The sequence below is a fragment of the Aquarana catesbeiana genome, linkage group LG08 (assembly GCF_042186555.1).
Source record: "Aquarana catesbeiana isolate 2022-GZ linkage group LG08, ASM4218655v1, whole genome shotgun sequence".
In the NCBI taxonomy this organism is placed as follows: domain Eukaryota; kingdom Metazoa; phylum Chordata; class Amphibia; order Anura; family Ranidae; genus Aquarana; species Aquarana catesbeiana.
This window is the reverse complement of record NC_133331.1, coordinates 945533-1017621: the sequence shown is the minus strand read 5'-3', so window position 1 is coordinate 1017621 and position 72089 is coordinate 945533. Positions and strand designations below refer to the sequence as shown.

General features: G+C 47.5%; 1 protein-coding gene across 1 annotated transcript; it reads right to left on the bottom strand.

Annotated features, from left to right (window-relative positions):
• Positions 1 to 13890: 13890 nt before the first annotated feature.
• Positions 13891 to 44929, bottom strand: TPI1 (triosephosphate isomerase 1). Its single transcript, XM_073595371.1, has 7 exons — positions 44670 to 44929; positions 33742 to 33865; positions 32145 to 32229; positions 31508 to 31640; positions 22742 to 22827; positions 21617 to 21704; positions 13891 to 14141 (listed from the first exon to the last, which is right to left on the bottom strand). Exons 1-7 carry the CDS (start codon positions 44779 to 44781, stop codon positions 14023 to 14025), a joined length of 747 nt encoding a protein of 248 aa, XP_073451472.1. The 5' UTR covers positions 44782 to 44929; the 3' UTR covers positions 13891 to 14022.
• Between the last annotated feature and the right edge of the window lie 27160 nt (positions 44930 to 72089).

Here is a 72089-nt window from a genome sequence, read left to right as displayed (position 1 = left end):
TGATGATGGGCACTGATAGACGACACTGATGAGCCGGCACTGACGATGGGCACTGATAAGGCGGCACCGATGAGCCGGCACTGACGATGGGCACTGATAAGGCGGCACCGATGAGCCGGCACTGACGATGGGCACTGATAGACGACACTGATGAGCCGGCACTGATGATGGGCACTGATAGACGACACTGATGAGTCGGCACTGACGATGGGCACTGATAGACGACACCGATGAGCCGGCACTGACGATGGGCACTGATAAGGCGGCACCGATAAGCCGGCACTGACGATGGGCACCGATAGACGACACTGATGAGCCGGCATTGACGATGGGCACTGATAGACAACACTGATGAGCCGGCACTGACGATGGGCACTGATAGATGACACCGATGAGCCGGCACTGACGATGGGCACTGATAGACGACACCGATGAGCCGGCATTGACGATGGGCACTGATAGCCGACACTGATGAGCCAGCACTGACGATGGGCACTGACGATGGGCACTGATAGACGACACTGATGAGCCGGCATTGACGATGGGCACTGATAAGGCAGCACCGATGAGCCGGCACTGACGATGGGCACTGATAGACGACACCGATGAGCCAGCACTGACGATGGGCACCGATAGACGACACTGATGAGCCGGCACTGACGATGGGCACCGATAGACGACACTGATGAGCCGGCACTGACGATGGGCACCGATAGACGACACTGATGAGCCGGCACTGATGATGGGCACCGATAGACGACACTGATGAGCCGGCACTGACGATGGGCACTGATAGACGACACTGATGAGCCGGCACTGACGATGGGCACTGATAGACGACACTGATGAGCCGGCACTGACGATGGGCACTGATAGACGACACAGATGAGCTGGCACTGACGATGGGCACTGATAAGGCGGCACCGATGAGCCGGCACTGACGATGGGCACTGATAGACGACACTGATGAGCCGGCACTGACGATGGGCACTGATAGACGACACTGATGAGCCGGCACTGACGATGGGCACTGATAGACGACACTGATGAGCCGGCACTGACGATGGGCACTGATAGACGACACCGATGAGCCGGCACTGACGATGGGCACTGATAGACGACACCGATGAGCCGGCACTGACGATGGGCACTGATAGACGACACCGATGAGCCGGCACTGACGATGGGCACTGATAGACGACACAGATGAGCCGGCACTGACGATGGGCACTGATAGACGACACTGATGAGCCGGCACTGACGATGGGCACTGATAGACGACACCGATGAGCCGGCACTGACAATGGGCACTGATAGACGACACCGATGAGCCGGCACTGACGATGGGCACTGATAGACGACACTGACGAGCCGGCACTGACGATGGGCACTGATAGACGACACTGATGAGCCGGCACTGATGATGGGCACTGATAGACGACACCGATGAGCCGGCATTGACGATGGGCACTGATAGCCGGCACTGATGAGCCGGCACTGATGATGGGCACTGATAGACGACACTGATGAGCCGGCACTGACGATGGGCACTGATAAGGCGGCACCGATGAGCCGGCACTGACGATGGGCACTGATAAGGCGGCACCGATGAGCCGGCAGTGACGATGGGCACTGATAGACGACACTGATGAGCCGGCACTGATGATGGGCACTGATAGACGACACCGATGAGCCGGCACTGACGATGGGCACTGATAAGGCGGCACCGACGATGGGCACTGATAGACGACACCGATAAGCCGGCACTGACGATGGGCACTAATAGACGACACTGATGAGCCGGCACTGACGATGGGCACCGATAGACGACACTGATGAGCCGGCATTGACGATGAGCTGGCACTGACGATGGGCACTGATAGATGACACTGATGAGCCGGCACTGACGATGGGCACTGATAGACGACACCGATGAGCCGGCATTGACGATGGGCACTGATAGCCGACACTGATAAGCCAGCACTGACGATGGGCACTGACGATGGGCACTGATAGACGACACTGATGAGCCGGCATTGACGATGGGCACTGATAAGGCGGCACCGATGAGCCGGCACTGACGATGGGCACCGATAGAGGACACTGATGAGCCGGCACTGACGATGGGCACCGATAGACGACACTGATGAGCCGGCACTGATGATGGGCACCGATAGACGACACTGATGAGCCGACACTGATGATGGGCACCGATAGACGACACTGATGAGCCGGCACTGACGATGGGCACTGATAGACGACACTGATGAGCCGGCACTGACGATGGGCACTGATAGACGACACTGATGAGCCGGCACTGACGATGGGCACTGATAGACGACACAGATGAGCTGGCACTGACGATGGGCACTGATAAGGCGGCACCGATGAGCCGGCACTGACGATGGGCACTGATAGACGACACTGATGAGCCGGCACTGACGATGGGCACTGATAGACGACACTGATGAGCCGGCACTGACGATGGGCACTGATAGACGACACAGATGAGCTGGCACTGACGATGGGCACTGATAGACGACACCGATGAGCCGGCACTGACGATGGGCACCGATAGAGGACACTGATGAGCCAGCACTGACGATGGGCACTGATAGACGACACTGATGAGCCGGCACTGACGATGGGCACCGATAGACGACACTGATGAGCCGGCACTGACGATGGGCACTGATAGACGACACCGATGAGCCGGCACTGATGATGGGCACCGATAGACGACACTGATGAGCCGGCACTGATGATGGGCACCGATAGACGACACTGATGAGCCGGCACTGACGATGGGCACTGATAGACGACACTGATGAGCCGGCACTGACGATGGGCACTGATAGACGACACTGATGAGCCGGCACTGACGATGGGCACTGATAGACGACACTGATGAGCCGGCACTGACGATGGGCACTGATAGACGACACTGATGAGCCGGCACTGACGATGGGCACTGATAGACGACACCGATGAGCCGGCACTGACGATGGGCACTGATAGACGACACCGATGAGCCGGCACTGACGATGGGCACTGATAAGGCGGCACCGATGAGCCGGCACTGATGATGGGCACTGATAGACGACACTGATGAGCCGGCACTGACGATGGGCACTGATAGACGACACCGATGAGCCGGCACTGATGATGGGCACCGATAGACGACACTGATGAGCCGGCACTGATGATGGGCACCGATAGACGACACTGATGAGCCGGCACTGACGATGGGCACTGATAGACGACACTGATGAGCCGGCACTGACGATGGGCACTGATAAACGACACTGATGCGCCGGCACTGACGATGGGCACTGATAGACGACACTGATGAGCCGGCACTGACGATGGGCACTGATAGACGACACTGATGAGCCGGCACTGACGATGGGCACTGATAAACGACACTGATGCGCCGGCACTGACGATGGGCACTGATAGACGACACTGATGAGCCGGCACTGACGATGGGCACTGATAGACGACACTGATGAGCCGGCACTGACGATGGGCACTGATAGACGACACCGATGATCCGGCACTGACGATGGGCACTGATAGACGACACCGATGAGCCGGCACTGACGATGGGCACTGATAAGGCGGCACCGATGAGCCGGCACTGACGATGAGCACTGATAGACGACACCGATGAGCCGGCACTGATGATGGGCACCGATAGACGACACTGATGAGCCGGCACTGATGATGGGCACCGATAGACGACACTGATGAGCCGGCACTGACGATGGGCACTGATAGACGACACTGATGAGCCGGCACTGACGATGGGCACTGATAGACGACACTGATGAGCCGGCACTGACGATGGGCACTGATAGACGACACTGATGAGCCGGCACTGACGATGGGCACTGATAGACGACACTGATGAGCCGGCACTGACGATGGGCACTGATAGACGACACCGATGAGCCGGCACTGACGATGGGCACTGATAGACGACACCGATGAGCCGGCACTGACGATGGGCACTGATAAGGCGGCACCGATGAGCCGGCACTGATGATGGGCACTGATAGACGACACTGATGAGCCGGCACTGACGATGGGCACTGATAGACGACACCGATGAGCCGGCACTGATGATGGGCACCGATAGACGACACTGATGAGCCGGCACTGATGATGGGCACCGATAGACGACACTGATGAGCCGGCACTGACGATGGGCACTGATAGACGACACTGATGAGCCGGCACTGACGATGGGCACTGATAAACGACACTGATGCGCCGGCACTGACGATGGGCACTGATAGACGACACTGATGAGCCGGCACTGACGATGGGCACTGATAGACGACACTGATGAGCCGGCACTGACGATGGGCACTGATAAACGACACTGATGCGCCGGCACTGACGATGGGCACTGATAGACGACACTGATGAGCCGGCACTGACGATGGGCACTGATAGACGACACTGATGAGCCGGCACTGACGATGGGCACTGATAGACGACACCGATGAGCCGGCACTGACGATGGGCACTGATAAGGCGGCACCGATGAGCCGGCACTGACGATGGGCACTGATAGACGACACTGATGAGCCGGCACTGACGATGGGCACTGATAGACGACACCGATGAGCCGGCACTGACGATGGGCACTGATAGACGACACCGATGAGCCGGCACTGACGATGGGCACTGATAAGGCGGCACCGATGAGCCGGCACTGATGATGAGCTGGCACTGATAGGCTGCAAAGATGGGTTCTTATGGGTGGCACTAATATGAGGCACTGATAGGCATCCCTGGTGGCACTGGCAGTGGTAGGCATTGTGAGTGGGTACTGATTGGTATTTCCCTGGGGGTGTAGGGGGGGCATACTTGGTGGTCCAGTGTGAGTGGCCATCCTGGTGGTCCTGGGTGGGATCCGAGGGGGGGCTGTGGTGATAATCAATCAGCACAGACCCCCCCTGTCTGGAGAGCAGCCGATCGTCTCTCCTCTACTTGTGTCTGTCAGACGTGAGTGAGGAAAAGTCGATCACCGGCTCTTCCTGTTCACATCGTGATCAGCCGTGATTGGACACAGATGATCATGTGGTAAGGAGCCTCCGTCAGACTGACACCCCGTGACAACGATCGCCGGGGTGCGCAGCGGCTTCATATCCTGAGGACGTCACATGACGCCCAGTCAGGATATTGAAAGCACTTTGCCGCCGTCATTCTGCTATATGGGGGGCAGCAGGTGGTAAAATACACGAACAGATCACATCCGACTCACACTTTATAAGCCGTTCCACAAGCAGATTATTTCTCTTCTTTCATGAACAAATAAAAGCTGATCATTGTAGGCGCCCCTGTCAGTGGGAAATGGTTTGTCTCAGCTGATACATTTCTAGGAGAGATTGTTCTGTTGAAAAAAACAACAGACTTACTGGCAGGATCACCAGGTGAAAAATAAAGGAAAGAAAGCTTAAAGAATAAATAAAACGAATGCGGCCGTCACATCGAATGATTGGGAATCTGCAATTTATTAGACTGAATATTGATGAAAACATTTCGATTCGTTAATCTGGTTATTTCGTTTGTTCAATTCATTGATTTGTATTCAGAATTCATTTTATTTCTATATTTTAAATTTACTGATTTTTTTTTCAATTTCAAACATTTGAATCGTTTGAATTGAAAACGTTCGATTTTTATTTTTCGGTTGGAATGCGGAAAAGTGAATGAAAAATCTTCCTGGAATGATTGCGACTCTCCTTGTTCTCTAATCTTCGTCCTCAGAAATGTTTATAGTTTGAATTTGATGTAAAATTGAAGAATTTCAGAATTTGGGAGGAATTTTGTTTCGTTATTCGGAACTTTCTGTAAACTTTGTAATTTATCTGAATAACGAGAAATTCATTTGAATGTTTGGAATGAAGCAAATCGCAGACGTCTGATATAGAAATGTTTTCTGATTATCGCTTTACAAAGTATCCGAACATTTCTTAGATCTCGGCTCCTCGGATGGGGCGGCTGCATTGGTTTTCTTTTTTCAGGCTTCTCCCTTTATTTTCTCCTGGTGATCCCGCCAGTAACACCCTTCCTGTCCCGGGGTGACAACGATCACTGCACTGAATGTATGGAGGAGCAGCAATGTCACCCCAGGACAGGAAATGTAATAGGACTACAGAACACCTCCCCCTCCTCCCAGAACACAGGCGGGGGTGTTTTGTAAAATAAAAAAGTGTATAGGGCGCACAGGACTAACGTAGTCTAAATAGTGTCTCTATTAAAAGTAGGCAGTCCAAAATGAAGAGGAAAGTGTTGGTAAGGATGGTGGGATGATCTTCAGCAAAAAGGGCTGCAGCTTTAAAAGACTGAAGCAGAGTCTACAATGACACAAAGAAACAAACAAAGGCGCCTCTAAGTGCAGAAGATTAACAATTTTAATGCCCCAAACTGGGTTAAAAACACTTACAGAATAGAAGTGGTAATCAGGCACATCATAAGTGAAGCTGCATTGGAAGGGGTCACGGTCAGAGGAAGCCTTCAGAGGGGATGGATGTGGTCACTGAAAACAGCGGTGTGAGACACAGGGAGCCGCTGTGAACCTGGCGTTGTCAGCATGGAAAGACGGCGAACCCGGAAGTGATGTCATCCGCTGAGCGGCTCTGTAACCAGCCTGAACCGCAAACAATCAGCCTGGGCGAGGATGTGATGTCATCAATAAGGGACGCGTTTCGGAACCATCAATCGTTCCTTTTTCAACCTATAGGTTTCACAGCGGCTCCCAGTTTGGGGCATTAAAATTGTTAATCTTCTGCACTTAGAGGCGCCTTTGTTTGTTTCTTTGGGGGTGTTTTGTAGTCAGCACAGACAGAGATCTGATGAATATTCTGGCAGGATCATCATCACCCTGAAGGCCCTCCTCCTCCTCACCACCACACACCTTACAATCTCCAACTATTATCTGGAAGATACAGATTGGTTGGATCGTTCAGGTCCTCAGACTACATAGTGTGGATTTGGTGGATCGATGGCCGATTGTACAAAGATTGCAATGTGTGTGGTGACCCCGAAACGCATCAGTCTGAGATCTTTCCAAAGTTCCTGTACACTACAGAACCCATCAGTCACTGGGAGGAGAGCCAATCAATGGGTGAGGGGGGGGGAATCCATCGGCAGAGGTGTCAGCAGGGGGGGCCCTGCTGGTTAGAGAAGCGTCGGCCGGGGTCACACCGCTATCCAGATTTCATATCATTTCCTGGAAATCTCCAACAGATACAACAAAACTCTGGAATTCCCAACCGCAGTTCTGGTAGATTGAAGGCCGATTGTAAGGTCGGATTATAACGGGTTTGGGGTGACCCCAAAACACATCAGTATGAGATCTTTCCTGAAATTCCTGAACACTACAGAACCCATCAGCCACTAGGATGAGAGCCTCACCTACCCCATGTGTGGAGATCGGGGCAACCCAAAGATCATTGCAGGTGAGGCCCAATCGAAGCTGCACTCTGTGAACCTCTGAAACGCGTTGGTTTATGACATAAGAGTCTGAATACAATTAAATCCGGACTTTACATCTTCTAGATTGGGGGATGGATTGGTGGTGCCGGTTTGAACCCGTAAAATGTTTGTTTTAATTGCATGTAATCATTTTTTGTATTAGAGCTGGCAGAGAATTGTGAATGTGATCCCAGGATCCTCCCCTCCTCCTCTATACAGTAAGGGGGGAAAAGGTATTCGATCGGCTACTGATTTTTGCCCACTGACAAAGAAATGATCCATCTATAATTTTATTGGTCGGTTTATTATAACAGTGAGAGAAAAACAACAAAAATATCCAGAAAACACATTTCATAAAAGTTATAAATTGATTTGCATTTTAATCAGTGAAATAAGTATTTGATCCCCTATCAATCAGCAAGATTTCTGGCTCCCAGGTGTCTTCTATACAGGTAACAAGCTGAGATTAGGAGCACTCTTCTCTCTCTCTTCTCTGTCTCTTATAGGGAGTGCTCCTAATCTCAGCTTGTTACCTGTATAAAAGTCACCTGTCCACAGAATCAATCAATCAGATTCCAATCTCTCCACCATGGCCAAGACCAAAGAGCTGTCCAAGGATGTCGGGGAGAAGATTGTAGACCTACACAAGGCTGGAATGGGCTACAAGACCATCGCCAAGCAGCTTGGTGAGAGGGTGACAACAGTTGGTGGGATTATTCACAAATGGAAGAAACACAAAATAACGATCGATCTCCCTCGGTCTGGGGCTCCATACAAGATCTCACCTCATGGAGGTTCAATGATCATGAGAACGGTGAGGAATCAGCCCAGAACTACACGGGAGAATCTTGTCAATGATCTCAGCTGGGACCATAGTCACCAAGAAAACAATCGGTAACACACTACACCGTGAAGGACTGAAATCCTGCAGCCCCCGCAAGGTCCTCCTGCTCAGGAAATCACATGTACAGGTCCATCTGAAGATTACTAATGAAGATCGAATGATTCCGAGGAGAACTGGGGGAAAGTGTTGTGGTCAGAGGAGAACAAAATCGAGATCTTTGGCATCAACTCAACTCGCCGTGTTTGGAGGAGGAGGAATGCTGCCTATGACCCCAAGAACACCATCCCCCACTGTCATACATGGAGGTCCTATGACCCCAAGAACACCATCCCCCACCGTCATACATGGAGGTCCTATGACCCCAAGAACACCATCCCCCACCGTCATACATGGAGGTCCTATGACCCCAAGAACACCATCCCCCACCGTCATACATGGAGGTCCTATGACCCCAAGAACACCATCCCCCACCGTCATACATGGAGGTCCTATGACCCCAAGAACACCATCCCCCACCGTCATACATGGAGGTCCTATGACCCCAAGAACACCATCCCACACCGTCATACATGGAGGTCCTATGACCCCAAGAACACCATCCCCCACCGTCATACATGGAGGTCCTATGACCCCAAGAACACCATCCCCCACCGTCATACATGGAGGTCCTATGACCCCAAGAACACCATCCCACACCGTCATACATGGAGGTCCTATGACCCCAAGAACACCATCCCCCACCGTCATACATGGAGGTCCTATGACCCCAAGAACACCATCCCCCACCGTCATACATGGAGGTCCTATGACCCCAAGAACACCATCCCCACCGTCATACATGGAGGTCCTATGACCCCAAGAACACCATCCCCCACCGTCATACATGGAGGTCCTATGACCCCAAGAACACCATCCCCCACCGTCATACATGGAGGACCTATGACCCCAAGAACACCATCCCCCACCATCATACATGGAGGTCCTATGACCCCAAGAACACCATCCCCCACCGTCATACATGGAGGACCTATGACCCCAAGAACACCATCCCCCACCACCATACATGGAGGTCCTATGACCCCAAAACACCATCCCCCACCGTCATACATGGAGGTCCTATGACCCCAAGAACACCATCCCCCACCATCATACATGGAGGTCCTATGACCAGGAACACCATCCCCCACCATCATACATGGAGGTCCTATGACCCCAAGAACACCATCCCCCACCACCATACATGGATGTTCTATGACCCCAAGAACACCATCCCCCACCGTCATACATGGAGGTCCTATGACCCCAAGAAAACCAACCCCCCACCATCATACATGGATGTTCTATGACCCCAAGAACACCATCCCCCACCGTCATACATGGAGGTCCTATGACCCCAAGAACACCATCCCCCCACCGTCATACATAGAGGTGGAAACATTATGCTTTGGGGGAGTTTTTCTGCTAAGGGGACAGGAGAACTTCACCTCATCAAAGGGACGATGGATGGGGCCATGTACCAATAAATCTTGGGTGAGAAACTCCTTCCCTCAGCCAGGGCATTGAAGATGGGTCATGGATGGGTCTTCCAGCATGACAATGACCCAAAACACACGGCCAAGGCAACAAAGGAGAGGCTCAAGACAGAGACGTAACTAGAATCTTCAGGTTCCCAGTGAAAGAAATCATGAAGGGCCCCCACCAGGGGCATTGCTAGGTCTACTAGAGCCCATAGCAGCTCAGTAAAGAAAGTCATACGCTTGGGCAGGCAAACACATGTATATAATATAAATAAAATATTGTTACATAGTGTGGATCCCCCCTTACATCAGGGTTCCCAGAGAGCCCCCCCTTACATCAGGGTTCCCAGAGAGCCCCCCCCCTTACATCAGGGTTCCCAGAGAGCCCCCCCCCTTACATCAGGGTCCCCAGAGAGCCCCCCCTTACATCAGGGTTCCCAGAGAGCCCCCCCCCTTACATCAGGGTCCCCAGAGAGCCCCCCCTTACATCAGGGTTCCCAGAGAGCCCCCCCCTTACATCAGGGTTCCCAGAGAGCCCCCCCCCTTACATCAGGGTTCCCAGAGAGCCCCCCCCCTTACATCAGGGTCCCCAGAGAGCCCCCCCTTACATCAGGGTTCCCAGAGAGCCCCCCCCCTTACATCAGGGTCCCCAGAGAGCCCCCCCTTACATCAGGGTCCCCAGAGAGCCCCCCCCCCTTACATCAGGGTCCCCAGAGAGCCCCCCCCCCTTACATCAGGGTCCCCAGAGAGCCCCCCCCCTTACATCAGGGTCCCCAGAGAGCCCCCCCCCTTACATCAGGGTCCCCAGAGAGCCCCCCCCCTTACAACAGGGTCCCCAGAGGGCCTCCCCCTTACATCAGGGTCCCCAGAGAGCCCCCCTCCTTACATCAGAGAGCCCCCCTCCTCACATCAGGGTCCCCAGTCACCCCCCCTCTCTTCCAGAGGTACCCCTGTACCTGGCTGGTCTCTGCTGTGAACCTTGGACCCCCAGCACATCTCTGTACCCCCCCCATCCATGTTAAACGGACAGCCAGGGGTGCAGAGGAGATGCTGGGTCTTGGGGCCCCCCACACCTGCAGAACAAGAGGGCCCAGTCGCAAGTGCAACTGCAGCGACCCCTATAGTTCCGCCACTGGCTCAAGAAGAAGCACATTAAGGTCCTGGAGTGGCCTAGCCAGTCTCCAGACCTTAATCCCATAGAACAGTGGTCATCAACCCCATCCTCAGGGCCCACTAACAGGCCAGGTTTGCAAGATAACTGATATCCATCCCAGGTGATATCATTCGCTGCTCAGTGATTGTATTCTAGTCTGAATCCCCCCCCCCCCCCCAAGATAATACAGAAAACCTGGCCTGTTAGTGGCCCTGAGGAGGGGGTTGATGACCACTGATATAGAAAATATGTGGAGGGGGCTGAAGGTTCGAGTTACCAAACGTCATCCTGGAAACCTTAATGACTTGGAGAAGATCTACAAAGAGGACAAAATCCCTCCTGAGATGTGAGCGAACCTGGAGGCCAACTCCAAGAAACGTCTTACCTCTGTGATCACCAACAAGGGTTTCTCCACAACTACTAAGTCATGTTTTGTGAAGGGTTCACATACTTATTTCACTCATTAAAATGAAAATCAATTATATATAACATATGACTTTTTATGAAATGTGTTTTTCTGGATATTTTTGTTGTTATTCTCTCACTGTTATAATAAACCGACCAATAAAATTATAAACTGATCGTTTCTTTGTCACAAAATCAGAAGCCGATCAAATACTTTTCCCCCTCACTGTATGAGGATTATAAAGAAGAACTGAGGAATCTCTCTACTCATCCCAAATTAGAAAATGTAGAAATTTCATCACGGCAACAAATACTTCACCTGCGTATCTCCGGTGGAAGAACCTGATCTGTGAAACGCGTAGATAACAGATCTCATCAACTAAGATGTAACAAAAGTCACCTTTGGACAGTTTATATTACGGGGGATCACATCTGATGGGAATACGATTACGTCACATAGAAATCTTTCCATCGAATGTTTTCTTGTAATTGTCACACAAATTGTGAATTGTATTCATTTAGGGTCGTGATTACTGTTACGCATTTTATTAGTTGCACCCTTATGAGTCCCCGGGGAGTGATGTAATAGGTAGGGTGCCATAGACCAATGCATGGCTCCTTACAACTGACGCGTTTCACCTTTCCATGGTGTGAGGTGACCACTTTGAGTGAGTGGGAGGGGGGAAACACATCAGGGGGTGTGGCTTCTGGAGCAGACCAGCTGAAGCCGGTTTCCTTTTACACTGGGGGCCCAGTGGTATGCGGCTCCCTACACCTTCCATCACTTTGTTGTAGTGGGCGTGGCAAGCCAACCATTGGGGGATCTTGTGTTAGCGCTTGGAGCAGCACTGCTTGTCCTCCGGAGGTTAGAAGGTTTCTCCTCCAAAACATGACCTGTCAATTACCAGACTGGAGGAACCATCAATGGACTACAAGGTGACCCCACAATATTTGTGCTCCATTGAGAAACACAGGAGGCGCCCCTACCACAGTGCTAGACAGGAGGAGGCGGGGAGAATCACCCCACAATACTGGAGGTGGGGGGCTGGGATTATAATATCCGTCTTTCCAGGAGGTGCATTATAGATGTCGGTGATCAACGGGAGTGCCACCAATTCTACAATCACCATGTATTCGTGGCATCGCCCTCCAGGGCCCACTAATGGTGGCATCTTCTGCTGTGCAGAACAGACCCCCCAATAGGCGGCTTCCATACAGACTTCAGGCAGCGAGCTCTGTGATTGGAGGAGAGGTCTGGTACTTACCTTCCGCTGTACAGGTAGGTCTCTTATTCTGGATTTTATGTCAGTGATTGAAGAACGGACAGCAGAGGGCGACTCTCCTAGAGATACAATCATTTCATAGAGGGGCTCCGCCCACAACACTCCCCCAACAGAGGCCCCTCCCATCACCTACCTGAGATTACAGGTAAAGATGGATGCCGAGGATAAGGGCTGAAGGGGAGGTAAGTGGCCGTCTTTATACAAGGATGAAACCTTTTATATTCAGCATCAAGCCGAGGGAAGAGATAGGAGACTGCCCATCCCCCACTTCACCAGGGAGAGAATACACAGCAACCTACAGTACACAGAACCCAGCACCGTACACAGCGCCCAGCACCCCACAGAACCCAGCACAGCGCCCAGAACTGTGCAAAGAACACAGAACCGCACCCAGCACAGCGCCCAGAACCCAGCACAGCGCCCAGCACCCCACAGAACCCAGCACAGCGCCCAGAACCCAGCACCGCGCCCAGAACTGTGCAAAGAACCCAGCACCGCGCCCAGAACCGTACACAGAACCCAGCACCGCGTCTCAGCGCCTAGCACAGCATCGTTCCCAGCACAGAGTGGTGAACACTACGGCCCACAGCTCCATTCTGTGCTTTGGACTGTGCTGTGTACAGAGTGGAGTCTTGAAGTGAAGAGCTCCATACAGAAGTGATCAATGTGCCGTACAGCACCGTGTACAACTCCACAGAATGATGTGCAGCACAGGGTAGAAAGTGGATTGATATATACAGTATAATGTACAGAGTGGAGTCTTGTATTGTCACGTGTGCAGCTGTATAGAGAACAGAGCCGTGTGCCGGATTATATACAATGATCAGAGGAAGCCGCGTATAGTATAGTCTGTCATAGTATAGTGTAGTGTAGTGTAGTGTAGTCTGTCCATGTACAGTATAGTATAGTGTAGTGTGTCCATGTATAGTATAGTGTAGTGTAGTCTGTCCATGTACAGTATAGTACAGTACAGTATAGTGGATGACTTGTATTGATGTTGAGAATAAAAAGTTAATATTTGTGTGGGATCCCATTTTGGAAATTCTAAATGTAGATTACAAATAATTACAGCCCCCCCCCCCCCCCCCCCAAGCGATATAAAGATCGGAGAGGCGGGGTTATTACAGATGTCAGTTCTGCCCCTCCCCCGCACACATGGGGGAGGAGGAGGACGTTCCACAGACAACACAAAACACATGAAAACCATCTCATCTCTTTATTACATGTTCGAGACTCTCATGAGGAGGATCACAGACTACAGGACACGAGGAGGACACAACTTTGTTCTAAACCGTTTACAGGAAGGAGAGGATTTGTGAAGGGGCGGGACTAACACTTGGCATTGATGATTTCAATGAATTCTGGTTTCAGGGAAGCTCCGCCCACGAGGAAGCCATCAATGTCAGGCTGGGATGCCAGTTCCTTGCAGGTTCCTCCTGTGACAGAACCTGTGGAGAAGACAGGAAGGTCAGCAGCAGCTGGAGAAATATGGAACATCTTACAGACAGGAGACATGCTCAGGGATGGGGGTCACATCATTTGTAAGGTCAAATAAAGACACCAGTCCAAGTTCAACCCGATGCACCAGTCCTTCACAACATGAGGAACAAGGAATGGAATCACCAGACCGGCCTCTCAACCTACTCAAAAAAAAACCCTTTAAATTGCCTTCTGGTCTCAGGGAACTGGAGCTGAACATTTATATCTACAAATCCCGATACATTGGTGTGATGTCAGTGTAAGGAATGTTCCTGACACTGGGAAAAATTAACCCCCCCCCTCCCCCCATACCAATAGATTAATGGTGCCAGTGGGAACTTATCTGAGAGGCGGAAATTGTTCAAGGAACCCCCATCAACCTCTGGAGGAACCCTCAATAAACCCTTGATAAAATGGAGAGGTCCCGAGAAAGTCTCGGGGGGGGAGGTCCCGAGGAAGTCTCCATTTTCAGTGTGAAGTGATTGGAGCTCTTTTCTTCTATGTCCTCCTTGTTCTTTTGCAATGACCCTAAAGTGAATATCTTTGCACCAAGTATACAATGTGGACCATTTATGTATTCTACATGTGATCATATCCCCTCCTTAAAACTGAAGTTTAGATATGGCTATTTTTGCATTGTTAAATACACAATTAGGTACCATAACAAGCCATTCCCTGAAGAAGCTCAAAACCATTTTAGTGGGCACCACTTCTAGTGATCACTACTACCTGCTGTGGCAGAAATTGGTCAAGGAACCCCTGGCCATCTCTGGAGGAACCCTGCTCTAGTCACCCAACCTATGTAGACCTCTCGGTTCGCACTTTCCCAGCTAGACTGAACATGAAAAAGCTCACTAGGGCCCCAACTGGAAGCTCAGCAATCTGACATGTATAAAAAGCAGATAAACCCTGGAGACCATCATGTATACCAGGGTTCCTCTAGAGCAGGGATATGCAATTAGCGGACCTCCAGCTGTTGCAGAACTACAAGTCCCATGAGGCATAGAAGACTGACAGCCACAAGCATGACACCCAGAGGCATGATGGGACAGCTGGAGGTCCGCTAATTGCATATCCCTACTCTAGGAGGTTCCGTGAGCAAGGACAGACCGATCTCACCTACGACTACAAATGGGAGGGTTTAGAAAGTGGAGGATTCTGTGCGATTCCTTTGTATCCAAATATTTTAGTAGAGAAGATGAAGAGTCTGAACATTGGGTTGGCAGATTCTACACACCATAGGGGCCTCCACAATCATCTTGGGTTGTGGTAAGGACGAGTGAAGATGAATGGAAATGTCACATTGTAATGTTTAAGTCCAAACACAAGATTACAAATCATAAAATGTTTGCAAAGCCAATACCATTCTGGGGACCCCCCCCCCCCCCCCCGAGCGTGAAGTAATGCTACATTGTAACTGGACCTGGGAGTCAGCTTATAGTTGGCCATTATTGGTGTGAATTGTCACTCACAATCCATTAGAAGCTGCTCCACATACAAACGTATCATTCTTTCAAGCCTGATGAAAGGGGCAGAGCCCCCGAAACATGTTGACTCAGTAAACTTTTGTTAGTTTTTATTCGTTTATGAAGTGCAAACCTTTTATTAGGGGACTTGAATATTCCAGTGTGGCACTTGCGGGACTTTAAGTGCCACACTGGAATATTAAAGTCTTAATCATTCGTCCTTACCACAACCCAAGGTGGTTGCAGGGGCCCCTATGGTGCTTAGAAGCTGCCGGCCCACATCCAACACCGACATAAGCTTGGGTCTGGACTGTATTATGGTGCGGTGCTTTAATTTTCAAATCACTCATAGAAATGTAATGGGACACCAACCACTAAGGGGACCCTTTTCTGCTGACGACTAGTTAAGGGGACTCCAGTTTTCAGTGTTTTTCTGGCCATTCTTCATTTTAATCAATGTTGACAAGGCAGTGTTAAAAAAAAAAAAAAAAAAAAGTCAAACTCTCTGGGTAACCCCCCCCCCCCCCCCCATGTTTTTATCTGAAACCTTGGACAGTGGATTACATTTTAGCGTGAAATTAGCATTTAGAATCAGAACTACATCTACCTTGCACCTGCCAAGACTATACCCTCTATACAGGTTACCTGGGATTATTAATTGCACTGATGCTCTTAAAGGGCCCCAACAATAGCCGGCAAAACATCTTCGGACTGCCCCTCCCATAAAACCAATCTGTTCGTTCCCTTTGTTTCCTGCCACTTTCTACCATCTTTTTGGACAGTACTTACTGCCAGTCCAGGACCCCCGTCTCCTCCATAAATACGCTCCGCCCGTTCCGGCACTCGGGAGAGTAAACATTACTACTCCTCACTGCTGCACTGAGGGGGCCTCACTACAGTTTAGGATGATCTGGATGCCAAATATCTTCTGCAGAGTCCTCACAAATAATGACTTTGTACGATAACTTGTATTACGATTATTATCCATTGTAGGTTTGCCTCGTTACCAACCCAATCGGGTGACAATATATTCGCCTTTTCTACCTGGTTTGGGGTGGTTTTCCTTGATATAGCACTACTACTCTGTACAGGGGGGGGTACAGGTAGTACTCAAGTAAGGGGCCCGAATGTCCCAAGGGGCCCGGCTGGGCAGGGCCCGCTCCACCTACAGCAGCACATGAAATCCAATGATCTTTTGTGCTGCCGCCGGCTGCTATAGAGAAAGAATCCTCCTCCCTTCCCCCACAGTCTGGAGACAGACTTCAGTTCCAGAGCTGCAGAGATCCCAACCCCAAGGGGGACCAATCATCAGCCGGCATCCAGGGGGCGGAGACACAGAGCCTACCGTCCAGAGCCAGCAAAGACACAGGAGGATCTCGTAGATCTTCATCGATCAGCCCCCCCGAGTGTTGTGAATCTCAGTCTGTCTGACAGATTACACAGTCCGGTCCTCATCTCCGGCTCCAAACCCTTTTTATTTACAGACATCTCTTATCAGCACAGGCAGTTTGATGGTGAACTATGCCTTTCACACTGGGGCATCGGCAGTAAAGCGCCACTAATTTCAGCGGCACTTCACCATCGTATTTGCAGGATTTTTCAATGGGCAGGAGCGGAGGAGAGGTATACACTCCGCTCCTTCACCGCTCCAAAAGATGCTGCTAGCAGGACTTTTTTAGCGTCCTGCCAGCGCACCGCTCCAGTGTGGGGGCCCTCGGGGCCCTCATTGGAGACACAGCAGCGGCTCTTTCAGGGCGCCATTTTTAGCATTATAGTGACTGCAAAGTGCCCCCGTGTGAAAGGGGTCTTCGGCTACTTTCACTGAGGCGGGGGGGGGGGGGGTCGTTAGCAGCACTTTACCACTGTTATAGCGGCATTTTTCGGCTGATAGCAGGGCGCTTTTAGCACCCGCTAGCCACTGAGGAAAGGGTTAAATGCGTCCGCAAAGCACCACTGCCGAAACGCTTTGCAGGTGCATCAGCAGCGGTGCCAATGGATTTCAATGATGGGCAGTGGAGCAGCGGTGTATACAACGTTCCCGCATTGCCTGAAAGATGCTGCTTGCGGGACTTTCTAATATCCTGCAAGTGCTCCGCCCCCAGCATGAAAGGGGTCTTAAACTCTGGGTAATGTTGGTGGTCAGGCTGGGGGGGAGGGGGCCCCAGGCCTAAAGCTGTGTAAGGGGCCCCAAAATTTCTGATGGCTGCCCTGACTGGGTACCAAGTATTACTTGCAGTGATTTCCTGTAATATTGTAGATTTGTACGCTCGGCCTGGTGTATCGGAGAGGTTGAGGTTTTGGGAAAGGTAAAAGAACAGAGGACCCGTCCTGTCCAGGGCCTCCTACAGGGGAAGTGCTACACTAGAGAACTCCTCAGTGAAGATCACATGTCTTATATTTTATGGTGAAATCTACAGATCGTGTTCAGAAGGGGTCCCCTGAGAGTTCAAAAGGATTCCTCCAATGTAAGGAAAGGAGGAAGTCTGGTCCATAGCAGCACCTGGGGAGGTCTCTCTGGTTAAGTCACCGCTGTGTCCTTCACTCATATAGTCACTTATGTCTCCAACCTGTTCCCCCAAATTAAGAGGTGCCGATCCCCCCCCCCCCCCGACTGAGGATTTACCATCTGTCAGCACCCCAACCAGCCATTACTCTTCCTCCATGGATGGTCCCACAGGCTTCCCTGCCTGCCAGGTGGCTGGTCACCCAAAGCTGCTCTTCTCCAGTCATGTGATCACCCCCAACATTGCTGGTAATCATTTAAATGGCCGCTCCACATGTCAAGGTGAAAGCAGACCATTGTACCGGGTGTCATGAGTTTGGGGTGGAAGGTATTTCCCTCCATTACATTGCCCCTGGACCAGGGCTGGGACACCTTCAGCTTGTCCTAGGAGGCCCAGCAAGACTCCCAGATGCATGATGGGAGTCATAGTTTCATCATAGCTTGAGTGCCAAGGGTTGCCTACACTTAGATGAACGAAGGAGCAGAAGATTCTCTATATTAGACTCGGGCGATTTTCATTAAAAAATTTCACGATTCAAATTTTTTTTTTTGATGGACACCGCACGGGTCCTGAGGAGCTGCGGGCAGGAATTTAGGCGAAGCCGCGGCATCCAGCCTCGCAGACTAGGCCAAAGCCTCACCTAAAAACTCCTGCCCACAGCTCCTCAGACCGGCACGGCGTCATCGCTGGTCCTGGTGAAAAAAACAAAAAAAAGATTTTCTGAAAATGTGAATTGATTTGACCTCTCAACTCGATTCAAATCGATTTCTTCCCCAGCCCTACTCTATATGCAGAAGGCCATCACTATATTATTGCAGCTGGGTCTTCAGAGAATTGTGTTATAAAGGGACCCCTTTGATCTGCTCTAAGCATGTGATTATATGTCATATTACATTATATATCTCTGTATGTTGTGTGATTATATGTCATATTACATTATATATCCCTGTATGTTGTGTGATTATATGTCATATTACATTATATATCTCTGTATGTTGTGTGATTATATGTCATATTACATTATATATCTCTGTATGTTGTGTGATTATATGTCATATTACATTATATATCTCTGTATGTTGTGTGATTATATGTCATATTACATTATATATCTCTGTATGTTGTGTGATTATATGTCATATTACATTATATATCCTGTATGTTGTGTGATTATATGTCATATTACATTATATATCTCTGTATGTTGTGTGATTATATGTCATATTACATTATATATCTCTGTATGTTGTGTGATTATATGTCATATTACATTATATATCTCTGTATGTTGTGTGATTATATGTCATATTACATTATATATCTCTGTATGTTGTGTGATTATATGTCATATTACATTATATATCTCTGTATGTTGTGTGATTATATGTCATATTACATTATATATCTCTGTATGTTGTGTGATTATATGTCATATTACATTATATATCTCTGTATGTTGTGTGATTATATGTCATATTACATTATATATCCTGTATGTTGTGTGATTATATGTCATATTACATTATATATCTCTGTATGTTGTGTGATTATATGTCATATTACATTATATATCTCTGTATGTTGTGTGATTATATGTCATATTACATTATATATCTCTGTATGTTGTGTGATTATATGTCATATTACATTATATATCCCTGTATGTTGTGTGATTATATGTCATATTACATTATATATCTCTGTATGTTGTGTGATTATATGTCATATTACATTATATATCTCTGTATGTTGTGTGATTATATGTCATATTACATTATATATCTCTGTATGTTGTGTGATTATATGTCATATTACATTATATATCTCTGTATGTTGTGTGATTATATGTCATATTACATTATATATCTCTGTATGTTGTGTGATTATATGTCATATTACATTATATATCCTGTATGTTGTGTGATTATATGTCATATTACATTATATATCTCTGTATGTTGTGTGATTATATGTCATATTACATTATATATCTCTGTATGTTGTGTGATTATATGTCATATTACATTATATATCCTGTATGTTGTGTGATTATATGTCATATTACATTATATATCTCTGTATGTTGTGTGATTATATGTCATATTACATTATATATCTCTGTATGTTGTGTGATTATATGTCATATTACATTATATATCTCTGTATGTTGTGTGATTATATGTCATATTACATTATATATCCTGTATGTTGTGTGATTATATGTCATATTACATTATATATCCCTGTATGTTGTGTGATTATATGTCATATTACATTATATATCTCTGTATGTTGTGTGATTATATGTCATATTACATTATATATCCTGTATGTTGTGTGATTATATGTCATATTACATTATATATCCCTGTATGTTGTGTGATTATATGTCATATTACATTATATATCTCTGTATGTTGTGTGATTATATGTCATATTACATTATATATCTCTGTATGTTGTGTGATTATATGTCATATTACATTATATATCTCTGTATGTTGTGTGATTATATGTCATATTACATTATATATCTCTGTATGTTGTGTGATTATATGTCATATTACATTATGTATCTCTGTATGTTGTGTGATTATATGTCATATTACATTATGTATCTCTGTATGTTGTGTGATTATATGTCATATTACATTATATATCTCTGTATGTTGTGTGATTATATGTCATATTACATTATATATCTCTGTATGTTGTGTGATTATATGTCATATTACATTATATATCTCTGTATGTTGTGTGATTATATGTCATATTACATTATATATCTCTGTATGTTGTGTGATTATATGTCATATTACATTATATATCTCTGTATGTTGTGTGATTATATGTCATATTACATTATATATCTCTGTATGTTGTGTGATTATATGTCATATTACATTATATATCTCTGTATGTTGTGTGATTATATGTCATATTACATTATATATCTCTGTATGTTGTGTGATTATATGTCATATTACATTATATATCTCTGTATGTTGTGTGATTATATGTCATATTACATTATATATCCTGTATGTTGTGTGATTATATGTCATATTACATTATATATCTCTGTATGTTGCGGTCATTCAGGTGATTATCTAATAGTTTCTTGAGCTATAGAGCACAAGTGAAAGGTGAAGACACTCCAAGGAACTGCCCATCTTTCTTTGGTGAAGAGATGAGCTCAATCATAAATCTCTCATTGGGGATCTAGCACCACCAGGGAACCAGGGGAGTCTCTGGGGTGGGAAATTAAAGCCCAGATAAGAGGTTCCCAATCTCTGAGACCAACTCCGGGGACCTGGAGGTTGGAAGGTGTAGAGATATAAATCCAGCAGGACATATAGGAATTCTGGGCTGCTCCGCTTAGTTTGCTGCCCCATCACCGGCTCTCGTGTCCAACTATAAAGCTTGAACGCTACAAACCTGTCATATCCAGTACTAATTTACTGAAAGACTTACCTCCATAGATAATCCGAACAGACTGTGCGACTTGATCAGACACGTGGGCCTTCAACCATTCCCGAAGCTTGGCATGCACCTCCTGAGCCTGGAAGGAGACATCGAACCAATAATCAGATGGCAAATCTCAAACATCTCTAAGAATCAGATTCCCAAATGTGCTTATGTAGAACATACAAGACATTACCCCAGAGGTGTCACAATGGACCCTGGGAGACAGACTGATATTTTAGGAAACTTATATAGAGTCCTACTATGGAAGTCCTGCCCATTGGACGCAACGTAATGGGGCGGAGCCATGTGACATGATATCGCCACACTTTAGTCCTGGGACTGCTGATTGGTGAGGGATCAGTACAGGGCGTGGTTTGTACAGAAGAGAATATTATGGGTCAATTCTACATCTTGTGAGTTTTGTTTTTTTTAGTCTGTGTCATAAAAAAAAAAAAAAAAAAAAAACAGAACACGAGACATTTCCCTTTTTTATACATTATATCTATACATAAGCCATGGATTGGAAGATCACTGAAGAGATTTTCGGCTGTTATCTGCAGCAGCCCCACTGGGTGTAGCAAGCACTGTTTGACAAGTCTATCTTAATGCATGGGCACTGCCCAGGGGCCTGAGGGCCACACGATAATCTTGCATTATGCATTAGCCAAACGTCCCGGATTTGCCAGGCAAGTCCTGCTTCTTACTAAGCTGTCCCCGGCAGCACCCTGGAACCTGTACTGTGCCCTCCTATAAATACCATTATAGAATCCTTTTATTAGAATGTTACACAAGTGGTGGAGAATGCGGGAACATCTTAAAACAACCCCAGTTATAAAGACCTAACAGGAAACTCCATATTTATGTGCCCCACACTGAACCCATATGGAAAAAAAAAAAAAAAAAAATTATACATACATACATACATACATACATACATACATACATACATACATACATACATACATACATACATACATACATACATACATACATACATACACACATACACACACACATACACACACACATACACACACACATACACACACACACACACACACACACACACACACACCACATTTATAGGTAAACAGCCAGTCTGAGCGCCATGTGGACTTTCTGCCATCTCACCTGCTGGGGTGTGGCCGTCTTCCCTGTACCGATAGCCCAGACAGGTTCATACGCCAGGACAACCTTGCTCCAGTCCTTTACATTATCTGTTAACGAAAAGTAGATTAGGATTAAAAATGAAAGCATTTAAAAGAGAATCTTTTTTTTCCCCCTATCAGTTGGCGCTCTCGTGTGGCAATCACATACAAGCAGATCGTGTTCTCTTCTATCATTGTCCTACTGGGAGGTCCTATGCCACCATCTTCCTCTATGTCCCATCAGCTGTCTCTTCCTGCCGTGACCCCCCTAATGACAGGTGTGCCATGCTGCCCACTTGGTGCCGTTCTGGGAGGACCACCTTCTAGAAGATGTTTTGTAAGTTTTGTGGAAAGTATCAGGCAGGACACCAGATCTCTGTCTGCACATGTCAGATCTGGTGCCGCTTTGGTTTTCATGAATGGAAAGTATTGCCTCCTGGGATGAGATTTCCACAGTGGTGAAATGTTAGTCTAGCCAATGCGCAAAAAAATATATAAAAAAATAAATAAAAGGTCAGCTTTCTTGAAAAGTGGACAGGGGGGAGGGGGGGGGGGGTGCAGAACAGATAGAAAAGTATAATTTTTGAAGGTCCACTTTAAGTTTGAGACCTCGGGGGGGGGGAATAGTCAGAGGTTTTACAAACATGTACTGCAAAAATGTTAAATTTATGGTGGATTTGTATACATCTTCCCTCTACTGTGGCCAAAACCAAAGATTAAAACATTTCAAGCAAATAAAAGCATATGAATACTTTTATGTTGTTCTATCCCATCAGAAGGGGGCGCTCTGGCTCCTGCTGACATTTTTCAGGCTCTCCTTTGCTCCCTTAAGATGAAACAAAACACAAGTGAAGGAGTCAGAGTAATAACTCTTGTAGGAGTTCCTAACTACCAACTTTCTAATATGAAACCTAGTTCTTGGCTTGTACCTCAAAGTATTAAAGCCAAACACTGGCAGGGGTGTGGCCTGGGCATGGCCAAGTGAAGACGCAGAGATCAGGAGCTCCTCAGACCGCCACTTGTTTAGCATTTCCAGGGGTATCGCTAGGAATCCAAGGCACCCACCCCAATGTCAATGCTGAGAGCCTCCTCTCAGCCATGGGGCTCTGTAAACCTCGGTTGGGGCTCCATAAACACTTATTTTGGCGATTGCAGCCGACAGCACGGTGAGGCCTCCAAGGTGGTGCCCAGCCAAGATCGCAGGAGGGACAGGGCTCCAGCGTCCCGTTCATCCCAGAAGCCTGCAGTCTCTATTGGGTCCCTGAGGCTGGTAAGTGATACGGCACCCCCTGCCTCTCCCAGTTCTACTGCCTCAATAGATCAGGGATCAGAGACCTCAGAGCTCCTTGGGGACCGGGACTTAAAACATATCTGGTCTCTCCCTACTATGGAGGACCTGGAAAGATTTGCTAACAGTAGAGAAGGTTTTTAAGCAAGATATAGAGCAACTGAAAACCAATACCACCCATCTAGGAAACGGGCTGGTCACTCTGGAGCTGAGGCTTGATGACACCAATCCAAGCATCTCCCAGCTCAGGGACAAGTGCTCAGCCCAAGAACAGATCGATGCCCTCATATGCCAGCTGGACGTCTATGAATACCGTAGTCTTCAGTCCAATATTCGCGTTAGAGTATTACCTGACGCAACGGCTGCCAAGGACATTGTCCAAACCCTGCAGGGTATATTCAGGGAGATCCTGAACTTCTTTCCTTCTGAAGGAGTCGAGATTGACCGGGTGTACAGAGCACCTACCCCCCCCACAGGATGCTGCGAACGCGAGACATTATCTGTAAACTGCACAAATTCACGCTTATGAAACAAATCATGCAACGTATGCAGAAATGGCCTGTTTTTATGGTGCCCGCCTATCAAGACCTACCTCATCACACACTGGTACAACGCAGAGTGCTGCATCCCCTCCTAGATGCTTTATGGGAGGCAGGCAAGACGTATCGGTGGGGGTTCCCCTTTAGTCTCCAGGCTGCCAAGGACAGCAAGTCTTCTACTTTACGCACCAAAGATGACCTCCCCACTTCTTGTCCCAGCTAGGTCTAGAGCCTGTGGACTTTCCCAATTGGCAGTTCTCCTAAAATGTGCAACTCCCTTCAGCGTCTCAACCCTGGCTACCTGCTCACCCCAAGAGACATTCAAGGGGCCGAAAACGTTCCTCATCTGGGACCTCGCCCCATACACCGGCTGAAGGCGACTGAGAACCTCCCCAGTTCCGACATGTCCCCAGTATGGCAGCCTTGCCCCATCTTGGATTCCGTTACACCTGAAGAAGGACCTTTTGCTAATCCTACTCTGCCCAAAACTGACTGTTGTAACAAGACCTGCATTTTTCCCCGTTTTAGAACAGCAAGGTCTCTCGTTAGATCCCCCTATACTATGATCAGTTCCTTCAGCTCTGAGGAGCGGGACTACACCGTGCTCCCTGTGCAGGACTACCGTATATACGGTATGTCCCCCTCCCATAGGGCTGCCCATTTTAGGCACCTGCCCTGTGGAGGGAGTCATGCCTCACCCGGATGAGCCTCCTGCTTTGGTTGGGCCCCCTGGGTCAGGTATGCAGCTATGTGCTCACAGAGGGTCTCTGGTATTCTCATTGACCCTTTGTACTGGTTGTTAATTCCCTTTTCTAAGTGAGGTTTACTTTTCTCCCTTTCTTTAGGAATTACAGCCGCTGCTGTTCATACCCAATTCAGTCGCCTTCTGGTCCTCGCCTGTATAGTGCACCCCCACAAACATGGCCGTGGTCAAGGTAATGTCTTATATCTGTGGTCTGTTCTAACAAGCGCAATAAGTTGTGGTTAGAACCAAGACTCCACAGGGTGCAGGTGATTTTTCCACCGACACCTCTACCCCCCCCAGGGTACCCACCTTTTCCCGCATTGGTGTTGGAGGGATTCCCCAAAACCAAAGTCTTGAGGTGCAGCCATCGCCATCCACAAAATTGGCCCATTCCAGCCCACTGTACAGATCCTGAGGGGCGTTTTGTCTTCCTAAAAGGTTCCATCATGGGTCAGATGTACATTTGACACTTTGTATGCCCCAAATTCACATCAGATTTCGTTTATCGACTCATTCCTAAATAGTTCTGCAGACTTCTGGAAGGGTAGACTGATTTTGGGAAGGGATGTTAACATTAGTCCTGACCCCCCTATTGATACTTCCATAAGCCGTTCCACACATTCATATGACCAAGCACCTTATCTGGTGTGAAACGCGTCAGAGCTGTGCCGTTGGTCTGTATTGCCTTGTGATGCTTTGATATCCATTTTTAATAAAGGTGAACTTTTTTGGAGTGCGGCCATACAGCGTTCTATTTCTTCTGTTCGACACATTCGTATGTTTTTAAAGCACTTCTGCAAGTCCCTTCAAAGCCAAGCTCTGGTCAACTTCTGGAGGACCTTCCATGTGTCCGATGGGGACTAGAGCTATTCTAGTGTCCATGGAGTATATACCAGAATAGATCTATTGTTTGTAGATCGGGGCACTTTGCATTATTTAACAGACTCAGCCATTGACCAGATTACCATCTCGGATCACACCCCGGTGACACTTTTCACTCACGCTGCCCCAAGTGGTGGAGGTTGAATGAAAAACTTTTAGATGACCTGAGGGGTAGTCACGAGTGTAACGGAGACATTTATCTCTTTATTTAATGGAGAATGCCAATGGCGAGGTCAGAGATGGTGTTCTGTGGGAGGGCCACAAGGCAGTAGTACAAGGTTCCCTCATCTCCTGGGGCTCTACATTAAAAAAGCAGGCAGACTTCCAACAGGTTTTTCAGGCTTTGCAGCAGGCTGAGCTACGTCATAAACAGGGAGCAAGCCCCGAAGCGCTCCGCCATTTGATCGAATTACGGACCCTTTTTTCTAAACTAGACCGACGTACACCCAGTGTCTTCCCATGTCCATAAGATAAACTCTCTGTTGGGAGTCTCTACAGCAAAGCTCTAAAATAGAGACACCGTTTTGAGATTATTCAGCCCTATATAACTTAGACTCCGCCTCCTCCCCATAGAGACCTCTCCTCCTCCAGCCTCCCTACCTTGTCCCGACCAATAGGCTGATTACAAGGTGCCCATTTCTCAGACGGATCTACTGAAGTCTCTTCCTAATGAGAAAATCCCGGGACCGGACGGTTTCACGATGGCGTACCATTTAAAAATGTGCACTCAGCTTCAGGCTCCTCCCATGTGCACATTGTTTAATTCTCGCCACTAAAAAGATAAATGCCCCCCCTCCCCCAATATATCACCGGCTCACATCACAGTAATCCCAAAAGGGAAATACCCCCCCAGAACCACCGCCTGATTTCACTACTGAACACAGATCTGAAAATCTTCGCCAAAATCCCAGCCAATCGCCTTAATCTCCTACCCGCCATCATTCATCCTGATCAGACGGGATTTATAGTAGGTCCTGAGTCTCGGGACAATTCAGTGGCAGCCCGTACATTGTACCCCCCCCCCCCCATTAACACCTCCGTCCCCCTCCCTATCCATGCACCCAGCCCCTTTCAGGACGCCGGACACATGAATTACTATAGCGGGGATGGGAGGGGTGTATTTTGAAGCACGTGATTGAAGCCAATAAGCGTCAAAATAGGGTGGGCTCAGGGCGCAGAGCATTGCATCCCACCCTGTTGTGTGACGGCACCAAATCAATTTTTGCCATTTTCACACCAACGTTCAATCAGCAGGCAGATCAGCAAGATTGGTCTCCCGATTGGCAAAAGCATCAGGTGATTCTATTGGATGCCTAGCTGTGGAGGAACAGGAAGACACGTCTGTGGGAGGAGCAGACACCAGAGCCGCTGCCCACATCCCATCCCAGGAGAGGAGGGGGAGAGGACACTGCAGCACGCCAGACCTGGATCAGGTAGGTGCCACAACGCCACCCTCCCGGGAGGGGTGATGTCAGTCACGCCACAGTCTTTGGGGGGGGGGATGCTGCTATCAGTGCCGCTTCCCCCGAAAAAGAAAAATTCAGCCAACTGGCACACAAAACCACCTACTTCCTCACCAAATTCTACCAATGCTGGAAAAAAACTTTTGACCTCATAGATTGGGACTTCCTTAATGCTGTACTGGTGGGACTGGGACTTGGTCCTCATGTCTGGATTTCAGCATTTTATATCTCCTACTGTGCAGGTTAAGGCGATTGATTGCCTTTCCTCAGTGTTCTCCATACGGAATGGTGCGAGACGGGGGTGTCCTCCCTTGTTCACATTGGTCCTGGAATGGCCACTTCGGAAAATCCGAGCGGACTCAAGTATTAGAGGAGTTACTGTGAATGAATGAATGAATGAATGAATGGAGTGACTTGTATAGCGCTACCTATGCAAACTGAATTGCCTCAGGGTGCTTTTTGCCGCCGGTGTCCATCTGCGGTATAGCACGGTCCTTCACCCCATGGGGTCCTGACATGCTTACAAACACATACAACATACACATATTTGGCCAATTTTTTTTCGACAGGATCTAATTACCTCCCAGCATGTCTTTGTAGTGTGGGAGGAAACCGGAGACCCGGAGGAAACCCACACAGGGAGAACATGCAAACTCCAAGCAGATGGTGTCGTGGTCAGGATTTGAACCAGTGACCCTATTGCTGCTAGTTGAAAGTGCTAACCACTACACCACCCACTACACCACTGTGCCACCCACTACACCACTGTGCTGCCCTGTGGGCTCCATGGAGCACAAGCTCTTCACATAGGCAGACCATGTCCTTTTTCACATATTGGACCCCCTTATCTCGTTGCCTGACCTGATGGAAGAACCATCTCTCTATAGCCAAGTATCTAACTCTTGGATTAATCACACTAAATCTGAAATTTTACCAGTCCCCATCCCACCAGCTCTTATCACCACTTTAAAAGGAGGCTTTTCCTTTTGCTTGGGCATCTCCCTCCACGAGCTGCTTAGGCGTTCAACTTACTTCTCGGATAGAGACCTCGTATGAACACAAGATCCCTCAAGACCTGCAAACTTGGGAAAAGGTGTCCTTCACATGGATAGGCTGCACTATTAAGATGACCATATTGCCCTGCAGATGGTACCCGTGCCCCTCCCCCCCCCCCCGCCACAAGTCTACTTTACAGACCTCCGCAGCCTCTTTGCCACATTTGTTTGGAAGGGGAAGAGACCACGGCTTGCTATGGCATTGCTGCAGTCAAAGTGGATGGGTGGATTGGGAATACCCGACGTGTTTCAATACTACAGAGCAGTTCCCCTCCAGCAGATTCTGAACTGGAGGTTTCACGTCTCCTCAAAACTGGGTTCCTCTAGCAAAAAAAAAAAAAAAACTATTGCTGGCCGCAAATTGTCATATGCTTCTTGGGTACCATGAAGAAATAGAGGCTTTTCTGATTGGGTATCCCCGTTGAACACTCATTCTTTGAAAGTTTGGGATCGACTTAACGCGCCCCTAGCATTGGCACCTGTTGGGGGGTTTCCCCCTGGAGAGTAAAGGTCCTTTTTTGGATGCTGGGTGGTTGACGAGGATGTCGGCCTGTTTCGATCTCTGGAAGGACAGACTAGCCCCACTTTCTAGAGATTGGCACAGCAGGTTTCCCCTCTGATTTCTGCAGACACCAGCAGCTTGCTGACTTTATTGCATCACAACATCCTGTCTCTCAGATTCGGTCTACATTTACTGTACTTGAGAAGTTATGGGTTACAACAGATCCCCTTCCTCATGATTTCAGTCCTCTATAAATTGCTTGCTGCGACTTAACTGAACTCGAAACCTTTGTTAGGGAATGGGAGCAAGACCTCCAGTGTGAGTTCACAGATGAGCGACTGCACCACCTATACCATCCGACTCGATCGAGTTGAAGACAAAAGGAGAATAATTACAAGCTATTAAGATGGCATCAGATGCCAGCAGCCCTGGCTAGAATCTATCCTTCGATATGTGCTGGAGGGGTTGTGGCCAGAAAAGAACGTTCCTACACATATGGTGGGACTGTCCCAATGCCAAGGCCCTTTCGGTCCATAGGCATGTACTAGATGGCCTAAGTAACGATCTTCCCGATTCATATATCCTCCATCTCCGGTGCGCACTACAAACTGCTTTCCCTCACCTTCTCAATGCTGCAAAACGCCTCATACCGGTCCACTTAAGAGCCTGCGCGTTCAAAGTGAGACTAAATGGGTTGAGAAGGTGCGGGAAATTAAGGAGGCGGAAGAAGGTTGGCTACTTGTAAGGGCTCACAAGCAAAATTTGATTCGACCTGGGCAGCCTGGAGAACCTATATTTCCGATTCTTCCACGGTGTCCTCTAGGCTACACCAAGAATTTAAGCGGCTTGTCCAGGTGGACCAAAACACTGAAGTCAGGGCCCTTGCCATGTTTGCATCCAACCAATGGTGAACCAGGTGTGAACTTCTATGATGTGAATTCATATCCATCTTCATTGGTGTGAATAAGCGAGCGGTAATTCCTTCCATCGTTTTATATGTTAAGAGTCCACATTGCTTTACACTAACCCCTTTTATGTGTTTAGTTTTCTCTTCCTGAACCTCATGCCTATTGCTATGAGTTTCCAAGTAAGCTTCTCTGTGCTCTCCTCAGAGAGGGGACAGAAGATCTGTCCATGTAGATCGAATATCTGCGACAGGCAAGGATTTACACAAATTATGCTATAATGGATTGGTTTTTCTTAATGTCATCTCCAAAGCTCTTTGGATAATTTTGAGGCTAGAAATGATTTTCGGGTTTGTATGACTCAAAAATGTTACATAAAGAGATATAGATTTATATTATACACACACATATACACTCCAAAAGACTAGCAACTTGAATTTCTTAGAAGGGGGTCACAATTGGCAGCCCGTGTTTCACTCTCAGGACAGGTTTCCTATAAATGCTCCCCAATGGTTGACAATTGTGTTTTTCCAGCTAAGATTATACCATGTCAGGGTGTGAAGGGCCCAAAGACTGTCACCCAGGGTGAATCTTTGAGTTCCTCTGAAGGTTGCTCGGGGTTCCTTGAGATTGACCTCCCATCCAAATGGTGCCTGGGTAGTTCTGGGGCCAATGACTCCAGGAAGAGCCAGCAGCACGACAGTTGTGCCATGCAAGGTCTTAGAAGACCCAACAGACCAGCATTCACAACCAAGGTTCCACTAGAGGTCGCCTTGTTTCCTTGGAGCTGACTGACCTCTTATCAGATGGTATTTAGTTCTGGGGCCAATGCCACTTGGCAGAGCCAGTGGCATGACAATTATAGCATGCCAGGATATAGAAGGCCTAACAGCTATTCCCAAACGGGGCTCAGGAGAAGATTTGGTTGCTCCAAGGTTGATTGGGTTTCTTTAGCTACAGCTGATTGACCCATCTGATGCCTGGAGAATTCTGGGGCCAAACACCACTTGGAAGATCCAGAGCCATGACAGATCTTTTTAGCTGTCCAATGAAGGCATTCTACCCACTAACCACCAATATAAGGGACTTTATTGAGAAAGATGTGGAACCCTGACAGGAACCTTTCCATGGCTAGACTAGAACCACCAACATTATACCACATCTTATCCATTGTATAGTAATGGAAGAAGATTTTCCATCAAGGCCATATTTTCCCATGTGTGAAGGAAAACCATAATATTATATATATGCATACATACAGTCCACTATAATAAAAACTCATCAGGGGTTCTTTACATTTTTAAGGGTTCCTTTCAAAAAGGGGGCCGCTACAAACATGACAGACTAAGAAATAAAAAAGTGAGACCCACCTGCAATAAACTTGGTCTGCTCAGCCACAACAGTCTCTGTGATTCCGGCTTCCCGCTGGTCGAGCTTCTCCCCGATACAAGCGATGACCCCCACACCCTCAGACAGAGCATGTGCCACCTTCTGCCCAATCAGCTGTACAGACACAAGACGAGAGGATGATATAACCGGTGAACACTCCAAACCGGAAAGAGCCCCGCCTACAATATACTACAGCCAATGTCTATGGAAAGGATGTCCACCAATGGGAGGAGAGACTTGAGCAAACTGTTGATTGTTGATCTACCAGATAACCGCAGGCAGCCAATAGGTAGATCAGGAACACGACCTGCATAGCTGGTCCTTGCCGAGGAGGTTGATGTGAAAGTGGCAGAAAACACTGAGGGGGGATGTGAAGGAGCACAGAACACTATGCTGTGTTTTTATTGGGGGCTTGATTTTTTTTTTTTATTTAAAAAGGTGTTACCCAACCCACCCGACCCCCCCTCTTCCTAAGATTTGGGCATCTGAGTGTCAAGGATCTTCTGGTCATACCAAAAGGTCCATCAATGCCATAAACTGCGGCATGTGGAAGCATTTAACCCCCCCACCCACCTGACTACCCCCATTGTATCCGGGGAAAGCAGACAACGCACTCACCTCATCTGACTCCCCGAACACGTGTCGTCTCTCCGAATGTCCAAGAATCACCCAGGTGACACCAACATCTTTTATCATAGCCGGGCTGCAGAAAGAAGAGACTCATTGTAACCACAATACTCCATGCAGAATAAGGTTAGCAGCTCTACTCCATGCACGCCCCGCACCCCCCCCACACACACTCCATGCACGCCCCGCACCCCCCCACACACACACACTCCATGCACGCCCCGCACCCCCCCACACACACTCCATGCACGCCCCGCACCCCCCCCCCCCCCACACACTCCATGCACGCCCCGCACCCCCCCCCACACACTCCATGCACGCCCCGCACCCCCCCCCCCACACACACTCCATGCACGCCCCGCACCCCCCCCACACACACTCCATGCACGCCCCGCACCCCCCCCACACACACTCCATGCACGCCCCGCACCCCCCCCCCACACACACTCCATGCACGCCCCGCACCCCCCCCCCCCCACACACTCCATGCACGCCTCGCACCCCACCACACACTCCATGCACGCCCCACGCCCCCCCCCCCCACACACACACTCCCCTCACACCCCCCCCCCCACGCACGCCCCGCACCCCCCCCACACACTCCATGCACGCCCCACACCCCCCCCCCACACACACACTCCCCTCACACCCCCCCCCCCCACACTCCATATGCACGCCCCGCACCCCCCCCACACACACACTCCATGCACGCCCCGCACCCCCCCCACACACACACACACACTCCCCTCACACCCCCCCCCCACATACACGCCCCGCACCCCCCCCACACACACTCCATGCACGCCCCGCACCCCCCCACACACACACACTCCATGCACGCCCCGCACCCCCCCCACACACGCTCCATGCACGCCTCGCACCCCCCCACACACACTCCATGCACGCCCCGCACCCCCCCACACACACACACTCCATGCACGCCCCGCACCCCCCCCACACACACTCCATGCACGCCCCGCACCCCCCCCCCCACACACTCCATGCACGCCCCGCACCCCCCCCCACACACTCCCCTCACACCCCCCCCCATACACACGCCATGCACGCCCCGCACCCCCCCACACACACTCCATGCACGCCCCGCACCCCCCCCCACACACTCCATGCACGCCCCGCACCCCCCCCCCCCCACACACTCCCCTCACACCCCCCCCCCCCACACACACGCCATGCACGCCCCGCACCCCCCCCCCACACACTCCATGCACGCCTCGCACCCCCCCCACACACACTCCATACACGCCCCGCACCCCCCCCACACACACTCCATGCACTCCCCTCACACCCCCCCCCACACACACGCCATGCACGCCCCGCACCCCCCCACACACACTCCATGCACTCCCCTCACACCCCCCCCCCACACACACTCCATGCACCCCCCTCACACCCCCCCCACACACACTCCATGCACCCCCCTCACACCCCCCCCACACACACTCCATGCACCCCCTCACACCCCCCCACACACCCCCCCCCCACACACACACTCCATGCACGCCCCCCGCACACCGCCCCCATGCAGTCCCCCCACACACCCTCCATGCAGGCAGCACACATTGAATACCTGATCTCTCCGGTGAACGCTCCTTTTGCGACTTTGTAGCAGTTCTGGGCGGCTACACCAAACTTGGCGTCCAACTTCTGTCTTGCGAAGTCCAGGTAGATGGACGGAGCTCCGCAGACCACCTCTGGGGGAGGGGAAGATGGACAAGGAGCCTCAGTAAGTTTGGAAAATTTTGGATTTGGTTTTTAAGGACAAATTGTGACCCCCCCCCAGGACACGATTCCTCCTTCCCCTCCCCCTCTGCATGAAATGTATGTAGAATATGGAAGTGACGGTACGGAGGAGAATTTGGAGCTCCTTCCCAGAATGACTGTCAGCTCTGTGGCCAAGAATTGCCTTTTCCTGCTGAGCTGTTGTCACAATTTTTAGGATTAAAAGTTTGATTTCTGGGTGGAGCTCCGACATTTATCATTTCAGGGATCGGCTTCTATTGGCTGTAAAGTGAAGCTGCGCTTTGCCCATAAAGAGGAAACATTCATTTACCTTCATGCTGATCCCCGGAGCTTACACTCACCTTCCCTTCACACTGATTGGAGCATACACAGGGCCGAGACTCCTCCCCCACCCCACATGACTGCACCAGGAAAATCTGAGCGGCCAATCACCAAACAGTGCGCCATCACATGGGAGGAGGAAGTCACATGATCCCTCAGACCAGGAAGAAGCCGACATTTTATATCCCCAGCAGGGAAGAGGAGAAGATCAATCGATGGATCTGCAGATAACAGTATAAAATCGCTGATCGCACATCGATCGCACCTCCTGTACATAGAACACCCACCGACTACTTACCTGACTGGATGGGAAGTCAATCCATTCTATAGGAGAAGGAGGATTGCGCCTATCAGGCCATCTTGGCGTTACTCGTACTTCCCAAAACACGCACAGAAACGCCGTTCCCGGAAGAAGACGAGCCGCGCCACCAATCATAACCATTAGAATAAAAAAAAAAGACGCCCCCGACGTTTGTAGAGGTGTGGAGAGAACCGATGACACCGCCGTGCGTCCGATAAGACCCCGCCCATTTCTCTGCATGTTGGGAAAGAGCTAAATGTTCAAAACAGATGTAAACCGCCCAATGGCAGCCGCACACAGCTACAGCCCCACCCCCCCTCCACAGCCCCCCCCCCCTCCGCAGCCCCCCCCCCAGGCCATATATACATTACACCCCCCCTCCACAGCCCCACCCCCCACCACCCGGGCCATACATACATTACACCCCCCCCTCACACCACCCAGGCCATACATACATTACACCCCCCCCCTCACCCACCCAGGCCATATATACATTACACCCCCCCTCCACAGCCCCACCCCCCACCACCCGGGCCATACATACATTACACCCCCCCCTCACACCACCCAGGCCATACATACATTACACCCCCCCTCCCCACACCACCCGGGCCATACATACATTACACCCCCCCTCCCCCACACCACCCGGGCCATACATACATTACACCCCCCCTCCCCCACACCACCCGGGCCATACATACATTACACCCCCCCCCCCTCACACTACCCGGGCCATACATACATTACATCCGGGCTGCTTGTTCCAGGAAATGACTTTCAGCTACAAATCATTGAGCGCCCTCTAGTGATCACAGGCGGTATTGCTGCATAGCTTTGACCTTTGGCCTTCCAGCTGCTGTGATGCCAAATGCACCGTCCCGGGAATACACCGATTTCCTGCCCCCCTCCCTCCCCCGTGACCCTGAACTCTGCTGGGAAGGACATGGGGTGGAATGAAGACAGCAGCTGCCAGCCGACCCCCATGGAGGATGAGAAGATTGTATGACATTAGAAGACTTGTAATGGATCCGGCGAGTGCAGACCGGGAGGGGCGAGGGGGCGGGGGGGAGGGGGAGTGGTGAGGGGGGAGGGGGTCACGGTGATAAAATGTCCAACGCAGAACTTAAAGTTTTCTTCCTCTAAAGAGTCCAAGTAAAATCAGAGCCATGAAATATGAGTCTCACCAACGTCATGATGGACCCCAACACAGCCGGTCTTCTGGATTTATTCCCATTGGGTGTCGTGTATGGAGATCTCTCCACTTACTATTCGTTCAGTAAGATTTCACTACAAAGTGTCCGTTACTCTGCTATGTCAGCAATGGGGGGGCTGGACTTGCATTTTCAGGGAGAGAAAATTTTCAGCCCTACAGGCAACAATGCCACCAGCAGTGTGGTACCCCCGTACCAGGCCCCATGGGGTCCCTATGAGCAGTGTGGTACTCCCATACCAGACCACACGTGGTCCCTATGAGGGGTGTGGTACCCCCCGTACCAGGCCCCATGTGGTCCATATGAGCAGTGTGGTACCCCTGTACCAGGCCCCATGTGGTCCCTATGAGGGGTGTGGTACCCCCGTACCAGGCCCCATGTGGTCCATATGAGCAGTGTGGTACCCCCGCATCGGGCCGCGTCCCTATGAGCAGTGTGGTACCCCTGTACCAGGCCCCATGTGGTCCATATGAGCAGTGTGGTACCCCCGCATCGGGCCGCGTCCCTATGAGCAGTGTGGTACCCCTGTACCAGGCCCCATGGGGTCCCTATGAGCAGCGTGGTACCCCTGTACCAGGCCCCATGGGGTCCCTATGAGCAGCGTGGTACCCCTGTACCAGGCCCCATGGGGTCCCTATGAGCAGCGTGGTACCCCTGTACCAGGCCCCATGGGGTCCCTATGAGCAGCGTGGTACCCCCGCATCGGGCCGCGTCCCTATGAGCAGCGTGGTACCCCCGCATCGGGCCGCGTCCCTATGAGCAGCGTGGTACCCCCGCATCGGGCCGCGTCCCTATGAGCAGTGTGGTACCCCTGTACCAGGCCCCATGTGGTCCATATGAGGGGTGTGGTACCCCCGTACCGGGCAGCATGGGGTCCCTATGAGCAGTGTGGTACTCCCGTATTGGGCCACACCTCTATGAGCAGTGTGGTACCCCCATACCGGACCAGAGCCCCATGGGGTCCCTATGAGCAGCACTGATCTCATGTATTCTTATACCTGAACATTCAGTAACACCGGGGTCCGCTCTCACCCCACAATATTCACCCCCCATGGAGAGGCCTCCGAAGGACACTGGTCCTTTATATACAGTCTCCATGGGGGGGGGGGGGGGGACTTTTCACTGGAAATAGGGGGTCACATCATATACAATAAAGGAAGTGGACTTTATAACCCACAGAGACAAAGAGTCACCCCTTATACACTACCCATGGGGGGGGGGGAGGGGGGGCACCTATATATACACAATACCACCAGAGGGTCAGCCTTTATATACAGCCCCACATATGGGGGGGACTTCATATACAATCCTTACAGAAGGTCATCCACAGTGCCCCCCCTACACTGGAAATAGGGGGTCACTTCATATTACAATAGATAGAGGGGGCCGACTTCATAATCCAGAGACAAAGGGTCATTCTGTATAAAAACTGTCCGGGGTGGGGGGGCTCTTTATATACAGTCCCTCTATGAGCATGGAGAGTATATTCTATATATTTGCTCCGGGGACCCCCTGGTAAGCTGTAGGGGGTCCCCCATGATTTCTAATAGTAACCCCGGATAGCACATTGTCCATACATGCCGAAATCTAACAGACCGGATCACCCCTCCCCCAAATAAGTCTATATGAGGAGGGGGGACCATCTCCAGAGAATCGGGGGAAGGGATCACAGAGGAGAATTATAAAAAGGGGAGGAGACTCTTCAATGACTCCTCCTCTCCATTCCCTTTATAAATGGCCCAAAAGGACTAAAATAATCTTCACACATCCCAGCGGTACCGGCCAATCACAGCACACATTGCACTTCCCCCCGCCAACCCCCCCCGGCCAATCACAGCACACATTGCACTTCCCCCCGCCAACCCCCCCCCGGCCAATCACAGCACACATTGCACTCACAGGTCACAATGGTGATTTTATTGGTCATTAATTTAATTTGTGATTCTGAATTGGACACAATTTGGTGAGATGAGACGTCCAATATAATGACACCCAGGAGACGTTCACATCCCCCGCCCGCTATTTATAGCCATCGGTCAGATTTATTTCCAGCGCAGGAAAAGGTGAAAAGTCGCGACCTTCACACCACCCCGAATATCGATCGCTGGGAAAGGTCAGAGCCATTCTGGGATGTCGGCTCAGCTGTCCCCCCCCCCCCCCCCCCCTCCCCCGAGGCTGGCAGGAGGTTAAAGGTCACTTGGAAAGATAATCGCACTGAACCAACACCTCCTCACTCACCCCCCCCCCCGAAACGTGCCCCCTCACCCCCCCGAACCACCCCCTGAACCGTGCCCCTCACACCCCCACCTCCTCACCACCCCCCCCCGAAACACCATCTGAACCGTGCCCCTCACACCCCCACCTCCTCACCCCCCCCCGAAACACCATCTGAACCGTGCCCCTCACACCCCCACCTCCTCACCCCCCCCCTGAACCACCACCTGAACTGTGCCCCTCACACCCCCACCTCCTCACTCACCCCCCCCCCCCCGAAACGTGCCCCTCACCCCTCCGAACCACCCCCTGAACTGTGCCCCTCACACCCCCCACCTCCTCACTCACCCCCCCCCCGAAACGTGCCCCTCACCCCCCCGAACCACCCCCTGAACCGTGCCCCTCACACCCCCACCTCCTCACCCCCCCCCGAAACACCATCTGAACCGTGCCCCTCACACCCCCACCTCCTCACCCCCCCCCGAAACACCATCTGAACCGTGCCCCTCACACCCTCCACCTCCTCACCCCCCCCCTGAACCACCACCTGAACTGTGCCCCTCACACCCCCACCTCCTCACTCACCCCCCCCCCCCCGAAACGTGCCCCTCACCCCTCCGAACCACCCCCTGAACTGTGCCCCTCACACCCCCACCTCCTCACTCACCCCCCCCCCGAAACGTGCCCCTCACCCCCCCGAACCACCCCCTGAACCGTGCCCCTCACACCCCCACCTCCTCACCCCCCCCCCCCTGAACCACCACCTGAACTGTGCCCCTCACACCCCCACCTCCTCACTCACCCCCCCCCCCCCCCCGAAACGTGCCCCTCACCCCTCCGAACCACCCCCTGAACTGTGCCCCTCACACCCCCACCTCCTCACCACCCCCCCCTGAACCACCACCTGAACTGTGCCCCTCACACCCCCCACCTCCTCACTCACCCCCCCCCCCCGAAACGTGCCCCTCACCCCCCCGAACCACCCCCTGAACCGTGCCCCTCACACCCCCACTCCTCACCCCCCCCCTGAACCACCACCCTGAACTGTGCCCCTCACACCCCCACCTCCTCACTCACCCCCCCCCCCCGAAACGTGCCCCTCACACCCCCCGAACCGTGCCCCTCACACCCCCACCTCCTCACCCCCCCCCCGAAACACCATCTGAACCGTGCCCCTCACACCCCCACCTCCTCACCCCCCCCCTGAACCACCACCTGAACTGTGCCCCTCACACCCCCACCTCCTCACTCACCCCCCCCCGAAACGTGCCCCTCACCCCTCCGAACCACCCCCTGAACTGTGCCCCTCACACCCCCACCTCCTCACCCCCCCCGAAACACCATCTGAACCGTGCACCTCACCCCCCTCCGAACCAACCCTGAACTGTGCCCCCCCCAAAAACGTGCCCCTCACCCCCCTGAACCACCCCCTGAACCGTGCCCCTCACCTCACCCCCCCCGAAACATGCCCCTCACCCCTTGAAATGTGCCCCCCACACCCACACCTCCTCACCCCCCAAACGTGCCCCTCACCCCCCTGAACCACCCACCTGAACCGTGCCCCTCCCCCCCCCCAAAATGTGCCCCTCACCCCCTGAACTGTGCCCCCTCACCCCCCCCCCCCGAAACACCACCTGAACCGTGCACCTCACCCCCCCCCCCCAAAAATGTGCCCCTCACACCCCTCCGAACCAACCCTGAACTGTGCCCCCCCCAAAAAACGTGCCCCTCACCTCCCTGAACCACCCCCTGAACCGTGCCCCTCACCTCACCCCCCCCCCCTGAAACGTGCCCCTCACCCCCCTGAACTGTGCCCCTCACCTCCCCCCCCCCTGAAACGTGCCCCTCACCCCCTGAACCACCACCCTCACCTCACCCCCCCCTGAACTGTGCCCCCCACCCCCCTGAACCACCACCTGAACCGTGCCCCTTACCTCACCCCCCCACCCTGAAACGTGCCCCTCACCCCATGAAATGTGCCCCCCACCTCCTCTCACCCCCCCCCCCCCAAAATGTGCCCCCACCCCCTAAACCACCACCTGAACCGTGCCCCTCACTCCCCCCCCCCCCCAAAATGTGTCCCTCACACCCCCACCTCCTCACCCCCCCGAACCGTGCCCCTCACCCCCCCCCCCAAAATGTGCCCCTCACCCCCCTGAACCACCACCTGAACCGTGCCCCCACCCCCCCACCCCCAAAATGTGCCCCTCACCCCCTGAACTGTGCCCCTCACACCCCCACCTCCTCACCCCCCCCTGAACCGTGCCCCTCACCCCCCCCCCCCCCCAAATGTGCCCCTCACCCCCCTGAACTGTGCCCCTCACACCCCCACCTCCTCACCCCCCCCTGAACCGTGCCCCTCACCCCCCCCCCCAAATGTGCCCCTTACCCCCCTGAACTGTGCCCCTCACACCCCCACCTCCTCACCCCCCCCCCCAAAACGTGCCCCTCACCCCCCTCCGAACCAACCCCTGAAACTGTGCCCCCCCCCAAAAACGTGCCCCTCACCCCCCTGAACCGTGCCCCTCACCTCACCCCCCCACCCTGAAACGTGCCCCTCACCCCATGAAATGTGCCCCCCACCTCCTCTCACCCCCCCCCCCGAAATGTGCCCCCCACCCCCTGAACCACCACCTGAACCGTGCCCCTCACCTCACTCCCCCAAAACGTGCCCCCCTCACCTGAACTGTGCCCCCCCACCACCTCAACCCCTGAACTGTGGCCCCCCCCCCCCCCACCTCAGGGGCAATGATTACACAAAGTTGGGGGGAGGGGCTCAGACAAAGGAGAGAGGGGGGGGGTGGAGTGACATTGTCTCTCTAAGGCCTGACGTTGCGGAGGACGGACGTGTCTGGCAGCACAGAGGAGGAGCACAGGAACCAACACGCTGCAAACCACAACAACTCCCATCATCCCTCACTGATAGAGCAAAGTCATCTACTGCAGAAACCGAGGCATGCTGGGACTTGTAGTTCTACCACAGAATGACAACCACAGCCTGCAATAGTCTATTTTTATTGTCCAAGCCCCGTCCAGGGGAATTATCCTCCACAAACATCGCAGCCTTACACCTCCCTTCTTGTATCTCCACCAATCACCGCAAGGTCCCCCCACCCCCGATATGAACAGCAATCTGGGTCATCAGATGTCTCTGCCTGTAGTGCAATGCATTGTGGGATTCACATTATGACCAAGATTGTGCTGAGTCCTTGTACCCCACTCCCCAGCCTGAACCCCAACATCTCTGCTCCAGCACCCCACTCCCCAACCCTACATGTACCCCACTCCCCGGACCCTCCATGGAGGACATCCCTGTCCATGTCCCCCACTCCCCGACCCTCCATGGAGGACATCCCTGTCCCCCACTCCCCCGACCCTCCATGGAGGACATCCCTGTCCACGCACCCCACTCCCCGACCCTCCATGAGGGACATCCCTGTCCATGTCCCCCACTCCCCGACCCTCCATGGAGGACATCCCTGTCCACGCACCCCACTCCCCGACCCTCCATGGAGACATCCCTGTCCACGCACCCCACTCCCCGACCCTCCATGGAGGACATCCCTGTCCATGTCCCCCACTCCCCGACCCTCCATGGAGGACATCCCTGTCCATGTCCCCCACTCCCCGACCCTCCATGGAGGACATCCCTGTCCATGTCCCCCCACTCCCCGACCCTCCATGGAGGACATCCCTGTCCATGTCCCCCACTCCCCGACCCTCCATGGAGGACATCCCTGTCCATGTCCCCCCACTCCCCGACCCTCCATGGAGGACATCCCTGTCCATGTCCCCCACTCCCCCGACCCTTCCATGGAGGACATCCCTGTCCATGTCCCCCACTCCCGACCCTCCATGGAGGACATCCCTGTCCATGTCCCCCACTCCCCGACCCTCCATGGAGGACATCCCTGTCCATGTCCCCCACTCCCCGACCCTCCATGGAGGACATCCCTGTCCATGTCCCCCCACTCCCCGACCCTCCATGGAGGACATCCCTGTCCATGTCCCCCACTCCCCGACCCTCCCATGGAGGACATCCCTGTCCATGTCCCCCCACTCCCCGACCCTCCATGGAGGACATCCCTGTCCACGTCCCCCACTCCCCGACCCTCCATGGAGACATCCCTGTCCACGCACCCCACTCCCCGACCCTCCATGGAGGACATCCCTGTCCATGTCCCCCACTCCGACCCTCCATGGAGGACATCCCTGTCCATGTCCCCCACCCTCCATGGAGGACATCCCTGTCCATGTCCCCCACTCCCCCGACCCTCCATGGAGGACATCCCTGTCCATGTCCCCCACTCCCCGACCCTCCATGGAGGACATCCCTGTCCACGCACCCCACTCCCCGACCCTCCATGGAGGACATCCCTGTCCATGTCCCCCACTCCCCGACCCTCCATGGAGGACATCCCTGTCCATGTCCCCCACCCTCCATGGAGGACATCCCTGTCCATGTCCCCCACTCCCCGACCCTCCATGGAGGACATCCCTGTCCATGTACCCCACTCCCCGACCCTCCATGGAGGACATCCCTGTCCACGCACCCCACTCCCCGACCCTCCATGGAGGACATCCCTGTCCATTGTACCCCACTCCTTGGATCTATGTAGAGTACATTCTTTGGGTATGCAGCCAACAATCTCTAAATCTTCATTCAAGCTAATTGTAGCAGAATCTGTTATTGTGTTGGCCACACACCTTGTCATTTTCAAGCAACTCTGACCAGTCCAAAAATTATCAAAGTCACCCGAAAGATCAAAAGGCAACTACTGCTAAATGCCATTGTCCAGCAAAATTTGTGATCGATAAGGCTGATTTAAATATGGATTGTATGGTCCGGTCTGTACAATGATGGTGAAAGGAATCCCACCCAGACGAGATCAGTGCCCCATCATTCATTTCATGGCCCCCTCCCCCAATGAACTATTCCCAACTCAGCACTCAGTCCTTATTCTAGCCTATTGGTCCGCCATGTGCAACACGACATGGACTTCCTCCGGGACCTTCACTGCCAAACCCAACATTCCCCTACCAACCAAGTCCGCCCATTGACTGACCACTGACAGCCAATCAGGTGCTGTGTATATATATATATATATATATATATATATATATATATATATATATATATATATATATATATATATATATATATATATATTTATATATATCGGCTCATCACACAGAGAACGCCCAACTGTCACTTCCCGGCGTTCTCTTCATTCTGAACCAACCGGCCTGGAGATGTCAGTTCATGGAAGGAGCTTTTCAAGGACAGTGCGGTCCCCGGCAGAGGGAGAGGCGGGATGTGGTCACCGTGTGCGTCCCGGGGAGGATCCATAGAACGTTCTACAGGATGTGCAATAGTCTGCAGACAAAGCTGCTGTATACTCCGCTCCTCTATATACTCTGCTGTATACTCCACTCCCCTATATACTCCACTCCCCAATATACTCCACTCCCCAATATACTCCACTCCCCAATATACTCCACTCCCAATATACTCCACTATATACTCCACTATATACTCCGCTCCCCTATATACTCCACTGTATACTCCGCTCCCCTATATACTCCACTGTATACTCCGCTCCCCTATATACTCCACTGTATACTCCGCTCCCCTATATACTCCACTGTATACTCCGCTCCCCTATATACTCCACTCCCCTATATACTCTGCTGTATACTCCGCTCCCCTATATACTCCGCTGTATACTCCGCTCCCCTATATACTCCGCTGTATACTCCGCTCCCCTATATACTCCGCTGTATACTTCACTCCCCTATATACCCCCCCCCCCCCGGTCATCTCCCAGCAAACGTTTGTAACAATAAACCCTCCAGATCACTGCAATGTTAATGAAGGGCGGAGTCACACAGAGGGCGGAGCCACACAGAGGGCGGAGCCACACAGAGGGCGGAGCCACACAGAGGGCGGAGCCACACAGAGAGGAGACTCGTTAAAGAACTTCCAATAATTGATATTTGTATGTTTCCCAGAGAACACCAAACACTCCACTGATCTCATCTCTACAAGGATCTCCCCTCCCCCCCTGTGATCAATACGGTGCACCTGATTATCTGGAGCAATGACCTTGAGCCAATAACAAACGTCCAATCACCATCCAGACTTCTGTGGGTGTGTTCATTAATTCAGGGTGGGGGAGGCGGGTCTTAGGGCCGAAGTATTGATCAGTAATTGGGGTGTATTCCGATCACCAACTGTACAAATACAATTATTGGGCCTCAGAATGATCAATATTGGAGTATTGATCTCTGGGAATTCCCACCTGTCTACAGGAAGTGATTGAATTCTGATAGATTAGTTATTGATCATATACAGATGATTAGCACAATCCTCGGGGGTGGTGATTATAGAAGTGGGAGGAGTACTCTGAGGACACGCCCCCCACCTGTCCCTGAATGGATGTAGTGAGGGGGATACAATGTAACCATCAGAGTTCAGGATTATAGAGGAGACCCCTCCCCCTCAATATTGGTGATCGATCAGATGTGATAATCAGTAGAGATATACAGATCAGGACTATAGAAGGGGGAGGATCTCCGGGGTGGTATTGATCAGATTCCAAAATATTAGTTATTGATTACCGATCATAGGACATTACAGATAATAGAAGGTGGAGGAGGGGAGGTATCGATAATAGGTGGGGGAGGGGGTATCGATCCGGTCACCTGTCTCGGAATTGATCTTGCCGGTGTTCAGGGTATTGATCAGCTCTCCCAGACTCTTCTTATCGCCGTTCAGCTTCCAGTTTCCCCCCACGAAGAACTTCCTTGGAGACATGGCGGTCGGTGTCGGTCGGTCGGTTGATGTTCGGGGAGCGGACTGCGGAGAAGACAGGAGAGCGAGCCGCGTGCGAAGCCGTTAAATAGGAACCGGAGACACGCCCCCTCTACTGGGCAAAGGTCCCATTCGCTGCGCCCAACGGCGCTTTGACAGCTAGAACACGCCCCCTTCTAACGGCGCCATCTTAGGTGTGGGCAACGCACTGTGGCTTTCTATTGGAGAAGGCTCCGCCCACTGGTGCTTTGACGAGTAATCCACGCCTACAGCTTCTCAAGGCGCCATCTTTAGTGTGGGCAAAGAATGTTTATTAGTGCCAACGGTCTTCTATTCACATTACTTGCTGGTGTGCTCAGTGTTTGAATATACCGATCCTTATCTCCTATATATATATATGTTTGAAATCTTTGCAAATTTATTCAAAATAAAAAAGGAAAAAATTCCATGTACATCCGCATCACAGGCTCCTCCCCTGTGCATAAGTATCACAGGCACCTCCCACGTACATAAGTATCACAGGCTCCTCCCCTGTGCATAAGTATCACAGGCACCTCCCACGTACATAAGTATCACAGGCTCCTCCCATGTACATAAGTATCACAGGCACCTCCCACGTACATAAGTATCACAGGCTCCTCCCATGTACATAATTATCACAGACTCCTCCCACGTACATAAGTATCACAGGCTCCTCCCATGTATCACAGGCTCCTCCCATGTACATAAGTATCACAGGCTCCTCCCATGTACATAAGTATCACAGACTCCTCCCATGTACATAAGTATCACAGGCTCCTCCCATGTACATAATTATCACAGACTCCTCCCATGTACATAAGTATCACAGACTCCTCCCATGTACATAATTATCACAGGCTCCTCCCATGTACATAAGTATCACAGGCTCCTCCCATGTACATAAGTATCACAGGCTCCTCCCATGTACATAAGTATCACAGGCTCCTCCCATGTACATAAGTATCACAGGCTCCTCCCATGTACATAATTATCACAGGCTCCTCCCATATACATAAGTATCACAGGCTCCTCCCATGTACATAAGTATCACAGGCTCCTCCCATGTACATAAGTATCACAGACTCCTCCTATGTACATAAGTATCACAGGCTCCTCCCCTGTACATAAGTATCACAGGCCCCTCCCACGTACAAAAGTATCACAGGCTCCTCCCATGTACATAAGTATCACAGGCTCCTCCCATGTACATAAGTATCACAGGCTCCTCCCATGTACATAAGTATCACAGACTCCTCCCCTGTACATAAGTATCACAGGCCCCTCCCACGTACACAAGTATCACAGGCCCCTCCCACGTACATAAGTATCACAGGCCCCTCCCACGTACATAAGTATCACAGGCTCCTCCCATGTACATAAGTATCACAGGCTCCTCCCATGTACATAATTATCACAGGCTCCTCCCATGTACATAAGTATCACAGGCTCCTCCCATGTACATAAGTATCACAGGCTCCTCCCATGTACATAAGTATCACAGACTCCTCCCCTGTACATAAGTATCACAGGCCCCTCCCACGTACATAAGTATCACAGGCTCCTCCCATGTACATAAGTATCACAGGCTCCTCCCATGTACATAAGTATCACAGACTCCTCCCCTGTACATAAGTATCACAGGCCCCTCCCACGTACATAAGTATCACAGGCCCCTCCCACGTACATAAGTATCACAGGCTCCTCCCATATACATAAGTATCACAGGCTCCTCCCATGTACATAAGTATCACAGGCTCCTCCCATGTACATAAGTATCACAGGCTCCTCCCATGTACATAAGTATCACAGGCTCCTCCCATGTACATAAGTATCACAGACTCCTCCCATGTACATAAATATCACAGGCTCCTCCCATGTACATAAGTATCACAGGCTCCTCCCATGTACACTAGTATCACAGGCTCCTCCCATGTACATAAGTATCACAGGCTCCTCCCATGTACATAAGTATCACAGGCTCCTCCCATGTACACTAGTATCACAGGCTCCTCCCATGTACATAAGTATCACAGGCTCCTCCCATGTACATAAGTATCACAGGCTCCTCCCATGTACATAAGTATCACAGACTCCTCCCATGTACATAAGTATCACAGGCTCCTCCCATGTACACTAGTATCACAGGCTCCTCCCATGTACATAAGTATCACAGGCTCCTCCCATGTACATAAGTATCACAGACTCCTCCCATGTACATAAGTATCACAGACTCCTCCCATATACATAAGTATCACAGACTCCTCCCATGTACATAAGTATCACAGACTCCTCCCATGTACATAAGTGTCACAGGCTCCTCCCATGTACATAAGTATCACAGGCTCCTCCCATGTACATAAGTATCACAGGCTCCTCCCATGTACATAAGTGTCACAGGCTCCTCCCATGTACATAAGTATCACAGACTCCTCCCATGTACATAAGTATCACAGACTCCTCCCATGTACATAAGTATCACAGACTCCTCCCATATACATAAGTATCACAGGCTCCTCCCATGTACATAAGTATCACAGGCTCCTCCCATGTACATAAGTATCACAGACTCCTCCCATGTACATAAGTATCACAGACTCCTCCCATGTACATAAGTATCACAGGCTACAGGCTCCTCCCATGTACATAAGTATCACAGGCCCCTCCCACGTACATAAGTATCACAGGCTCCTCCCATGTACATAAGTATCACAGGCTCCTCCCACGTACATAAGTATCACAGGCTCCTCCCCTGTACATAAGTATCACAGGCCCCTCCCACGTACATAAGTATCACAGGCTCCTCCCATGTACATAAGTATCACAGGCTCCTCCCATGTACATAAGTATCACAGACTCCTCCCCTGTACATAAGTATCACAGGCCCCTCCCACGTACATAAGTATCACAGGCTCCTCCCACGTACATAAGTATCACAGGCTCCTCCCACGTACATAAGTATCACAGGCTCCTCCCATGTACATAATTATCACAGGCTCCTCCCATGTACATAAGTATCACAGGCTCCTCCCACGTACATAAGTATCACAGGCTCCTCCCACGTACATAAGTATCACAGGCTCCTCCCATGTACATAATTATCACAGGCTCCTCCCATGTACATAAGTATCACAGGCTCCTCCCATGTACATAAGTATCACAGGCTCCTCCCATGTACATAAGTATCACAGGCTCCTCCCATATACATAAGTATCACAGGCTCCTCCCATGTACATAAGTATCACAGACTCCTCCCATATACATAAGTATCACAGGCTCCTCCCATGTACATAAGTATCACAGACTCCTCCCATGTACATAAGTATCACAGGCTCCTTCCATGTACATAAGTATCACAGGCTCCTCCCATGTACATAAGTATCACAGGCCCCTCCCATGTACATAATTATCACAGGCTCCTCCCATGTACATAAGTATCACAGACTCCTCCCATGTACATAAGTATCACAGGCTCCTCCCATGTACATAAGTATCACAGACTCCTCCCATGTACATAAGTATCACAGGCTCCTCCCATGTACATAAGTATCACAGACTCCTCCCATGTACATAATTATCACAGACTCCTCCCATGTACATAAGTATCACAGACTCCTCCCATGTACATAAGTATCACAGGCTCCTCCCATGTACATAAGTATCACAGGCTCCTCCCATGTACATAAGTATCACAGACTCCTCCCATGTACATAAGTATCACAGACCCCTCCCATGTACATAAGTATCACAGACTCCTCCCCTGTACATAAGTATCACAGGCTCCTCCCATGTACAGAAGACTCCTCCCATGTACTGTTTCCACTGATTATCCTTAAAATGACACTTTGAAAAAAACGTTGCACAAATACCGCATGACATAAAAAATTGCCACGACCACCATTTTATTCTCTAGTCCAGTGATGGGGAACCTCGGCACTTCGGATGTTTTTGAACTACATTTCCCATGATGCTCTGACAATCTGCAGTGTAGTGGAGCATCATGGGAAATGTAGTTCAGAAACATCTGGAGTGCCGAGGTTCTCCATCACTGCTCTAGGGCCTCTGCTACATATATATATATATACAGTGTTTGGGGATCTCAAGTAACTTTCCAGCAAAAAAAAAATAAATGCTGATTTCTACATGTAAACAAAAGTGTCAGAAAAATGCCCGGTCATCAAATGGTTAAAAATCTTCATTTTCAGCCACAGAAAGAAATGTTTTAATAAAAAAATAGAAACATTCATTAAAGTGTATTTTAAAAACAAAAAATGTGTTTGTGAAAACTTTGTGGAAATTCCACGTGACATAAAACACGCGGTGACCACCATTTTATTCTCTAGGGCTTCTGCTAAATATATATATAAATAAATAATGTTTGGGGGTTTATCTTTTAGATTTTACCAAATAATTGGGAATTATATTGTGTTTTTTTCCATTAAAATGAAAGTGTATTTTTTCTAGCCAGCTGTACAGCCCCGGATTACTGCCCCACATAGGGGTGTCCTTGGGGCAGATAGGCAGAAAATAGAGCTGAACCTCTGAACAGCAACCAAGAGAGATCAGCACCGGAGAGAGGAGCAAAGGAGGATTGTGGTGATGAGTATTATAATAGAGGAATATAATATACTGAATGCCCCTCCCCCCACATACTGTATATACTATATACACCGGGGTCACTGCATAGAGTATGGAGATGGAACAGGAATAGAGGGGAAATCTTGTGATGGGGACACGGCGTCCGGTGACAACGCTCTAGGATGGGATCTCATTGAAGAGATTTCTTCCCGTCTTCCTGTGATTTGAAATCTATAAACTCTAAGACCCCATTCACACAGGGACGACTTGTCAGGTGACCTAGTCGCCTGACAAGTCGCCTCCCGTTCTGTACTATGGAGCCGTTCTAAGGGGAGCGACGACTTAGAAAAAGGTTCCTGTACTACTTTGGGGGCGACTTGGGGCGACTTGCATAGACTTCTATACAGAAGTCGTTTTGCAAGTCGCCCGGCCATTCGTTTGCAGGTCGCCTCGCTAAGGCAACCTGCAAGTCGTGTTGCCCCTGTGTGAACCGGCACTTAAGATTGTGGGTGGAATTTTCCATCATCCCAATAGATCGTTTTTAGAGAATCTCCTCATTTGGTGGGAATATTTAAGGCAAATAAAACATTTGAATTTTATAAAAAATCATTTATTGAAATCTTGTATCAGTTTTTCTACAATTTAGAGCCCTTGCACACTGGGGCGGTTTGGAGGCGTTATTGTGCTAATAATAGCGCCTGCAAACCACCCCGAAAGTGCCGCTGCTGTCATTCCAGTGTGCAAGCGCCGAGGGCTCCCACACTGGAGCGGTGCGCTGGCAGGACGGTAAAAAAAGTCCTGCTAGCAGCATCTTCGGAGCGGTGAAGGAGCGGTGTGTATACGGCCCCTTTACTGCTCCCGCCCATTGAAATCAATGGGACGGCGTGGCTATACCTCTGCAGAGGCGCTTTGCGGTGGTATTTAACCCTTTCTCGGCCGCTAGCGGGGGGTAAAACCACCCCACTAGCGGCCGCATACCGACGGTAAAACGCCGCTAATAATAGCGGCATTTTACCACCGACGCCGCCCCCCGCCCCAGTGTGCAAGGGCTCTTAATGATACAAAATTTCAATAAATGATTTTTAAAAATGATTTATTTTAAAAATCTTACAAAAAAGTCTTGTTGTGATTACAGTATGAAGGGAAATCTCCCCTCCTGCTGGCGGGATAAAAATAAACTAAACTGACTTGTAATTAGCAGTCAGCAGGTGACAGTTGGCTGCAGGTGACAGTTGGCTGCAGGTGACAGTTGGCTGCAGGTGACAGTTGGCTGCATGTGACAGTTGGCTGCAGGTGACAGTTGGCTGCATGTGACAGTTGGCTGCAGGTGACAGTTGGCTGCAGGTGACAGTTGGCTGCAGGTGACAGTTGGCTGCATGTGACAGTTGGCTGCAGGTGACAGTTGGCTGCAGGTGACAGTTGGCTGACTCTTCAGGTGGCCATTGGGCAGCCAATCAGGTGTGAGGTGTGGAGGAGACGCACAGCCCTGACATAAAGGATTGCACACGGCAGGCGGGCAGATTGTATATTTTGAAGGATATGATTGTAATGAGATTATTATACAGATTTCAGCCTCCAGAGCATCAGCAAAGTTCAGGGATCTCCCTCGTAACTGCTGAGATAAAACCAAATACAAAATATTGAATCTTTATTAGTTAGGATAAGCAGAACGATGAGATTGCATTGAGAGGGAGGAAGAGATAAGCTGGGTATACATGCGCAGTTTTATTTCATTCAACAGTTAGATGATAAAAAACGGACAGATCCCCACCCCCACACAAGCGATAGAACTGTAGGGATGTCCTCTGCTTATTATAGACCAACAGTAGGGACTCCCCCAGGAATACACAGATCAGCGCTGCAGCCATTGGCTTCATGTACTGATCAATGCTGGTTCTCCAGCAGGACTGATCGATGGAAGGCGATCAATAGACCGGACTTTGTAGAACAGACAGCGCTACATATGGACTGGGGCCCCATCATTCCTAACAGCAGCCTTATTGGATTAAATCACAAGCACTACCAATCAGGAAGCACAGCCTGTATATGTAATGTAGCAGATCGGCGGTCTTTATCACCAAGATCTCAGCGCAGTGAGAGATCCCATTAGGATTTCTACCTTTTGGTGGACAGAAGGTTGAAGTCTGGGTATTCGGGGTGAATAGTTGTTAGAGATTCCAACTTACACTTGTATTACCACACAAAGCCGTACCCTGAGAATGGACTCCCAGGGCTGAGAACCCCCATATCCTCCATGTTTATATAGAACCCCCATATCCTCCATGTTTATATAGAACCCCCCATATCCTCCATGTTTATATAGAACCCCCCATATCCTCCATGTTTATATAGAACCCCCATATCCTCCATGTTTATATAGAACCCCCATATCCTCCATGTTTATATAGAACCCCCATATCCTCCATGTTTATATAGAACCCCCCCATATCCTCCATGTTTATATAGAACCCCCATATCCTCCATGTTTATATAGAACCCCCCATATCCTCCATGTTTATATAGAACCCCCATATCCTCCATGTTTATATAGAACCCCCATATCCTCCATGTTTATATAGAACCCCCATATCCTCCATGTTTATATAGAACCCCCCCATATCCTCCATGTTTATATAGAACCCCCATATCCTCCATGTTTATATAGAACCCCCATATCCTCCATGTTTATATAGAACCCCCATATCCTCCATGTTTATATAGAACCCCCATATCCTCCATGTTTATATAGAACCCCCATATCCTCCATGTTTATATAGAACCCCCATATCCTCCATGTTTATATAGAACCCCCCATATCCTCCATGTTTATATAGAACCCCCATATCCTCCATGTTTATATAGAACCCCCATATCCTCCATGTTTATATAGAACCCCCCATATCCTCCATGTTTATATAGAACCCCCCCATATCCTCCATGTTTATATAGAACCCCCATATCCTCCATGTTTATATAGAACCCCCATATCCTCCATGTTTATATAGAACCCCCCCATATCCTCCATGTTTATATAGAACCCCCATATCCTCCATGTTTATATAGAACCCCCATATCCTCCATGTTTATATAGAACCCCCATATCCTCCATGTTTATATAGAACCCCCATATCCTCCATGTTTATATAGAACCCCCATATCCTCCATGTTTATATAGAACCCCCCCATATCCTCCATGTTTATATAGAACCCCCCCATATCCTCCATGTTTATATAGAACCCCCATATCCTCCATGTTTATATAGAACCCCCATATCCTCCATGTTTATATAGAACCCCCCATATCCTCCATGTTTATATAGAACCCCCATATCCTCCATGTTTATATAGAACCCCCATATCCTCCATGTTTATATAGAACCCCCATATCCTCCATGTTTATATAGAACCCCCATATCCTCCATGTTTATATAGAACCCCCATATCCTCCATGTTTATATAGAACCCCCATATCCTCCATGTTTATATAGAACCCCCATATCCTCCATGTTTATATAGAACCCCCCCATATCCTCCATGTTTATATAGAACCCCCCATATCCTCCATGTTTATATAGAACCCCCCCATATCCTCCATGTTTATATAGAACCCCCCCATATCCTCCATGTTTATATAGAACCCCCATATCCTCCATGTTTATATAGAACCCCCCATATCCTCCATGTTTATATAGAACCCCCATATCCTCCATGTTTATATAGAACCCCCCATATCCTCCATGTTTATATAGAACCCCCCCATATCCTCCATGTTTATATAGAACCCCCCCATATCCTCCATGTTTATATAGAACCCCCCCATATCCTCCATGTTTATATAGAACCCCCATATCCTCCATGTTTATATAGAACCCCCCCATATCCTCCATGTTTATATAGAACCCCCCCATATCCTCCATGTTTATATAGAACCCCCCATATCCTCCATGTTTATATAGAACCCCCCATATCCTCCATGTTTATATAGAACCCCCATATCCTCCATGTTTATATAGAACCCCCCATATCCTCCATGTTTATATAGAACCCCCCATATCCTCCATGTTTATATAGAACCCCCCATATCCTCCATGTTTATATAGAACCCCCATATCCTCCATGTTTATATAGAACCCCCATATCCTCCATGTTTATATAGAACCCCCATATCCTCCATGTTTATATAGAACCCCCATATCCTCCATGTTTATATAGAACCCCCCATATCCTCCATGTTTATATAGAACCCCCCATATCCTCCATGTTTATATAGAACCCCCCATATCCTCCATGTTTATATAGAACCCCCCCATATCCTCCATGTTTATATAGAACCCCCCCATATCCTCCATGTTTATATAGAACCCCCATATCCTCCATGTTTATATAGAACCCCCATATCCTCCATGTTTATATAGAACCCCCCATATCATCCATGTTTATATAGAACCCCCCATATCCTCCATGTTTATATAGAACCCCCCATATCCTCCATGTTTATATAGAACCCCCATATCCTCCATGTTTATATAGAACCCCCATATCCTCCATGTTTATATAGAATTCCCATATCCTCCATGTTTATATAGAACCCCCATATCCTCCATGTTTATATAGAACCCCCCCATATCCTCCATGTTTATATAGAACCCCCATATCCTCCATGTTTATATAGAACCCCCATATCCTCCATGTTTATATAGAACCCCCATATCCTCCATGTTTATATAGAACCCCCATATCCTCCATGTTTATATAGAACCCCCATATCCTCCATGTTTATATAGAACCCCCATATCCTCCATGTTTATATAGAACCCCCATATCCTCCATGTTTATATAGAACCCCCATATCCTCCATGTTTATATAGAACCCCCATATCCTCCATGTTTATATAGAACCCCCCATATCATCCATGTTTATATAGAACCCCCATATCCTCCATGTTTATATAGAATTCCCATATCCTCCATGTTTATATAGAACCCCCCATATCATCCATGTTTATATAGAACCCCCATATCCTCCATGTTTATATAGAATTCCCATATCCTCCATGTTTATATAGAACCCCCCATATCATCCATGTTTATATAGAACCCCCCATATCCTCCATGTTTATATAGAACCCCCCATATCCTCCATGTTTATATAGAACCCCCCATATCCTCCATGTTTATATAGAACCCCCATATCCTCCATGTTTATATAGAACCCCCATATCCTCCATGTTTATATAGAACCCCCCCATATCCTCCATGTTTATATAGAACCCCCATATCCTCCATGTTTATATAGAACCCCCATATCCTCCATGTTTATATAGAACCCCCATATCCTCCATGTTTATATAGAACCCCCATATCCTCCATGTTTATATAGAACCCCCATATCCTCCATGTTTATATAGAATTCCCATATCCTCCATGTTTATATAGAACCCCCATATCCTCCATGTTTATATAGAACCCCCCATATCCTCCATGTTTATATAGAACCCCCATATCCTCCATGTTTATATAGAACCCCCATATCCTCCATGTTTATATAGAACCCCCCCATATCCTCCATGTTTATATAGAACCCCCATATCCTCCATGTTTATATAGAACCCCCATATCCTCCATGTTTATATAGAACCCCCCCATATCCTCCATGTTTATATAGAACCCCCCCATATCCTCCATGTTTATATAGAACCCCCATATCCTCCATGTTTATATAGAACCCCCATATCCTCCATGTTTATATAGAACCCCCATATCCTCCATGTTTATATAGAACCCCCCCATATCCTCCATGTTTATATAGAACCCCCATATCCTCCATGTTTATATAGAACCCCCATATCCTCCATGTTTATATAGAACCCCCCCATATCCTCCATGTTTATATAGAACCCCCCCATATCCTCCATGTTTATATAGAACCCCCCATATCCTCCATGTTTATATAGAACCCCCATATCCTCCATGTTTATATAGAACCCCCCCATATCCTCCATGTTTATATAGAACCCCCATATCCTCCATGTTTATATAGAACCCCCATATCCTCCATGTTTATATAGAACCCCCCCATATCCTCCATGTTTATATAGAACCCCCCATATCCTCCATGTTTATATAGAACCCCCATATCCTCCATGTTTATATAGAACCCCCCCATATCCTCCATGTTTATATAGAATTCCCATAAAGAGAAACGCGTCACACAAGATCATTTCCATAACTCAGATGACATTCACTTACATATGTTAAAGGAAACCCATTCAACATCCACAGATTCTGTGTGACATCAATCAATGAAGTGTAAATAGTAGGAATAGAAATAATTGTTTTTGTTTTTTTCTCTCCCCAGATGGATACAATGACCCAACCCCCAATGAAATGGGACGGATTCTACTGGTTCAATCCAACAGTGAAGAAACCCAAATGGTTCCAATCACCACAGAGGCTGGGAAATCATCACACGCTAAGACCACGGAAGAGACACGTGTCATGCCAATCTCCAAGGATGAGCAAAGACAAGTGACTCCATCCACTCGTAACAAGAAACCACGAGTGGTAGTGATCCCATCCAACCAGGACGAGGATGTACGAGTGGTAGTGATCCCATCCAACCAGGACGAGGATGTACGAGTGGTAGTGATCCCATCCAACCAGGACGAGGATGTACGAGTGGTAGTGATCCCATCCACCCAGGACAAGGATGTACGAGTGGTAGTGATCCCATCCACCCAGGACAAGGATGTACGAGTGGTAGTGATCCCATCCACCCAGGACAAGGATGTACGAGTGGTAGTGATCCCATCCACCCAGGACAAGGATGTACGAGTGGTAGTGATCCCATCCACCCAGGACAAGGATGCACAAGTGGTAGTGATTCCATCCACCCAGGACAAGGATGTACGAGTGGTAGTGATTCCATCCACCCAGGACAAGGATGCACAAGTGGTAGTGATTCCATCTTCCAGGAGCCAGCAAGTACAAGTGATCACGATTCCATCAACCAAAGGCCAGGAAGTAGAAGTGATAATAGACACCGGGAAGGAGGAGGGAAGATATATGTCAACGTCCACCACGGAGCAGGGAACGCAGATTACAAGACCCACAATGAACAGGAGAATACTGGTGAATGGGACTCCATCCACTATGGACCAAGAAGTACAGGTGACCCCATTCACCAAAGAGCAGGAGACACATACATAGTTACATAGTAGGTGAGGTTGAAAAAAGACACAAGTCCATCAAGTCCAACCTATGTGTGTGATTATATGTCATATTACATTATATATCTCTGTATGTTGTGTGATTATATGTCATATTACATTATATATCTCTGTATGTTGTGTGATTATATGTCATATTACATTATATATCTCTGTATGTTGTGTGATTATATGTCATATTACATTATATATCTCTGTATGTTGTGTGATTATATGTCATATTACATTATATATCTCTGTATGTTGTGTGATTATATGTCATATTACATTATATATCCCTGTATGTTGTGTGATTATATGTCATATTACATTATATATCTCTGTATGTTGTGTGATTATATGTCATATTACATTATATATCTCTGTATGTTGTGTGATTATATGTCATATTACATTATATATCTCTGTATGTTGTGTGATTATATGTCAGTATTACATTATATATCCCTGTATGTTGTGTGATTATATGTCATATTACATTATATATCCTGTATGTTGTGTGATTATATGTCATATTACATTATATATCTCTGTATGTTGTGTGATTATATGTCATATTACATTATATATCTCTGTATGTTGTGTGATTATATGTCATATTACATTATATATCTCTGTATGTTGTGTGATTATATGTCATATTACATTATATATCTCTGTATGTTGTGTGATTATATGTCATATTACATTATATATCTCTGTATGTTGTGTGATTATATGTCATATTACATTATATATCTCTGTATGTTGTGTGATTATATGTCATATTACATTATATATCCCTGTATGTTGTGTGATTATATGTCATATTACATTATATATCTCTGTATGTTGTGTGATTATATGTCATATTACATTATATATCTCTGTATGTTGTGTGATTATATGTCATATTACATTATATATCTCTGTATGTTGTGTGATTATATGTCAGTATTACATTATATATCCCTGTATGTTGTGTGATTATATGTCATATTACATTATATATCCTGTATGTTGTGTGATTATATGTCATATTACATTATATATCTCTGTATGTTGTGTGATTATATGTCATATTACATTATATATCTCTGTATGTTGTGTGATTATATGTCATATTACATTATATATCCTGTATGTTGTGTGATTATATGTCATATTACATTATATATCTCTGTATGTTGTGTGATTATATGTCATATTACATTATATATCCTGTATGTTGTGTGATTATATGTCATATTACATTATATATCTCTGTATGTTGTGTGATTATATGTCATATTACATTATATATCTCTGTATGTTGTGTGATTATATGTCATATTACATTATATATCTCTGTATATTGTGTGATTATATGTCATATTACATTATATATCTCTGTATGTTGTGTGATTATATGTCATATTACATTATATATCTCTGTATGTTGTGTGATTATATGTCATATTACAGTATATATCTCTGTATGTTGTGTGATTATATGTCATATTACAGTATATATCTCTGTATGTTGTGTGATTATATGTCAGTATTACATTATATATCCTGTATGTTGTGTGATTATATGTCATATTACATTATATATCCTGTATGTTGTGTGATTATATGTCATATTACATTATATATCTCTGTATGTTGTGTGATTATATGTCATATTACATTATATATCTCTGTATGTTGTGTGATTATATGTCATATTACATTATATATCCTGTATGTTGTGTGATTATATGTCATATTACATTATATATCTCTGTATGTTGTGTGATTATATGTCATATTACATTATATATCTCTGTATGTTGTGTGATTATATGTCATATTACATTATATATCTCTGTATGTTGTGTGATTATATGTCATATTACATTATATATCTCTGTATGTTGTGTGATTATATGTCATATTACATTATATATCCTGTATGTTGTGTGATTATATGTCATATTACATTATATATCTCTGTATGTTGTGTGATTATATGTCATATTACATTATATATCTCTGTATGTTGTGTGATTATATGTCATATTACATTATATATCTCTGTATGTTGTGTGATTATATGTCATATTACATTATATATCCTGTATGTTGTGTGATTATATGTCATATTACATTATATATCTCTGTATGTTGTGTGATTATATGTCATATTACATTATATATCTCTGTATGTTGTGTGATTATATGTCATATTACATTATATATCTCTGTATGTTGTGTGATTATATGTCATATTACATTATATATCCTGTATGTTGTGTGATTATATGTCATATTACATTATATATCTCTGTATGTTGTGTGATTATATGTCATATTACATTATATATCTCTGTATGTTGTGTGATTATATGTCAGTATTACATTATATATCCTGTATGTTGTGTGATTATATGTCATATTACATTATATATCTCTGTATGTTGTGTGATTATATGTCATATTACATTATATATCTCTGTATGTTGTGTGATTATATGTCATATTACATTATATATCTCTGTATGTTGTGTGATTATATGTCATATTACATTATATATCCCTGTATGTTGTGTGATTATATGTCATATTACATTATATATCTCTGTATGTTGTGTGATTATATGTCATATTACATTGTATATCTCTGTATGTTGTGTGATTATATGTCAGTATTACATTATATATCTCTGTATGTTGTGTGATTATATGTCATATTACATTATATATCCTGTATGTTGTGTGATTATATGTCATATTACATTATATATCCCTGTATGTTGTGTGATTATATGTCATATTACATTATATATCTCTGTATGTTGTGTGATTATATGTCATATTACATTATATATCTCTGTATGTTGTGTGATTATATGTCATATTACATTATATATCTCTGTATGTTGTGTGATTATATGTCATATTACATTATATATCCCTGTATGTTGTGTGATTATATGTCATATTACATTATATATCTCTGTATGTTGTGTGATTATATGTCATATTACATTATATATCTCTGTATGTTGTGTGATTATATGTCATATTACATTATATATCTCTGTATGTTGTGTGATTATATGTCATATTACATTATATATCCTGTATGTTGTGTGATTATATGTCATATTACATTATATATCCTGTATGTTGTGTGATTATATGTCATATTACATTATATATCTCTGTATGTTGTGTGATTATATGTCATATTACATTATATATCTCTGTATGTTGTGTGATTATATGTCATATTACATTATATATCCTGTATGTTGTGTGATTATATGTCATATTACATTATATATCCTGTATGTTGTGTGATTATATGTCATATTACATTATATATCCTGTATGTTGTGTGATTATATGTCATATTACATTATATATCTCTGTATGTTGTGTGATTATATGTCATATTACATTATATATCTCTGTATGTTGTGTGATTATATGTCATATTACATTATATATCTCTGTATGTTGTGTGATTATATGTCATATTACATTATATATCTCTGTATGTTGTGTGATTATATGTCATATTACATTATATATCTCTGTATGTTGTGTGATTATATGTCATATTACATTATATATCTCTGTATGTTGTGTGATTATATGTCATATTACATTATATATCTCTGTATGTTGTGTGATTATATGTCATATTACATTATATATCTCTGTATGTTGTGTGATTATATGTCATATTACATTATATATCTCTGTATGTTGTGTGATTATATGTCATATTACATTATATATCTCTGTATGTTGTGTGATTATATGTCATATTACATTATATATCTCTGTATGTTGTGTGATTATATGTCATATTACATTGTATATCTCTGTATGTTGTGTGATTATATGTCATATTACATTATATATCCTGTATGTTGTGTGATTATATGTCATATTACATTATATATCTCTGTATGTTGTGTGATTATATGTCATATTACATTATATATCTCTGTATGTTGTGTGATTATATGTCATATTACATTATATATCTCTGTATGTTGTGTGATTATATGTCATATTACATTATATATCTCTGTATGTTGTGTGATTATATGTCATATTACATTATATATCTCTGTATGTTGTGTGATTATATGTCATATTACATTATATATCTCTGTATGTTGTGTGATTATATGTCATATTACATTGTATATCTCTGTATGTTGTGTGATTATATGTCATATTACATTATATATCCTGTATGTTGTGTGATTATATGTCATATTACATTATATATCCTGTATGTTGTGTGATTATATGTCATATTACATTATATATCTCTGTATGTTGTGTGATTATATGTCATATTACATTATATATCTCTGTATGTTGTGTGATTATATGTCATATTACATTATATATCTCTGTATGTTGTGTGATTATATGTCATATTACATTATATATCTCTGTATGTTGTGTGATTATATGTCATATTACATTATATATCTCTGTATGTTGTGTGATTATATGTCATATTACATTATATATCTCTGTATGTTGCGGTCATTCAGGTGATTATCTAATAGTTTCTTGAAGCTATCAATGCTCCCCGCTGAGACCACCACCTGTGGAAGGGAATTCCACATCCTTGCCGCTCTTACAGTAAAGAACCCTCTACGTAGTTTAAGGTTAAACCTCTTTTCTTCTGGGACTTTAAATGAAACCATGACCGGATGAGGTCATGCGTTTCCATTCCTTTACTAGTCTAAGAAAAAACGACAAAAGTGGGACTTTAAATGAAAAGCGTGAAATGTCCAAAAAACAAAACCGATGGACTACTAGGAAAATTTTATTGAATTCATGAAAATGGAACATGCATATAAAATTATATATCAATCACAAATAGAGAGAAATATCAGCAATAATAGCAGCAAATATACATGATTCAATGAACAAGACAATTCTCCATGGTACATCAGTGGGATATTAATACACAACCATATAATAAGAAATATTGCCTACAAAATAAGCCTCCAAAAAAACTCAAAAAATAGGAATGGTATGACGCTAGTGAGAAACGCGACAATGATAGCTCTACGCGTTTCGTGGCTTCTTGTGCCACTCGTCAGGAGCAAGCGCGTATCTTGATCTAAAATAAAGAATATAAAAATAAACTAATAATTATAAACATGAAACGGAGGTGGGGTAATTAAAAAAAACCCACACAGAGTGCATGCTTACATATTGTGGTTCGTGAGATGGTGGCGGAGGCCATACATCGCTCGGCAATCTGAGACACCACCCCCCCGGGAGCTGAGGTGGACGGACCAATGGGGGCAGCCCCACAGGGCACCATCCAAGGCAGGCCAGGACCCCCGAGGCAAACCTGGAGTGGGAAGTACAGATGAGAGATCAAATTAGCAACCCAACCATGGGGGTGAACAGCTGAGTGTGAATGGAGAATGCAGGGGTAAAGTGAAAGAAAGATGAGTGACCATGTGGAGGACAAGGAAGGAAAGCTGGATGGAAGCGTAGAGCTATCATTGTCGCGTTTCTCACTAGCGTCATACCATTCCTATTTTTTGAGTTTTTTTGGAGGCTTATTTTGTAGGCAATATTTCTTATTATATGGTTGTGTATTAATATCCCACTGATGTACCATGGAGAATTGTCTTGTTCATTGAATCATGTATATTTGCTGCTATTATTGCTGATATTTCTCTCTATTTGTGATTGATATATAATTTTATATGCATGTTCCATTTTCATGAATTCAATAAAATTTTCCTAGTAGTCCATCGGTTTTGTTTTTTGGACATTTCACGCTTTTCATTTAAAGTCCCACTTTTGTCGTTTTTTCTTAAACCTCTTTTCTTCTAATTGTAATGAGTGGCCACGAGTCTTATTAAACTCTCTTCTGCGAAAAAGTTTTCTCCCTATTGTGGGGTCACCAGTCCAGTATTTATATATTGTGGGGTCACCAGTCCGGTATTTATATATTGTGGGGTCACCAGTCCGGTATTTATATATTGTGGGGTCACCAGTCCGGTATTTATATATTGTGGGGTCACCAGTCCGGTATTTATATATTGTGGGGTCACCAGTCCGGTATTTATATATTGTGGGGTCACCAGTCCGGTATTTGTAAATTGAAATCATATCCCCTCTCCAGCGTCTCTTCTCCAGAGAGAATAAGTTCAGAGCTCACAACCTTTCCTCATAACTAAGATCCTCCAGACCCTTTATTAGCTTTGTTGCCCTTCTTTGTAGTCGCTCCATTTCCAGTACATCCTTCCTGAGGACTGGTGCCCAGAACTGGACAGCATACTCCAGGTGCGGCCGGACCAGAGTCTTGTAGAGCGGGAGAATTATCGTTTTATCTCTGGAGTTGATCCCTTTTTAATGCCAATATTCTGTTTGCTTTGTTAGCAGCAGCTTGGCATTGCATGTCATTGCTGAGTCTATCATCTACTAGGACCCCCAGGTCCTTTTCCATCCTAGATCCCCCCAGAGGTTCTCCCCCCAGTCTATAGATTGCATTCAGATTTTTGCCACCCAAATACATTATTTTACATTTTTCTACATTGAACCTCATTTGCCATGTAGTCGCCCCTCCCCCATTCATTTGTTCAGGTCTTTTTGCAAGATTTCCACATCCTGCGGAGAAGTTATTGCCCTGCTTAGCTTAGTATCGTCTGCAAATACAGAGATTGAACTGTTTATCCCATCCTCCAGGTCGTTTATGAACAAATTAAATAGGATTGGTCCCAGCACAGAACCCTGGGGAACCCCACTACCCCCCCCTGACCATTCTGAGTACTCCCCATTTATCACCACCCTCTGAACATGCCCTTGTAGCCAGTTTTCAATCCATGTACTCACCCTATGGTCCATGCCAACGCTCCTTATTTTGTACAGTAAACGTTTATGGGGAACTGTGTCAAATGCTTTTGTAAAATCCAGATACACCACGTCTACGGGCCTTCCTTTATCTAGATGGCAACTCACCTCCTCATAGGAGGTTAATAGATTGGTTTGGCAAGAACGATTCTTCATGAATCCATGCTGATTACTGCTAATGATATCGTTCTTATTACTAAAATCTTGTATATAGTCCCTTATCATCCCCTCCAAGAGTTTACATACTATTGATGTTAGGCTGACTGGTCTCTAATTCCCAGGGATGTATTTTGGGCCCTTTTTAAATATTGGTGCTACATTGGCTTTTCTCCAATCAGCTGGTACCATTCCAGTCAGTAGACTGTCTGTAAAAATTAGGAACAACGGTCTGGCAATCACCTGACTGAGTTCCCTAAGTACCCTCGGATGCAAGCCATCTGGTCCCGGTGATTTATTAATGTTAAGTTTCTCAAGTCTAATTTTAATTCTGTCCTCTGTTAACCATGTAGGTGCTTCCTGTGTTGTGTCCTGAGGATAAACACTGCAGTTTTGGTTACTGAAGCCCCCCGATTCACTCGTGAAGACTGAGGAGAAGAATAAATTCAATACCTTTGCCATCTCCCCATCCTTTGTAACCAGATGTCCTTCCTCATTATTTATGGGGCCAATATGGTCTGTCCTCCCTTTTTTACTGTTTACATACTTAAAGAATTTTTGGGGATTTTTTTTGCTCTCCTCCGCTATGTGTCTTTCATGTTCTATCTTAGCTGTCCTAATTGCACCCTTACATTTCTTATTGCATTCTTTATAAATTCTGAATGCTGAGGATGATCCCTCAACCTTGTATTTTTTGAAGGCCTTCTCCTTTGCTTTTATATGCATTTTTACATTGGAGTTAAGCCATCCAGGATGTTTGTTCGCTCTTTTAAATTTATTACCCAATGGGATACATTGGCTAATGCACTTATTTAATATGCTCTTAAAGCAAACCCATCTCTCCTCCGTATTCTTTGTTCCTAATATTTTATCCCAATTTATGCCTTTTAGCAAGGTTTGTAGTTTAGGGAAGTTGGCTCTTTTGAAATTCAGTGTCTTTGTGTTCCCTTTATGTTTCCTATTTGTGTGATTTATACTGAAACTAATTGACCTGTGATCGCTGTTACCTAAATTGCCCCGTATTTCCACATATGTTATCAGGTCTGTATTGTTGGTAATCAGTAGATCCAGTAATGTTTTATTTCTAGTTGGTGCGTCTACCATCTGACCCATAAAATTGTCCTGCAAGACACTAAGGAACTGGCGAGCCTTAAATGAATGCGCGGTTCCCTCCGCCCAGTCTATGTCTGGATAATTAAAATCCCCCATTATGATAACACTTCCCATCCTTGCTGCTAATCCAATTTGTGATAGGAGATCCGTCTCCACTTCCTCCCTCAGGTTAGGGGGCCTATAGCATACTCCCAGTATTATTTTCCCCTTAGCTTCATCCCTTTGGAGCTCTACCCATAAAGATTCCACCTCCTCTCTAGCCCCCTCAGTGATGTCATCTCTCACATTCACTTGTACATTATTCTTGATATATAGGCATACCCCTCCCCCTTTTTTACCCTCTCTATCCTTGCGGTATAGGGTATACCCTTGAATGTTTGCCAGCCAATCATGAGAGCTGTTGAACCAGGTCTCTGAAATTCCCACAAAATCCAAATCCTCCTTGTACAACAGTATCTCTAGTTCACCCATCTTGTCCGCCAGGCTCCTGGCATTGGTGAACATGCCACATAGTGTAGACCGGTCACATATTGTCCTCGTATTGGGTGTTTCAAGATTGCAACTTGGACTTGCTACTATACTCACTTTGTGTTTTTGTGCTTTGGTTAACCTACCACTAATGCCCCCAATACTACCCTCTGGAATATCTTCCGCGCTGGCTATCACTGTCTTTGGACCCTCCCCCCCATCGCCTAGTTTAAAAACCCCTCTAACTTTTTGGCCATCTTCATTCCCAGCAGATCTGCACCCTCCTCATTTAGGTGCAGTCCGTCCCTTCTATAGTACCGGTTACCGACTGAGAAGTCGGCCCAGTCCTCCAGGAACCCAAACCCCTCCTTACTACACCAGCTCTTCAGCCACTTGTTTACTTCCCTAATCTCCCTCTGCCTCTCTGGTGTGGCTCGATGTACTGGTAGTATTCCTGAGAACACTACCTTGGAGGTCCTTTTCCTCAATTTAGCTCCTAAGTCCCTAAAATCGTTCTTTAGGACACTCCATCTGCCTCTGACTTTGTCATTGGTGCCAACGTGCACCATGACAGCCGGGTCTTCCCCAGCCCCTCCCAGTAATCTGTCCACAAGATCCGTGATGTGCCGAACCCGAGCGCCCGGTAGACAACATACTGTTCGGCGCTTCAGGTCTTGGTTACAGATTGCCCTCTCTGTCCTTCTAAGAATTGAGTCCCCTACCACCAGAATCTGTCTTTCCTTTCCCTTTGCTGCCCCCCCACTCTCACTGGAGGAGTTCTTCCCCTGGCAGCTAGGAGAGTCCCTCATCTCCAGCAGTGCTGGTCCCTGACTGGTTTCACCAATGACACTCAATGGAGCATACTTATTGGGATGCTCCAGTCCTGGATCGGCCTCCCTGGCACTTCCCCCTCTACCCTTCCTGACTGTCACCCATCTACTCTTTGCTAGTGCCTGCACCTCTTTGTCTCCACCCGCCTCTGTGCTGGCCCCTGCCGGCACCTGCCGTGTACATTCCTGGCTCACCTTTAGTATGGAGGGACTTCTCAGTGCTGACAGTTGCTTCCCCAGATTCAGAACCTGGGCTTCCAGGGAAACAATGTGCTTACATTTTGCACAGCAGTATTCACCCTCGATCGGATGATCAAGGAACGCATACATGCGGCAAGATGTACAAAGAGTCGCCTCTCCACACCCGCCGGGCATCGTACCTATTAAATATAGTGAGGATTTGGGGATTTTACCCTGTCCAAATTACCTAACAGCTAGCTTCCTGGCACTAATACTCAAGACAATACACAGGTACACGACAAGACAATACACAGGTACACAATACACAAGTACTAACGATCCACACACACTACTCAGACAACACTCAGATACTCACACTACACAGGTACTATGACCCCTGTTATAACCTCCTGTTTTAAACTCTTGTTTTTAACTCCCACTTAATCCAGCTCCACTTACACCAAGCTCCACCGCTTCAAACTGAGCACGCTCAGACTGAGTCCTACATCAAGTTAAATAGGCACCTGTGAGCAATTAACCACACCCCTTAATTGATAGACTGATGAAACAGAAAAAAAAAAAAAATGTCAATTACAACCAAGGAGCACGGGACGCATATGTCATTGTCCACCAAGGAGCAGGGGACGCATATGTCATTGTCCACCAAGGAGCGGGCAACACATATGTCATTTTCAACCAAGGAGCGGGCGACACATATGTCATTGTCCACCAAGGAGCAGGGGACAAATATGTCATTGTCCACCAAGGAGCAGGAGACACATATGTCATTGTCCACCAAGAAACAGGAGACACATATGTCATTGTCCACCAAGGAGCAGGGAATGCAGATTACAAGATCCACGGAGAACAAAAGAACGCAGGTGAATGTGCCTAAATCCACTTCGGTCCAGGAAATACAGGTGACCCCATTTACCAAGGGGCAGGAGACACATATGTCATTGTCCACCAAGGAGCAGGGAACGCAGATAACAAGATCCACGATGAACAGGAGAGTCCAGGTGAATGTGTCCAAATCCTATATGGACCAGGAAATACAGGTGACCCCATTCACCAAGAACAGGCGAACACAGGTGTCTCCACTCACCAAGGATCAGTCAATTCAAGTAGGTCTCTCCTTGAAGAATCAGCATATACCGGTAACTCCTGCATACAGAGGCCATGGGGCATCTCCACTAGTCCCATCCAGACGTGCCATGGTGGAACAATCATGCGTACTTTCGGTGGAAAGATTCACTTTCCATGGAATACTTGGAGAGGGGGCCTTTGGGAAGGTGGTGTTGGCCTCCCATGCCGCCATTCGACAGAAGCTGGCCGTGAAGATCATTAAAAAGTGAAGACTACTTGATCAAGGTCCCAGCATGGCCACCAAAGAGCGTCACATACTGATAAACCACAAGAGCAATCCATATATCACCCATCTATTTGGATCATTCCAGACAAAGGTAAAATTCTTTCATCTTTCAAATCTTCCATTGTTTCATCTCTTTTCTGTACTGCACTGCACTACTGATCAGACCCCCTAAAATAGTTATTCAAATCACAACCTTGTTGGGACTTGAAAGGTATACAAGGTCAAGCATTCCCCCTTCCCCCAATGATGGTCTTCAGGTCTGGCAATTAGTCCTATAGGCATTGAGTGCTGAATTGGAGGAGGTGGAAGGGAGTTTCACCTTGTGTCCCACACCAGGTTTTCTGAGGGCTCCGGCTGTAGTCGGGGAAGCAGTATAGGTAAGAGCAGAACTCTAGAGCGCCTCCTACAAGGCTGGAGGCCGGTTAGGTAAACTGTACATAGTAGAGGATTTCTTTACAGAAACCATTTACTGAGAGGCTACCATTGCTGACCTACTTTGGAAATTGCTAGTAGCCTGGCTGCCTCTGGCCTCAAAACTTTGCCAGCTAGGAGGACAGGAGAAGTCAGGCCTCCTGATCTACGTGGGACTTCCATGTTGGTGACCAAAGTATTGGAAGTCCCTGGATCTCCCTAACATCCAGACAAAACTAGTATTGTGATCAGGATAGTCCAGCCATGGCTGCCTAAGTATTTTCTCTGTTTGATTTTCTCAAACTCTTAAAGGAACATCCCACATTGCACTGCTGGTGTGTGTGTCTTCCTATATTCCTCCACAAAGTGAAATCTTATTTGTCTCTAATGTAACCTTTATCTCTTATTTTCACACAGACTCATCTGTTCTTTGCCATGGAATACCTGGGTGGAGGGGATCTTCGGAATCTGCTCATGACTTTCAGAATACTTCCCTCTAACATCATAAGGTAAGTCCAATGACAGGGCTATGATGGAGTCGGGGGTGGCTGGCCAATGAGAACAGGCAGGGACACAGCCAGGCCCCTCCCACTGAGCCCTGTCCATCCACACCCCTATGTACTATAGGGGGAAGTCACATTTTCTTGGTCTGTGATGATTTTGAATGCTAATTCATATTTTTCTTTCTCCTTTCAAAGGTCTCACTGCAGAGATTATTTGTGGACTGCGGTACCTGCATGCTTCTCAGGTCATCCATAGGTAAGTATTGGATTCGCTGACTAACACTTGGCTTCTGGTATTTTATGATGAATCAGGAAGACTTTCCACCAGAGTTCCCAGTTGTGTTGTCTCCCGTATAGTCTCCTTCCATCTGCTGCAGAAGTCTCCTTGCTCATGTCATATTCTGCATAATGTAACTGTTCACTCTTTTTCTCCACAGAGACCTCAAACCAGAAAACATTCTACTGGATGCCGACGGTCACGTTCGGATTGCTGATTTTGGATTGTCTGAGATGGGAGTCTCCAGATCCAATAAGATCAGAGGACGTGCGGGGACATTGGCATACATGGCCCCAGAGGTAAGATTGGTGATTTCCAGATATTAGACTTTGTTGTAATGCTTATTATGGGATATAGAGAAGAGCTAAAGGGGGCTCCTCATTCATTGAATGGAGAATTCCTCCAGTGGGACCCCCGATTGCGTTCAGTGGGTCTCCAGGCTGGCTCTATATCCAACAAAAGGTGGGAAGTTCTGAGTTGCAGCGGTGTTGGAGCTTCTTTGTGGAGGACATTGAGTCCGGGTGTAGATGAATGGATCTGTCCCGCCCAATTCACACTTATAAATGGGATAAAAGCTCCCGGAGCTTCTCACCTGCTGTACTCTTCTCTTTACCATGGTGAGAGCTTGTGAACATTGAGCTATTGGGGTCAGTACACTTTTATCTGCCCCCTGTAATAGGCACAATTTAAGTGTACCTCTAGGCAAGGGTTAGACCCTCTCTTAGGTGTTTCTTGGTGTCTGAGTCCTCATTATGGGGAGTCACACTCTTTATTTGTACTGGTGACCATTGATAGTGAGAAAATGAAGGGAAATATAAAATGTTAGAGCTGTCCCCAGAACAGGAATAGAGGGAAAATCTTCCAGTGGTGGGTACAAGACTCTAAGATTAGAATGGGAGATTTCCTTTGACTTCCTCTTGCATCTCAGGAACAGGAAGTGAACTTTCCCCAATGGTACACAGACAGCAAAAATAACCCGGCAGGGGTATTAACCCTTCTGTACTCGATCCTGCTTGAGGTGATTTTAGCCGTATTAGTGCACTTGCAACAAGAACAATTGAGTACTGTCTGTGATACCTTTTTTTTATTTCCAACAACCTTCACATTTTTAGGGCAAGCTTTCGGGGGGTGACCCCTTCTTCGCCCCATTCTTCACCCCAAACAGTACTTATGGGCCTTTGAAGAAGGGGCCACACCCCAAAAGCTTGTCCTGAAAATGTGGATGTTAGCACAAATAAAAAAAAAGTATCTTGGATGTAAATGTACAATATATATGTGTAAAGCGCTGCGTAAAATTGATGGCGCTATATAAGAACCCGTAATAAATAAATGGACAGTACTCAATTGTTTTTGTACAAAATTCACAAGCTCCGCCTTAGTTTGATGTCAATTTTAGGACTCTTGGGAGGCTTCCTACATCATAGATCAGCATGGAGTCATCTCTGTCCTCTGCCTACAAACTCGCTCATCCTTCTTTCTCTCTCTTATATTTCTACAGGTCCTTTCAGGTGAATCGTACTACACCGTGGCAGACTATTTCTCCCTGGGAGTGATCGTATACGAGATGGCCACGGGAATGCATCCATATCATCGTTACATTTGGAATGTGGAAGAACTTTTGACAGCAATCCGTACCTTCACCCCTTTTTTTATACGGTACAAATCGACTCCCATCCAGGAACTCCTATATAGGGTGAGTATTACCTTCTCCTAACACACAAAACCCTTTCCAGGTTTTATACAACTTGTTAGGATTTTAGGAAACACGATTGGACATTCACGTGGGTCATAGCAGTACTTTCAGCATGCTGACTGCTTAGTGCAGGGGTGCTCAACCCGTGGCCCTCAGAGCCCTCTGATGTGGCCCTCGGAGCCCTCTGATGTGGCCCTCGGAGCCCTCTGATGTGGCCCTCGGAGCCCTCTGATGTGGCCCTCGGAGCCCTCTGATGTGGCCCTCGGAGCCCTCTGATGTGGCCCTCGGGGCCCTCTGATGTGGCCCTCGGGGCCCTCTGATGTGGCCCTCGGGGCCCTCTGATGTGGCCCTCGGGGCCCTCTGATGTGGCCCTCAGAGCCCTCTGATGTGGCCCTCGGGGCCCTCTGATGTGGCCCTCGGAGCCCTCTGATGTGGCCCGTGACCTCACACCAGGGAAGCGCATGCCGGGGGGTCAGCCAACCCGATGATCCCAATGTGGGCCGGCAGTGCAGGAGACAGGCAGCCGCAGAGGGAGTAGGAGCCGCATAAGCTGATGCTTCCTCTGTAGTGCCGCCTCCTGTCCCAGGCAGGGCTGCTGTTCGAAGTCATAGGGCCCCATACAGCCTGACAGGCCCCTCCCCCAAATCCGAAAATATCAAATGATATTTTTGCTAAAGTGCCATGGCTGCGATGCCATGCTTCTCAGCCGTGGCAGAAATGATACCCTTATTGATAAATACCTATTCAGTTGACTATTGGGGGTTTCCACCTTTTCTTCAAGTCAAACCCGAACACTTTATCAGTGCACAGCAATTTTGTTTTGTAGTATAATCTATAGATATATTTTGCTATTAAATAACATTTCTAATGATATGAAGTTAAAAGCAAAAGTCCCCCTTCACATCAGAGTCCACAGAGTTCCCCTTTTACATCTGAACTCACAGAGTTCCCTTTCACTGCAGACTCTGATGTAAGGGAGAACTCTGATTGAAGGGGGGACACCTGTGTTCTCTGGTGTAAAGGGGAACTCTAGTGTAAGCCTTATCATAGGCTTACCTGTAGGTAAAAATGACCAAGTGGACAATACAACGGCTTCAATGTGTTTAATATATTAGGCATTGTGTATCATCATCCATGAGCCATCTAGATACACATATTGACATTTATATTGTCCTATATACTCCACTTGCCGCTCTCTGAGCACCACTGTATACCCCGACCTTTCCAATATAAAACATTTGAACAAGTTTGTGATGTTTTTCAAATGAATTTTTTAGAATTTTACATTGTTTTTAGAATTCTATTTTTTACCATTTTTTTAAATTGCCCTGTTGGGGGTGGGGTGGGGGTGGGGGGGTTTGGTGAAATATCAGGGGTCTAAACAGACAGAGATAGAGAAAGGGACTGAGGACAGAGATTCCTCAGCTACACCAGATCCACAAGTGTCAGTGATAAGGCAGTACAGCCGGCCCTCCAGCTCAGATGGTGCCTGGGCCCCCCTTTTGAAGTGATGGGGCCCGGGCCCCCCTTTTGAAGTGATGGGGCCCGGGCCCAATACAGGAGGGATGGCTGTACTGCCTTATCAGTGACCCTGGTCCCAGGCAGAGTGATACCAAGTGCTCTCCTCC

Bases quoted from the DNA above. Each gene is read 5' to 3' on its own strand.
- TPI1 (XM_073595371.1), bottom strand. From the start codon at position 44,781: ATGTCTCCAAGGAAGTTCTTCGTGGGGGGAAACTGGAAGCTGAACGGC. The intron at 33,866-44,669 runs GTGACCGGATCG...CCCCTCCCCCAG, and splicing joins CAAGATCAATTCCGAGACAG to AGGTGGTCTGCGGAGCTCCG. The intron at 32,230-33,741 runs GTATTCAATGTG...TTCTTTCTGCAG, and splicing joins GCGTTCACCGGAGAGATCAG to CCCGGCTATGATAAAAGATG.